This window comes from Gymnoscopelus microlampas (genome assembly GCF_963454915.1).
Source record: "Gymnoscopelus microlampas genome assembly, chromosome: 14".
Classification (NCBI taxonomy): Eukaryota; Metazoa; Chordata; class Actinopteri; order Myctophiformes; family Myctophidae; genus Gymnoscopelus; species Gymnoscopelus microlampas.
The window spans coordinates 8,233,857-8,305,945 of record NC_139951.1 but is presented as its reverse complement, the minus strand read 5'-3'; the positions used below and the strand labels follow the sequence as shown (position 1 = coordinate 8,305,945).

Below are 72,089 nucleotides of genomic sequence, written 5' to 3'. Positions count from 1 at the left end.
CACTGGTCATACGCACGTCTCTGTCATATACGACACCCCTTTTGAATCGCACGTCCGTTAGTGAGTACCAGAAATACGACCTCCTTTACGAACTTCATTTACACCATATTTACGACCCTCGTTATGAATCGGGGCCTTGAAACGTGCATCACAGGTAAACACATTACTCACATTGCTCCTCCCACTCGTTGTCTTCTGTCTCATGTTGCATATATATATATATATATATATATATATATATATATATATATATATATATATATATATATATATATATATATATATATATATACACACACACACACACACATACTAAAGTAGAATGGGCTTAAGTGGTTACGACTGACATGTTACATGCATAATAGTAGCCTACAGCTATCAGTGCAAATGAACGCTTACATTACTTATGTGTGATGTCTCTTTCTAAACATGTCTGTCTCATCGGGACTGTCCTGTGTCTAATTCTAAACGTGTTTGTCTCACACAGTTGTGTCCAGCAGGAGGAGATCGAGAAGAGGTTTTCGGGGACACCCTGGCCGTTGAAACATGTTGGCCAAGCAGAAGGCCTGTCTCCTGGCAGGGAAATGGAGGAGTGAGGTGGTCAACAAGGAGATGAAAAAGCAGGCGGGCGAAAAGAGAAGCAGGTTTTGGCGGCCCAGGGGGTACCATGTGTTTACTCAATAACCACCACTCTCCTTCTGCACCAAACAAGCCTTTTTCTCTCCTCCCCATCACTTACTATTTTGAGATTTTTTTTTGAAATATAGCATGCTCTGCTCTGCTCTGAGGGGTGTCATTCGGGGTCCCAGGGCAATTGCCACCCCTTAGCTACCTCTGAACTTTAGATCTGCACTGAGTGCATCTCAATCCACACCCATCACCCGTCTATCTACATGGGACATGTGACAAACATGTTATAGACACATGTTTTCGTGTCGGCAACCATACATTCTTCAGCCACTTCAACCTGGAATCCCTATTTTGGGCATGTAGGTGAACATTCTCAAATTCTTTCTCCATATTGGTCTATGGTATTTGTTTATGTTCAAGTAGCTCTGATGTATTATATATGGAAGTACAATATTATGATGTGTTTGATGGGTATGTAAACATTTTCTATGTACGACATAGCCTTTCTCTTTATAGATGCTGCTTGAACTGTTGGATATTTTCTTATGCTATATAATTCAATAAAGATTTTGACCAAAATGTATTTATTTTTAAATAAAAATAATAGTGAGTATAGCCAATCTACAAGTTCACAGCGCGTCATATGACATGTTGTGAGCTTGTAAATTGGCTATTTTAGCTATTTTAAAAAATTGGGCGTTTTCTGAAATGGATCTCTGTCTGCTCTCTCTCCCTCCAGGCATCATCTCCCGTCAGGAGGCTGAGTCTTTGCTTGCAGAGCAGCCAGAGGGCAGCTTTCTGCTGAGGGTCAGTGAGTGTATCTGGGGCTTCACTCTCTCCTATCGCACAGCCGACGCCTTCAAACACTTCCTGGTGGACGCCTCCGCTGATTATTACAGCTTCATCGGCCTCGACCAGATCCAACACGTCACTCTGGCCGATCTGGTCAGCTTTCGCAGGGTAGGCCTTTCTGTCACTATGACACACTGCAAAATGATGCCTGTTAAGCCTGTTATATAATAACCAAAATATCAGCTGTTATTTTACTTTTTTGAGGACATTGGTAGAGGCAGTTTTTGCAGCCGTTGTGTCCTGATTTGTAACCACCATCGCTATCATTATTTAAAAAAATAGTGAATGTGAAAATATCAATCACTAAGCTCATAACTTCTTACGATGCAACGCGGTGTGAGCTTGTATATTGTCTATTTTCGCTATCACAATTTTTTATCTTTCTTGAAAATGTTTAAGATTCTTGTTCCATTTGTATTTCACCTTCTAGTCTACCTTTTAAATAATCCCATTCCAGGAAGAGGTCATTACCACATCAGGAAGGGAGCTCTTGCAACACCCCTGTCCACCGAGAAGCACTTCCACACACTATGGGGGTCTGTTTGAGTGACTCATTCAACGTTCACTCCAAACACATGTCCAGGACTGGAGCTCACATCTATTTGAACACCTGGTGGTCCCCAAACCCGATGTCGAGAAACAGTGATTAGAATCATTTGAATGGGTGCTGGAATATCCTCCTGTGTGTTATAAAGAACGAGTGTCCAATAGTATGGTTTAAATCCTATCTGTTCAAAAATGTACATCAATTATTTTTTCTACCTCCAAAAAATGCACTAAAGGAGCAACAATACCCTTTTCTTTGCTCTAGGTTTGTCCTCATTTAGTATTGCATATCCCATGAATTATCCATGTGTTTAATCCTCCAGAATTTGGGTAATTCAAGAGACAAAACACAAAACACACCGCAACGAAAACAACAAGCCAGTGACTTCCTCATTGAAGGAACGCAGTGTTGTCAGGTTGCGGGAGAGCAATTGTTTTGTTTCACTCAACATCTCTGCATACAGTAGGCTACTTTCTCATTCATTTAGTGAGACTCTGATTTGCGTTTGGTGTGTGGCGTTTCACCTCTTCTGAGTTGTGTGCCCTGCGTCAAACCTGTTTTCAGTTGATGCTAGTCTGACTCGTCTCTGCAGACCCGATTTTAGTCGTAAAACTCTATATTAATGCTTTGGGGAGATCCAGAGCACAACAAACTACCTGGATGTTCACAGGTAAGCTTCGAAATGAAGATTAACCAAACTAAAAACATGACTTCTATGAGAGTGTTTTTTTTTTTTTTACCAGAATTCACGATTGATTCAGATGTGAGGTCTTGCGCTCGTCGATGTTTGTGGCCACCGGCTGCTCTGCAATGAGGCAAATGTAAATGGCAATATGTATATATTATACATTCAAAGTATCTTCTGTATTATAAGACATTTAATGTAAATAAACTGCAGGTGGTCAGATTAAAGACCTTTGCTGCTGTCATTTGTTCATGGAGACAAGGCAACACACACACACACACACACACACACACACACACACACAGTCCCCTTCCCACCAGCCAGCTGCAGGCACACTTGAATTTTCGTAGGAAATGTGTTTCTAGTGAATAGGTTACAATGTACATGTTTGAACTGTAGACCAAATCATTTCATTACAAAAATAAGTCACATCTTATCCAAGGGTTAGTTTAATTTATTACAAAATATTTTCCCATATAAACCTACAGCCTGATAAATAATGAAACACAGCAGATATTGGTTAACATTTTAAATGTTCTGTACATGAAAAATATAAACAAATGTCAGGAAGGCTCAGCGTCACCCTGTCTGTGTTTATGTTCCAACAACAATGTACATTGTCCCATTATGCATGCTTCAGTTCATTTGATTGACATTAGGACAAATATGTAACTCTGGGTAGGCCCATTCAGAGTCAATCTGGGTGGGCCTGTGCCTCTCCATGCAGGTCCACCTACCGTAGATCCACCCCTGGTATTATCCCAGACCCAGTATCTCCTCCATGACCAACTTCTCATTTATGACAAGAGCTTCGTACAAGGTCTCTGCTGCTTCAGCGGTGGTCACACTGTCAAGGATCCTCCTCATGCTTTGTTGAGGTGTGGTCTCAGCTTGGACGTTGGCGGCCATTTCAGGAGGGAAGCCCTTACTTTGCAGATAATCAAGGATGGGACCCACGTTCTTCACTTTACTGACTAAAGCGTCGCGATTTTCCATCAATAAACCCTGTTTGACTTTATGCAAATCAAAGGATAACATACTGTAAATCTTAAGATTGTTAAGTTGAAAGAAAGGGAAAACGTATATATGAAGATAATGGGTGTGTACCTGAAACAGAATGGCTGATGGGCTTCATTATCGTTGGTTTGATTTGTCCTGTGGATGACATGAAGTGAAAGCCTTTACTGCAGTGTTTACACACATGATTAATATTATACTTAAATATTAATCTTAACTCTTTGACTGCCGTCGACGCGTTATCGAGTCAATTGCTAGTTTGTCCACTTGGCCGTCGACGCGTTAGACGCGCTGATAGCTTTTTCATTGTTTAATCTGTGATCGCGCTGTTCTGTATATTTTTCAGCATCAGTTTCGCTTTCTGTTTACTTCACACTCACCGGGTTCCGGATTCATGACGCAGATTCCGTTTCCGGTTCTCGGAAGGACTTTTTTAGCCATTTTAGGCCAGAATAGGGAAAAACACGTTTTTTCACACGGTATAAGAAACGAACAGAGAGCTCCACTTCTATTTTATTTAGTCTGGATGACGAACAGTTATCGTCGTTGTGTATTCCAAGCAATCTGAAGCCCGATCGGCGAGCGGCGAATACGTCATATCCGGATATGACGTATGGACTGTTTGAGCCTGTTTGGGGGGGGGGGTCGAGCGAGTGAACGAGTGATCGAGGTGTCGATCTGCTGCTCTCTGCTGGCCGATCTGTCGTGTGTGTTTAAGCCAGACAAACTTAAATTAATTTAAATAACAAAAAAACACGAAAATCGCTGGCACTGGGGGAGTACTATGAAAATACTCTGACAGTCAAAGAGCTAATAAAATCCTCTAATTATACAACATTATTTTAGTCCTCAAAGTAGTAGCTGAATGCACAATTATGGATAAATTGATAATACTGAATACTTAACTCAGATGTACAACTGTTGACTGAAACATGCAGGAGTCAACGGCACTCATGTTTGCGTTCATTAGTTGCAAACAGATGTGTACAGCTCACCGTTCACCAAAAAACATTCAATGAAAGCTTTTTTAATGCGTTCATGAGCATGGGTATGGGAGGGGCTGAGCACATGTTAAAGACTGAAGGATATTTCACTGTAGGGTTAAGAGTTTACTTTTACCCATCAGTCACACATAATCAAATATGCTTGAAAATACAAAAATAAACCATAAATATAAAATCTATCATAAAATAACTTTTTATGTAATTTATAAATGTAAATAAATTAACCATTAAATCAAGTTAAAGTCAGTTGGGTCTAAAGTCAATTGTGTTTTTATCGATGTCTAAAAGTTGAGTTGTTTGAGGAGATTTGAGATGGAGTGCATTCCGGTATCACACATGAAAATGCAATGCGTGACACCGGCATGCAACTTTTCATTAGCTTTGTTGCTGCCTTATCTCATGCTGCTGCTGCCCTTCTAGAAACTGCTGCTCACCCACCATACACATTATCATAATAGTGAGACAGTTCTGGAGTTTTGCAGTGGAAACACTCACAGACAGAGATTTAGTGCATTTAAAGGTAAAGATGGGGGGATTCAGAAGGCCACGATTGGTAGGGGAAAAGCAACTTGCTCCCCCAGAGTATCTAAAAGAGGATTCATTCATCGCCAAACCAAATGTGTGTATTTCACATTTCATATTGTTTAAATTATCGTTATACACTTCTCTGACTTGTATAGGTAGATGTTTAAATGTTGCAGCATCAATGTTTTCATCCTCTTACTCAAAGGACTAAGCTGTCTCCTGCACATAAAGATGCAAATGTACTTAATGTAGCTTAAGAAACATAATTGTACCTTTAACTCTGAGCTTGTGTCCATTCCACACCGGCTCACCCTCACCCTCAGGTCCTCGTAGCTCCAATGAGAAGTATTCTGTCTTCAAATCCATGAACACCTCAAATGTTGGCTGGTAATTACTCCCAAAGTCCAGATAATAAAGCCCAGCCTGAAGACACACATACATGTATTACTATTGCATTGGATTACTGTAGTAGTGGCAGTCATTTTACTGTAGTATTAGTAATAGTAGCAGTAGTAGTTGCAGAAGTAGTAGGACTAGACCAACAAGTGTGTGATACCTTTGGTTGTGCTTCATGTGGAAGACAGTGCAGACTGTACGATGTGTCTGCGGTGAGTGAACATGTAGGTGTATTCATGATCCGTACATCCTGTTGATATTGTTTTTCCACCTACAATGACACACACTTTACCACATGGTTCCATCATAATGCCTGGTATAGACTAGCTAGTCCAGACCATGCAGACCATTATTTGTCACTGTTGATGGACAGTCTATTTTGACATGGCTCTTTAGTACAAGTTATGGACTTTGGCCTGATATTGGCTGTCAATGTGCCCAAACCTACAGACTAGCATCTCTTCAGAATCACAATCCATTTTATGTTGAAGTACAATACGTATGAAGATAATCAAACTTTAAGGGATGAGGCTACTTAGCATTAGATAACACATTTTACTTCTTCGGGATGCACATTTCTCGGCAGCAGGAATACATTCATCTCATATCTTTCGCTTGGCGGTCGCAGGAACAGCAGAACTTGACCAACAATGTGTTTAGGTTTAGGGTTAAAGAGGTCGAGAATCCAGGTCAGCCCAAAGAGAGACAGGTGGGTCACATTTACAATCACGTGAGTCTGGGTCACTTTCAGAGGTTTTAAGAAGTGTATCCCCTCATCTGTGATGTTGGCCACACAAAGGTCATCACCTGTGAAAAGTTTTGCACATTTTACAGATATTTTACATAAAACATTTTGTTGTGAGGAGGATGTGAAAAGCAGACACAACACTTCCCAATGTGTTCTGTGTGCTGAGAGCTCGCCCACAGTACATAGTTTTACATTAGCTGGCTGTGTGTTACGACTCTCTACATCTACATAGTTTTACATTACGACTCAACTCTAAACCTACATAGTTTTACATTACGACTCACCTCTACATCTACATAGTTTTACATTACGACTCACCTCTACATCTATATAGTTTACATTACGACCCACCTCTACATCTACATAGTTTTACATTAGCTGGCTGTGTGTTACGACTCGGCCATCCTCACCTCTTCATCTACATTTGGCGCTCACTCCGCGCTCATCAGCCGGTGTTGACAGCTCCACCTGCCTCTCATCTACGATCATCATCACACCTGCCCCTCGTCTCTAATCACCTCCACAACAACCTGGTCTGCACACCAATCAGGTCTTATCCAATCTTTACGTATGGTAAAGTTCAGCTACTCTACACTTAGCTTTCTAGTGTTGTAGCGCTTCCAGCCTGCTTAACCCTTATGCAGTTGCAGTGCGCTTGCTTCATTTGTTTATCATCGTGATAATTATGGCTGACTCAGCTTCTCCTCTCCACTACAGTACACTGGATCAGAGCTGAGCCGTGGCAGCCAGCGGAGCCACGCCCCTCATCTATCCTTTGTTTTTCACCATTTGGTCAACAGACTCACCATTGTGACCTTTAACCTTCGATCCGCCTCTTCCTTGCTGTGTGTCAGACACACTAAGTTTCATTCTCAGTACACAGAAGGCAGAAGGTGTTGTATTTCAACAGATTTGTTATACAGAGTGACTTTGAACAAGAAACTTGAAAGTGATTGGATGCCTCACCAGGTGTGACGTCACAGTGTGGCAAGTGTAGTTGGTAGACAGACTGGTGAGGACACTGAATGTCAAACAGAGGACCTGCAGGAGTCCCTCTTGTTGACTGGAGCTGGTCCTCATCCCACTGAACAGTCCTGTAGAGGACTTCTCCTTCCCCTGTCGTTCCAAACGCCAACCCCGTCTTTTTACACTGGAACAGCCCCGCCTCTGGGAACGTGAACCTGTGACACAAAACAAGCATTTATTTGTATTAAGATATGTTTGGGGTCTTTCTGCCTTTATGTAGTTAGTACAGTGGAAAAAAACAGGGAGAGAGTCATGGAATTAATAACATGCAGCAAATCCGCCGCCTGGCTCGGGAATTGAACCCGGGACACGATGTCAGGCACCAAAGTCTGTGTGGTACGCGCCTTAACCACTTGAAAACCGGCACCCCCAAAACCAACATTGATATAATCTATTGACTTCATGAGGTGTCATGTTGCCACATGTTGTATCCAGTTCATGTACCATCACAGTGGTTGGTTGAATAGAAACAACATGTTAGTGGAAACCGGAAGACTCAGCTGTGGTGAATGATCAGCTGATGTTCTCAAAGACACAACTTCTACATATGTGGAGGAAGCTGTTGAGGATGACCTACCTGTATTCATTGGTTGTGTGTTCTGTGTGCACGATGGGGGAAAAACTGGTCTGAAAGATAAAAAGCAGGAAACAAACAATCAGTAACTTTCCTGATGTTCAGTCAGTGTGATTATTCTGTATGGAGCTGGTTTTACTCACTATGTCCATGGAATGATCAACCTCTTTCAAAAGGTTAGGATTAGTTAAGTGTGCCTTCCATGTAATGGCAAAACAATTATAGTATTCCGCCATACTTATTAAGTGTGCCTGCCATGTAATGGCAAAACACTTATTGTAATCCACCATACTTAATCATAATATTTATTTCATGCCACAAAACCTTGTCCGTCCGTAACTGACGCACGGTTTACGGTTTACCGGCAATATATACATCAAAACGATAGATAGATACTTCCTGGTCTACTGTACATACAACTGTAATAATAGCATTTTATATAGTTGAGATTGTTGTTAAAATAGCTGACTTATGAAGATATGTAGCTTTTTTGAATGGTCAGAATTAATGTGACATTAATGCGTTGTTATGAGACGTGGGTTGGGATAGATTTTTATAACTAAGAATTAATTTGGAGGTGCTAATGTTTCTCTTAATTAAATAAATAAGAATTAAAATGTGTGAGACTGATGTCAAACTGAAGTTTAATCTATGAAACATCTTCATCTCTCACACTCATCACATCAGTGTCTGCCTGGCTGGGAGCTATACTCATGGTGTCATATCCTGAAGAGGGCGCTGTTGGTCCAGGATGTGTTGTCAGCCAATCAGAGACCTTGGCAGGTGACCAGCAGTATAAACTTCCTGTTTCAGACGGTGTTCCACCACTCACTGGAACAGAAGACAACAGACAGCAAGACATTTACAATGATAATAAAAACACACCTGGATGTGAAAACCCTGCAGCCCAGCACAACATCTCTACATGTCTCTGTTCCTCACATAGAACCATGATGTCATTTTGACCTTTGACACCTAAAAGTTAATAATCTCTTCAAGACAGCCTACTGATCATTCCCTCCCAGTTTCATGAAAATCCACTCGTCCATTCTTGTTATGTTATGCAAGGACACATGCATGCACGCACATACCCACACACACATTTTAATACTTTATTAATGTCCACATAAGAGGATAAAAGTAGACTCACTGCTTGGTTCTTGTGGTTCCATCATCACAAACTTCAACATCCTCTCTATCACCTCCTCCTCTCTCTTCTTCCATTCTTTTTGTGTTAAAGTTTTCTTTCCTGTGAGTCTTTCAAACAGTGTCTTCTGTCGTGTCTCATGCGATGAAGACGAATGTCCAAAGTGTCCTCTGTAAGAAGACTGAAACACAACAGTGTACATTAATACAGGATCCATCAAACTGCATAAAACAATAAACTTGAGCTTATACAAATATTGTAATAACGCTGAAATACTGTATGTTCGCTTCAATGAAAGCTGATCTGGTTGTAAATGTATAAAATGTAACATGTTTAGACCAGAGCCTGACTGAAAGATATGGAATATTCACTGACATGTCAATTATTGAAAAAATATCATCCTGATAGATCGGCCGGATGGTATATCAATTGTCTGTACTTAAATCTGATTTATCTTACAATCAACAATGGAAAAATATTTTAATTTGTATCCAAGATTTGGAAAAGATTTGGAAGCCTTTAGTCTCCTTTCTTAAAGGTTGAAAGGCTAATCCTTGTGGATGACCTGTGTCACACGTAATTTGGGGCAGCACTTCTGGGGAGGGGGAAGGGAGGCGGGAGGGTCCTTTTGTTTTTTGCTTTAAGTTTGAGTGTATTCTTTTCATTTTACCTGTCTATTAAATGTCTGTTTGTTTTTTGGGGAAAAAGGAAGCAATCCATGTATATGAACAGAAATGTATACTCCTATCCTGTGCTTCACAATAAAAAATATTTGAAACACCAAAGCTCTTGGTTATCAACAGATTATTGCTGTATCATTAATAAACTACATGTTTAATCACACACATGTTTAACTAAATGTAATGAAATGTTAATAAAGATGTAAGAGCCAGGAGGAAAAAGGAACACATATTATTGTTCTTACAAATGCCATGAATAAAGATATAAAATACATCAGTGTTCTTATAATGATCAGGTATGATGGAGACATAACATCAATAATGATACACAATACATCTGTTACAAGGATCATGTATGATATAGTATATAAGGTAAAGAAATAAGGATAAACATGAGTGGGATTGATGTCCAATTAAGTTTCATCTATGAAACATCTTCCTCTCTCACACTTACATCAGAGTCTGCCAGGCTGGAAACTTCACTCATGGTGTCAAATCCTGAAGAGCGTGTTCCACCACTCACTGGAACAGAAGACAACAGACAGCAAGACATTTACAATGATAATATGAACCACGATGTCATTTTGACCTTGACCTCTTCTACAAAGAAGTTCATCTTTTCAGGTCAACCTGCTGGTCATTCCCTACAAGTTTAATGAAAATACACCCATCCATTCTTATGTCATTTGTGTATATGCTACAGTATGATTGGAAAACCAGTCAGATTGAAAAAGGTGCACTCGTTTTCACCGAACGGAGACGTGCCGTCTGAAAGGACTTGAGCCACGAGAGAAACCGCCGAGCGAGCTTAGGCGAGCGAGTCTCCGTGCCGAGCGTTGTGAAGTCACCTTCAGTCGACTCAGCGCCGTCCGAGTTATGTCCCGATAGGGACAGAATCGTAAATCATCGTCTCCCCCTAGTCTCTGTACCTCCAAGACGTCATTTCTTTTTTTTGGTGCGCTCCCCCGCCTTGCCACGGGGGAGCGCGGGAGGAGAAAACAAGCACTCCTTTTTCAATCTGACTGGTTTTCCAATCATACTGTAACATATATATATACACGCACACACGCACGTGCGCAAACATGTACTGTATGCCCACACACCCACACACACACACGTGCGCAAACACACACACACACACACACACACACACACACACACACACACACACACACACACACACACACACACACACACACACACACACACACACACACACACACACACACACTAATACACATTAATACACACATTAATACTCACTGCTTGGAGTAAACCATTGCTTGCTGTTCCTTCTCCTGACAGCTGGTAGGGTTGATTCTACTGGCTCCTTCACCACTGACTTAGAATAAAATAAAACATCAAATAAAGAATTATAATGTGTTTTAATGAAACATCTATGAAAATGCAATGAAACATGTTCCTCTCTCACACTTACATCAGTGTCTGCCAGGCTGGAAACCTCACTCATGGTTCCAACTCCTGAAGAGTGTGTTCCACCACTCACTGGAACAGAAGACAACAGACAGCAAGACATTTACAATGATAATATGAAACATGATGTCATTTTGACCTTGACCTCTTCTACACAAAAGTTTGTCATTCCTTACAAGTTTCATGAAAATAAACCCATCCATTCTTATGTAAATTGCACGCACGCACGCACGCACGCACGCACGCACGCACGCACGCACGCACACACACACACACACACACACACACACACACACACACACACACACACACACACACACACACACACACACACACACACACACACACACACACTCACTATCGGGAGGAAAGTCCTTGCTCTGTGCATCCTCTTGGTCCATCTTGTTCATTCCCCTGACAGCTGGCAGGGTTGGTTCTTCTGGCTCCGTCACCACAGACTTCAACATCCTCTCTATCATCTCCTGCTCTCTCTTCTTCCATTGTTCTTCTGTTATTCCTTTTAATCTTTCAAACAGTGCCATCTGTCCAAAGTGTCCTCTGTTCCTCATCACCATGTCTTCTATTTTCTCCATCAGCTTTTCTACTTCTGAAATGTCAAACTTGTAGGTGTTTAGAACATGGTATCTGTATCCACATTTCTCCAGGATCCACCTCAGAGGTTCTCCTTCAGACTCTATGTACTCCTCAACACGTCTCTCTCCCAGCCACCATCCATGTGTGAACAGAACCAGAGTGTGTCTCCAGACTCTGTCCCCCAGCAGCTCCATGTGTTCCTCCACTGATCTCCTGTCAGATTCAGAGAAACTGGACCTGACATCAACAGTCAACAGGACAGCATGGGGTTCAGTAGAGCACAGAGTCACACCGTGTAGAAGGATGTCTTTGGTCTTCTGTGATGGAGGTGTAGTCCAGTCTGGACAGTTCACCACACTCACTTTTCTTCCAGCAACTCGTCTCTGTTCTCTGACACATTCTGTCAGTTTAGTCTGGGTTTTAAACTCCTGGAATATGAAGTTTACTGTATGTTAGTCATAATAATCAAAACATTCACTCTATTCTGTCCTCACTGAAGTTTCTATTTAATCTTACCAGAAATTAACTCAGTGAATTCTTCATCACTCTGTCTATCAGTGCCACAGTAATATGGAATTCATATTGTGCCATAATCTGAATTGTGAAACTGAAAGAGTTCTAAAAGTTGAAACTCTGTGTTTGAAAGCTAGACGTACAGGTGTGCATAAGTCAATGTAAATTGTCAATTTGACATTCTATCTTCTCCACAGAATATGTTCAGAGCACTTTATTAAACAGAGAGCATCATGATTCAACTTTCATTTGTAGTTGAGTAAATATTTGACCAGGAGTATCTATACTTTGACTCAAATACTGGGGTTGAGTATTTTGTCCACACAGGTTAATAATCAGTACCAGCATAGAGCTACTGTATGAAAGTAAACAGAATCATTAAAAGTGACAGTTAACTAGGGCTGCAAAAAGTATGAATTCTTTCTGTAGCATTTATTACGGGGCCAGAGCTCAGCTCTGGACCTGTTTTGTTATTGGCAGTATTCTGTCACTTCTTCTTTTTCTTCTGCCACTTTTCGCAGTTCTGGCTGAACCGTGCTGTCGCTTTTTACGAAACTCGGCCATATGGTAGATGGTCATGAAAAACGATCAAAAAATAATTCTCACAATCTTTCGTCAAAAGGTGGCGCTATAGCACTCAATTGAAAATGCCAACTTTGAACAGGTACAACTCATGCCCTGTTTGACCTACAGCCATGAAACTTCGATACACACATGCGTCTCTTCATGCCCGACAACTTTCGTGGTTTGACTTTTGACCTCTGACCTTTAGATCTCCCACCATTTTGAATTATATGAAAAACAGTCATTGGCTCCTAACTTCTGCATTTTTTCACTTATGGAAAATCCGCTCCCTATTTTATGTCGGCATAGGTCCAAAGTTCATGAGTAAAAGGTTTCGTGCAAATTGCTCAAAAATCCCAGGATTCCATAGATTTTTACTATTGCAGTTTTATGAAAATTATTCATCTGCGCTTAAAACATACATGCAGACTCACATTTCTTTGAAACTTTGCAGAAAGGTTGAGGGTCATTCCAAATATCACTGAAACCAATCTTACTCCAATTGGCCAAAGGGGGGCGCTATAGCAATTTTTTGAAAATGCAAACTTTAAACAGGCAAGTCATGCCTCGTTTGGCCGAAAGTCGTGAAACTTGCTTAGACTTGTGCCTTGACTCATGAGGAACACATGTATCGCTTTGACCAGTAAGCTCCGCCCTCAGATTGTCCGCAATTTTGAGCAGTTTGAAAAATACTTGTTTTTGGCAGTTCTGGCTTAACCGTGCATACGCTTTTTACGAAACTCGGCCATATGGTAGATGCTCATGAAAAACTATCAAGAAATAATTCTCACACTCATTCGTCAAAGGGTGGCGCTATAGCACTCACTTGAAAGTGCCAACTTTGAACAGGTACAACTCATGCCCTGTTTGACCTACAACCATGAAACTTCGATACACACATGCGTCTCTTCATGCCCGACAACTTTCGTGGTCTGACTTTTGACCTCTGACCTTTAGATCGCCCACCATTTTGAATTATATGAAAAACAGCCATTGGCTCATAACTTCTGCATTTTTTCACTTATGGAAAATCCGCCGCTTTTGTTTTGTCGGCAAAGGTCCTAAGTTCATGTGTAAAATGTTTCGTGCAGATTACTCAAAAATCCCAGGAGGAAATAGATTTTAACTATTGCAGTTTTATGAAAATTATTCATCTGCCCCTAACACATACATGCAAGACTCACATTTCTTTGAAACGTTGCAGTAATGTAGAGAGTCATTCCAAATATCACTGAAACCAATCTCACTCCAATTGGCCAAAGGGGGGCACTATAGCAATTTTTTGAAAATGCAAACTTTAAACAGGCAAAAGTCATGCCTCGTTTGGGCGAAAGTCGTGAAACTTGCTTACACTTGTGCCTTGACTCATGAGGAACACATATATCGCTTTGACCAGTAAGCTCCGCCCTTAGATTGTCCGCAATTTTGAGCAGTTTGAAAAACACTTAAACCCAGGATTTTTCAGCTATTTGCGTGAAACTGTATCATCTGTGTCATCTCCTTTTTCACAGTTCCTTGTCTGTTGGTCCAATGGCGTCTCCCTTAAATGAGTGCCTCACAATCTCAAGGTCGCCAGTTCAAGCCTCACTTGATGCAGACTTCATTTAAGTTGAATTGCAAACAACATGACTGTATCAATGAATACATGTGCAAATGGTAAAGATAACCTGAAATGCTTATTTGAGAGTACGTTTTTTCAATGTATGACATACTTCATTCTGAAAATAGACGATCTACAATCTCAAAACTTTTCAGATAGCAACGTGTTTCTGAGCTTGTAGATCGGCTGCTTTCACTGTTTTCGGTTGCGAGGAGACATACAATTTCTCTATTGGTAAATGGTTTGTGAACGAGTGATCTTAGTGTTGGATTGGTTCATGACAGAAGACAAGAGTTTATGATCTTCAACAGACAACATCAGCCTGGACAAAGCTATAGCACTATAGGTAGTGTTGCAGCCTATTAGTCCGAAGGTTGAGAGTTCGATTCCTGTTAATGGCAATAGGTTGAGATGTCCAATCAATCCATTATGTTTCCATCTCTCTCTCTCATCAATCTATTCCGTTTCCATGTCTCTCTTCAATCTATTCCGTTTCCATGTCCCTCTCTCTCTCCAATCTATTCCGTTTCCATGTCTCTCTCTCTCTCCAATCTATTCCGTCTCTCTCTCTCTCTCTCTCTCTCTCTCTCTCTCTCTCTCTCTCTCTCTCTCTCTCTCTCTCTCTCTCTCTCGGCCCCGTATCATCGCTGCTTGCAGCTATATTTATTGATAACTTTTTAAATAAATCAAATAATTGAGTTTTGCAGATTTTTTTATATAATTAATGTAATACTTTGATTAACAATTTAAGGGTTATTTTATTCGTCGTCACACAACAATATTGTGCAAAGATAGTGAAAATAGCAAATCTACAAGCTCACAACGTGTCGTGATGCGATGCGTTTTGACGCTATTTTCAAACTTTTAATAGTTTTTAAAAATCTTTTGAGACTTTAAACCATGACATGCTCAAAATAGGTCATTATTATTATTATTATTCTTGTTTTAAATAATCTAATATTGACTATTTTTTATAAATGTATGGACTAGTTTGCTGTTGTTACTGTGTTCACATACAGTTAGCTAACACAGTGGTTCTCAAAGTGGGGTCCGGGGACCAATGGATCCGCTGGACCAATGGATCCAATGGATCCGTTATAACAGGGGTCTTCAACGTTTTTCAGGCCAAGGACCCCTTAGCTGATAGTGAAATGAAGCAGGGACCCCCAATACATGATACAATTATGCTGCAGATTAAACTTTTTCATAGATTTCATAGATAGCTTCATAGATTAGTTTGACAGCACTATCATCAATGTTGTGTAAATGAATGTTTGTTTATGCATTATCTTATCTATTAATATGTTGGATTCATGTTAATTGAGACCTGTTGACCAAGAGGATGCACAGAGCAAGGACTTTATATAGCTATAATAATCTTCCCTTCTGGGGGTCCCTGCCATATCTTTTCAAATGGGGGTCTGCAGACTAATACAGTATGTATCATTTTGGGGGTCCTTGACATGAAAAAGTTTTAGAACCACGAGCTAACACACAGTCATGATTTACATTAAAGATTACAGACATGATGAGAATCTACATGTGTTGGACTCCATGTTCATTTGAAAATGAATCTGTGTGTATTGATCACTGACAGTTCATTGATCACATGATCAATGAACATTCATGACAGCAGATACTTTTACATTATCTTCAGAAAACATATTTGATCACTTTACTGTTTACTTACTTTGAGTGAAGTCATTCATTATAACATCACATTCATATAATATTACTCACCTTGAGTGGAGTTTGTTTAAACACATTATCCTGCAGTATGAGATCTCCAGCTCTGCTCCTCTGATCCTGTTCTCCACCAACCAACATCACCTCCACATTTGGTAGACTCTGATGTTCTCCTGACACACACACACACACACACACACACACACACACACACACACACACACACACACACACACACACACACACACACACACACACACACACACACACACACACACACACACACACCTTTAGTTCACATTACACTGATTTAGGATTGGATTCAGATATTCAGTTAAATGATTTATTAAATACATGTTTAACACATTGACTGCCAAGCCCGTAGTCCTACGGGCCGTTAAATCCAACCGTTAAGTGCCAAGCCCGTAGTCCTACGGGCCAAGGTCTTTTTAATGGTTTACATTAGATTAACCCCTCAGGCACTTTGTTGGTTAATCTCTTACATGAAAATGACGTAGAAGTAAAAAAAAAAAAAAATCTGAACATGTGATCACACAAAACATCATCTAAAGCAGTGATCAGGGGTCCCAAATCTAAAGTTTAATCCCAGTGATCACTCTCTCTCTGCCTCAGCTGCGCTGCAGTAATCAACAAAGCCGCATGGCAGGTTCGTTGTGGAAGCGTGTGCACATCACATTCCACGCTGGTAATGTGCACGCGCATCAATGCACTCTGACTGCCTGTAATCACTGAATAGCAGCAGCTGGCTCTATGGGGGAAGGGAGGGTGTGCACGTCAATGCTCGCACTCGTAACGTGCACCCGCAGCAGCAACCTTTCCCACAGATCATAACACAAACACACAGCATGTTACCCCTTTGATAAACTGACTGATCGCGCCGCCAATATTGTTGTTTTGTAAATAAAATAAAAAAATCTGAACATGTGATCACACAAAACATCATCTAAAGCAGTGATCAGGCAAACCTAAAGTTGAATCCGAGCGATCGCTCTCGCTCTCTCTCTCTCTCTCTCTGCCTCAGCTGCGCTGCAGTCAACAAAAGGAAGCGTGTGCACATCACATTCCACGCTGGTAATGTGCACGCGCATCCATGCACTCTGACTGCCTGTAATCACTGAATAGCAGCAGCCGCTCTATGGGGGAAGGGAGGGTGTGCACGTCAATGCTCGCACTCGGATCTGGATCCAGGTTATTGTGACCTCAGATCAAAGCCACGGTGGAAAAATAACAGGTGTCCTGAGATCGGAAACCTACAAAAGGGGCATGCGCGAAGCCCTCTTTCTGTGCATTTTCAAAAAGTTTATCCAAGAGCCGAGGGCTCGGCTTGGGAACCGGCCGGCGGCGGCTCTCAGTCGGGGCAACAGTCTTTTTTCCAGTGGTAAGCATACTTTTCTTTATCGTTTTATGTGTTACAAGTTGATTTGATCGAGTTGTATTCGTTACTACTTCATCTGACCGTGCGTTTAGTTGATTCAATGCAGAAAAGTAAACTATCGTCGTTGCCCGCGTTGCCAGTTTGCTAAGCCATGGTTCACATGACGCTTGTATCTGTTTCAGGGCTAGGTCTGCTAAGCCACACTGGACTTGTTTTTCTGTAAATCTGCTTGGAAATTATGGTAATTGTGGTTGTGATCTTGTAGATGGATTATTTTCACCTTTTTTTTTTATATGTTTGAAGTGCCCATGTGGCCTAATACTCGGCTATTCGCTTCTTGTGGGCTCGTTTTCATAGACCTGGTTGCGTATTACTTTCCCACGATCTGGCAACATAGACGACAGGCTGTGGCCCGTTTTGAGTGACTGTATGTGGCTGCGGTTCTCAACCTGTGGTTCGTTGCTCACATACAGCCACATACAGTCACTCAAGACGGGCCACAGCCTGATCGTGCCAGATCGTGGGAAAGTAATATGCGACCAGGGAAAGTAATACGCGACCAGGTGTGTGTGTGTGTGTGTGTGTGTGTGTGTGTGTGTGTGTGTGTGTGTGTGTGTGTGTGTGTGTGTGTGTGTGTGTGTATATGCATGCATCTATCTTATGAGATGATTATGTTTAGGCTCTATTGATTTTTTTTTATTGTGTAAAAATAGCAGATCTACAAGCTCAAAGAGCTGTGTGTGTGTGGTATTAGGGGTGAGTGAATTGTCAATTATAGCACAGGAATGAAAAAATGCTAAAACCAGGGTAATGGTAAATGTATTCTCTCATATTTATTTATTCAGTGTATATATGCATGTGGTCTGTGGATGATAAATGCTTTGCTAAAGATGGACATAATATCTAAAAAAAAGTATATGTTATGTTACACAGGGTCGCATGCTAGTGGTGAGGAGGAGGTGGAGGAGGGAGCAGTTGGTGGAGCGGTTGGTGGAGCTGGTCGTGCAGGTAAGAATTATTATCGTGTGTGTGTGTGTGTGTGTGTCAAAGAAAAAAGTATTTTATGGTAATGATCTATTTCTATAATTCACAGGACATCCCCTTCACAGCTGGGACTCCGGGTCCTCAGAACGCCGCTGCTGCTCTGCAGTCTGATGAGCCCGTGGACTTCTTTCAGCTGCTACTCATCAGTGGACCAGGACATTTCGAGCTCAGTCTTCCTGTGATGTTTCTCCTTCCTGGACACGGGCAGCATGCCATCAGGGTGCAAGGTGGAGATCATCGTGACGATTTTTGTTTTCTTGGCTCGCCATGCCAGTACCATCACGTCCCTGGAGTGGCGAGAGATGGTGGACCCCAGTGGCAGCTTTGCAGGGGTAACATCTGCGATGGCTGGTGGCTGTCCTCGCTTCTTACGAAGGGTCCCGCAGACGTATGTATTTTTCTTGTCCAGGAGCATAATGGCCGTCCCCACCGAGTTGTACAGGTTGTCCATATAGAGCCTATATCCACATCCGGCTAAACTGCCTAAGAGTTGTGTTATGATGGCAGGTAGTGTCTGCTTCCGCTTACAGTATGGCAGCATGTTGTGGAGGTAGCCTGTTGCTGAATCACACAAAATGTACGACCTGATGCCGTACTTGACCGGCTTCTGTGGGGCATAGACCTTGAACTGTGGCGTCCCCGCCACAACAGCATTCCCTCATCAAGACTGATGTCCACGCTCGGCAGGTACATCTCCTGGAAATTGGCCAGCAAGGACTGCAGCACTGGGCGGACTCTCCAGAGTTTGTCTGCGTCTTCGGGCTTTTTTGGTACAGGGCGGGGGATGGTGTTGTCCACGAAGTGGAGGTTGCTCAAAATGGCCTGGAACCTGTTCCTTGGCATGACTTTCCGGAAGACAGCGGCCTCGATGTACTCATCAGTGGACCAGTACATTTCGAGCTCAGGCTTTTGGTTGATTCCTGTCAGAAGAAAGAGCCCCAGGAAGCGCTTGAGCTCGTTTAGATCCACCGCTTTCCACTTCTTTGATCTGCCATACTTCTTGTCACTGCGCGGCTGCTGTGAGGCATAGAGGTTGGTTTGAGTGCAGATTTCCTCCAACAACTCATCCTAAAATAAACACTTATTTTTGTTTATGTATTTATTTGCACTGATTGCACTCAATTTATTGATTTGAATGATTAGTATTTATTATTTGATGTAGTTACGTTTAGTTTGAAATGACTTTGAAAGCACTTTGTGAAGCAGCTGCTACTATGTTGTTCAACCTATCAACCTCAACCTGCCTATTCATACTGCTTCATGCCAGGCAGATGTTTTACTTTTATTTATTTATTTTGCTCTAATAGCACCAATTTGTTGTTGTACTCCCTAGAGATTCATGTCATAAATGGCATAAGAGAAAAAAAGGCAAGCTTGTAGATCTGCTATGAATGTAGTATTGAGATTTTGAATTGTGTGGGCAAAAAGTTTGGAAATGACGCTCTCGATGAATATATTGATGTTGCACATCAACTTTGAATTATTATTATTTATTATTATTTGAAAAAAAAAATATATAGTGAAAAATGTTGTTTGAATTGAGCACTTTGGAGCGAAACAGAGCAATAAATGTACAATCAAAAGCAATTTTTTTTTTTTTTTTATATAAACAAGTATTGTTTACATGACTGATGTCAATGAAGGCGCGAAATAAATTTGAAACACTTTTGAAATCAAGTTATGCCTCTAAATGTGTGTCATTTACTAAAACGCTCATATCTCAGCTTCTGAAGAAAAAGGCCTCTTTTTGGTGCATACCAAGCTGTATTCAAACTCCTCTAGCTAAAGAACGGAGCATGGTATCAACTCACTTTTTCTTTCAGATGAAAGAAGAGATTCTAAGCTTTTTTTTTAGATATTCTATGTTTTCATAGTCCTAGTACAAAATGTTCTGTGGGCCCTCAAAAATGAGTCAGAATGGTCAAAAACCTTGGCAGTGGGAAGCCATTTCTAGAAAACCCCTTGGCAGTCAATGTGTTAACAGTTCTGACTAAACTGACCACAGAACAGTAGAAATAATGTATCAATACTTTGAAGTTATACTGAATGTTATGTGAACAATTATGCAAATGAGTTAAAATACATGAATTAAATCACCAATGCAATGTGTCAATCTGTTGGTCATTAGATCAGTACTCATACATTTTACTTGAGTAAAAGTAGAAATACCACAGTGTAAAAATACTGCTAAAAGTAAAAGTCCTGCATAGAAAATTTGACTTAAGTAAAGCTACAAAAGTATTAGGATCAAAACACTAAAAGTAAATTGACTCATTATGCAAAATGGCCCATATCAGAATAACAAATATCAGTTTGTGTTATAATTATTGATGCTTTAATGTGTGTCTGGTAAAGGAGGAGATTATTTTAACTACTTTAATACTGCTACCCCTCATCATTATACTGTAATCCTATCTTATCTTAATCTAATAATGCTCCTAATGTATGTATTGCTCATCATTTATTAATTATCTCAATTTGCAGTACGTGAGTAAATCTACTTGGTTAGTTTCGACCAATGGATCCGCTATAACAGGGGTCTTCAATGTTTTTCAGGCCAAGGACCCCCTAGACCCCCAATACATGATACATTTATGATGCAGATTAAACTTTTTCATAGATTTCATAGATAGCTTCATAGATTAGTTTGACAGCACTATCATCAATGTTGTGTAAATGAATGTTTGTTTATACATTATCTTATCTATTAATATGTTGGATTCATGTTAATGTGTATTTTCAGACATTTAACCACTTAAACCCTCAATACTGAGTAAACTTGACCTGTGACTCTGTACTTGGTCTTCTCTTTTTCCCCCCTCTGTCTACACCAAACCTCTTTGCTGAAAATAGCAGATCTAGAAGCTTGCAGATCTGCTGTTTTTGGTTAATGTTCCCCTGAGAATAGGGACGCTAGGGCTCAAGTGGTTAATGTAAAAAGAAAGACTTGGCGGCCCCCCTGTAGTAAATCTGAGGACCCCCTAGGGCTCCTGGACCCCCTGTTGAAGACCCATGCGTTATAACATTAAGCTTTATATGAATGTGGTGCAATGTTGAGAATATGCATTATTAATCAATATAAAAATGGTCAAGGACACACACACACACACACACACACACACACACACACACACACACACACACACACACACACACACACACACACACACACACACACACACACACACACACACACACACACACACCTTCAAACACACACCTTCAAACACAGCTTTCAGAGCAGTTCTTTGTCTCTGTGTCTTGGTCAGGAATGTCTGGACATGTTCCTCTGTGATCTTCTTCCTCTCTGACAACGTCTCTGAAACATCTCCATCATCTTCATAGTGTCCACCTCTGTTTCCTGTCACCATCTCCTCTATCTTCCCCAGCAACTCTGTGACCTGAGTGTCATCTGTCTTCTGATTGTTGAAGACATGATACCTGTTCCCACATTTGTCAACAAGCCAGCGGAGGTCTTCTCCTTCAGCCTCAATGTGCTGCTCAATGCTTCTGTCTCCCAGACGGTCTCCATGGTTGAACAGTACTATAGCATGACTCCACACGCTCTGTGACAGAAGTGTCATGTGTTCCTCTAATGCTACTCTCTGTGTTTTGGTGAATGCTAAATTAAGAGAAACCATCACAAGAACAGCATGTGGTCCAGGAGGACAGAGAGACACACTGTTCTGGATCTCCAGTTTGTCCATCTCTGAGGTGTCCTGTAGTGGACTGTTGTAGTACCAACCTGGTGAGTCCACCACTGTCACATGTCTCCCTGCTACTTCACCATGTCTCACCTCACACTGCACTGACCTCTGATTTAACTGTCTAACTTTAAAACCACTTCCTCCCAGAATGGTGTTTCCTGCTGAACTTTTCCCAGACCGCTGCCTTCCCAACAACACAATCTTGAGGTCAGTCAGTCCTGTCAGAGAAAAAGATTGTTTACTTTCACTTTGACAGCTTCTTATTTTACCACTTAAGACATTTAATTACTTAATAATTCATCACACAACAAATAGTGAAAATAGCAGATCTACAAGCTCACAACACAATGTGTTGTGAGCTTATAGATTTGTATGGAAATGATCACCTACAGCATAACAACATGCGCAAATTAGGCATGCCAGGATTGATATGATTAAGAAACAAGAATAAAATGTCCAGGTCTATGTTGTTCTTAATATCTAAATTAAATTACTGAACATATTAACAGCAGAAAGGTGTGTTCAGTGTACAGTTTAGAACAAATATCCACCAGGAGACATCATAGAATAATAATAATGTACATTACTACCTAGACTAGACTCATGTAACAATGTGTGCGTGTGTGTGCGTGTGCGTGTGCGTGTGCGTGTGCGTGTGTGTGTGTGTGCAGGACTGATCAGCTTCATCTATCTAGTACACACTGCCAGTAGAACCAGGAAGTACCTCCATTTATTTTCACATATCCTCATTGTCGGGTGGAAACCTTGTATGTCCAAAACCATTACTTGTCATCAGTTTTAGTTTGTAGTTTTAGTCATAGTCTTTGGAATAAAATTCCATTTAGTTTTAGTCATGTTTAAGTCATTTGAAATGTTTTAGTTTTTGTCTAGTTTTAGTTTTAGTAACATAGGATTTTAGTCAACTAGATCTACAGTTAATTTAGACGAAAAAAATATGTATTTTAGCGGGCTGTGATAGCGTTGTAATGCCTGATTTATACTTAGCTGTGTGCCGAAAATAGCCTGAGCTTGTAGAATGACATAATAAAATGACAAGAAAGAACACCAGTCCCTCTATCTAACATTGTAGTCTTTTTTTTTCTTTTTTTTTACGAAATTGTAAATATATTTGGTCCTAGTTTTAGTCATCATAGCTTAGTTTTTATTTCATGTTTTTTTTTTTTTTTCATCAGTGTAAAAAGGTAGTGGATGAACATTTTTCATATGAAATAGAAAAAACAGCCTGTGTTCCAATGTATTTACTGTAATGTAATTATTATTTAGTCACAAGCTCTTGTTAACCCATTAAGACCGGGAACGCATCTGTCATTTTACGATTTCTTTGGCTATTCAAAAATAGCAGATATACAAGCTCATAGCGCGGCACCGAGTGCCGCGCTATGAGCTTGTATATCTGCTATTTTGTTTTAATCGCGAACATTAAATTTGTGCAAATCTTTGAATATATATACATATTTTTAAAGCAAACATTTGTAACTCAAATCTTTGCTTCTGGGAATTCTACATGTGTCTTCTAAATTCTAGCAGTTTTTTTTTTCTCTTTTACTTATGTTGCTATATATCAGTGGTTCTCAAACTTTTATCATGTCAAGGACCACCCAAAATTATTTGTATTTGTCTGCGGACCCCCCCCCATCTCAAAATCCCCAGAAGCAAAGATTTGAGTAAAACATTTTCACTTAAAAATATATATTCAAAGATTTGCACACATTTTCATGATTTGTCAAAAAAAGTGCAGATCTAAAAGCTCATAGCGCGGCACCGAGTGCCGCGCTATGAGCTTAACCAAAGTATAAAATAATGGTTAAAGTGTTTACACAGATGCGTTCCCGGTCTTAATGGGTTAAAACTTTCCACTGGTTAAATATTTATAAAACCCTCAGACAGAATTAACACTTTCCTCTCGTCACGATGCAACGTGTTGTGAGCTTGTAGATCTGATATTTTTGCTACTTTTGTGTGAAACTGTAGTGTGACAAAGTAAGGCATTCATTTAAGGAATAAGATAGAAAGTTGAAATATGGAGATATATTCTGCCCAACAGTAACGATATGTTGCACACGCACACGCACACACACACACACACACACACACACACACACACACACACACACACACACACACACACACACACACACACACAAACCTCCTGGCAGATATTAACAAAATATTATCATTATTAAAGTAAAACAAAACATACCAGTATCTTTTGGAAGTCCAGTTGTTTGTTTCTGAGCGTCTGCCCTCCTTTGTTCTGCTCTTCTGCTGATAGTTCTCTCCATCTCCTTCAGTTCCTCTGAGACGTGTTTTTCTGTCTCATAGTGACAACCATTACTAGTCACCATCTGATCTATCTTCTCTATCAGCTCTGTGACCTGACTTCTATCTCCTCTGTCACTAATGTTAAGAACATGGAAGCGGCTTTCACATTTCTCTGTAAGATATCTTAAGTCGGGGTCAGATGTAATGAGATCAGGTCTCATTTTGTTTTTATCAGCTACAGTGAACACTACAATAGTGTGTTTCCACACTCGGTCACTGAGGAGAAGACTCAAATGCTCCTCTACTGACATCCCTGTTCCTATATATGGGTCGTCCAATGGCATCACTAGGACAAAGGCATGGGGTCCTCCTGGAGGACACAGATACACACTCTGTTGGATTTCTAACTGAGTCAGTTTTGGGGTCAGATCTAGGGGAGAAGAAGACCACCATCCTGGAGTGTCAACCACAGTGACCTGTCTACCAGACACTACCTCTTGTCTCATGACACTCTTGACTGTTCTACTGTTTGTTTCAAAAACATCTCTGCCCAGGAGGATGTTTCCTACTGAACTCTTTCCACACATCTCATCATCTCTTCCCCCGATCAGAACAATTCTCAGTTCTGTAAAAAAAAAATATATATATAATATTAATAAAGATCACAGATGTAACTAAACCAGTGTCATTTTGCTGGTTTCATGTGTTTTAACCCATTAAGACCTGAGGCCGCGTCTAAAAAAAATCTAAATCCTAACAATTTTTCGGAAAAACATATACAAAAAATGTTCACGATTTTTCAAAAATAGCAGATCTACACTCGCGCTATGAGCTTGTAGATCTGCTATTTTTGAATAGCCAAAGACATCTAAAGTGACACAGATGCGTTCCAGGTATCAATGGGTTAATAGAACTCACCTCTGATGGAAGCTGAGGTTCCACTGGCCATCCTGTCTACAGCTGTTGTTTGAACTGTAAAACAGTAACATACAGTAAGTCACAATAATCTGCTGTTATTAGAGTTTTGTTGTCATTACTGTTATATCACGTTTTTCAGAGGGTGCACAGCACACCAGTCCTCATGAGGTGCCAGCTCACGGCAAAAACACTGAATGAAGAAAAAGAAGTAGAGCCGCACACTCGTAGCTGCCGATGCCAACTTTTTAAATAATAATCACAGGGAAACCAACGTTTCGGACCGACAAGCGGCCTTCTTCAGGGTATCTGATAAGAGCCATGGTCAGGGTGACAATAAATACCCAAAAGGCACCTTGTGCCAATTTGGGGGAGTGACACTCAATCAGGCATGTACTAGTGGAAAAGTACTGGGTAGACAAGGAGTGCACCCACAGGTCAAGACTCAGAAATACATATTAATATGCTCATCAAATTCGAATGGCCCATTGTCAAGTGAGTACATGTAAATGGCCTAAACGAAATAACTGCCAAAAGCATACAGAATAAAGAGAACCACAAAAAGACAAGAAAATACTGTATATACAGTGCAAACTTTACCAAATATAGTGCATAAACATATTTATACACAGTCATGGGCTATAGGGTATTTACATGAGAGCCCAGATAAATCACATCATGTGACACAGAGTGCATAGCCCGTTAGAAGTGGATTTGTTGTTGGTGGGCCGCCTCTAGAACAAAAAAGAACAAAAACACAATTATATACAATTCAATGAGGGTCTATAAACTATAGATGTGGTGCCTGCACCCAATGCAATTTTACCCACAGGTGTCAGTCTTTCAAACATCCCCATTCTGGCAAAAAGATTCCCATAAAAGGTATAATCACTTGTTCCACTACTGGGGTTATATACCTGTTAACCTGCCCTTGTGGCAAGGCTTATGTTGGCATGACCAAACGTGAACTTAAAGTCCGCATTGCTGAACACCGCAGCACCATACGGTGCAAAAATATGAATTACCCTGTTGCAGCACATTTTGCAGAGGCCAATCATCCAGTATCCTCGTTGCGCTATATTGGCATTGAAAAAGTGAATTAATGTACCCAGAAGAGGGGGGGACATTGAACAATTGCTCCTAAAACGAGAGGCTTCATGGATTCATCAGCTAAAAACTCTATCACCTATGGGTCTTAACATTGACTTTGATCTCAGACCGTTTTTATAGACCCTCATTGAATTGTATATAATTGTGTTTTTGTTCTTTTTTGTTCTAGAGGCGGCCCACCAACAACAAATCCACTTCTAACGGGCTATGCACTCTGTGTCACATGATGTGATTTATCTGGGCTCTCATGTAAATACCCTATAGCCCATGACTGTGTATAAATATGTTTATGCACTATATTTGGTAAAGTTTGCACTGTATATACAGTATTTTCTTGTCTTTTTGTGGTTCTCTTTATTCTGTATGCTTTTGGCAGTTATTTCGTTTAGGCCATTTACATGTACTCACTTGACAATGGGCCATTCGAATTTGATGAGCATATTAATATGTATTTCTGAGTCTTGACCTGTGGGTGCACTCCTTGTCTACCCAGTACTTTTCCACTAGTACATGCCTGATTGAGTGTCACTCCCCCAAATTGGCACAAGGTGCCTTTTGGGTATTTATTGTCACCCTGACCATGGCTCTTATCAGATACCCTGAAGAAGGCCGCTTGTCGGTCCGAAACGTTGGTTTCCCTGTGATTATTATTTAAAAAGTTGGCATCGGCAGCTACGAGTGTGCGGCTCTACTTCTTTTTCTTCATTACTGTTATATCACACATTTGACAATATAATGAATACTATTTGACCAGTGGTTCTCAAAGTGGGGTCCAGGGACCTTCTGGGTTCCTTGAGAGAGTTCTAAATGGACCCTTACAGGTCTGTAACTCTGAGAGTGTACAAATGGAACCAAACGAACCCTTGTGGGTCCGTTTGGTTCCATTTGTACACTCTCAGGGTTATAGGGGTCCTTAAAATTAAAACGTTTGATAACACATTGGTTCTCAAACTTGTTTTGTCTCAGGACACCCCTGTAAATAACTTTTTCATCCACGGCACCCCTGAATTACATTGTTACTTTAGAGCACCTTACTGTACATTTATGTGATATTACAGTATGTAAATAAAGTATGCAAATATGTAAATCTTTCCCCCTAAGATACAGTATGTCACAAGGTGAACTTGAGAGATTAGGACAGATTGCAAATAACTTTATTTAACTTTGTTTAACCACTTGAACCCCAGCATCCCTATTCTGGATGGAACATTCACCAAAAATAGCTGATCTACAAGCTCACAACGCGTCCCACTCCCAACGGGATGCGTTGTGAGCTTGTAGATCGGCTATTTTTGGCGAAGACATTTGATGTAGATCAAAAAAGAATGCACAAAGTACAGTGAAACTCAAGTTCGTTTTAGAGCAGTGTTAGGGAACAGGCCTAAATTTGCACCAAACTGTAGATCCTTTTAATTAAAACGTTTGAGAAGCACTCTACTATCATGTCAAAATAGAGAATCTACACCCACCGTAAGAATGTTTTTATCAATGTTAGGAGTGCTTCACAGGCATGTGTTTCATAAAGTCTCTCTCCATATCTAAATAGAGACCTTAGAGCTCCTATTCAATGAAAGAGCTTGTTTATCTCTGTTCAAAAGGGAGTCTGTCTGTCTGTCTCCCCAGGTGTTCTTTTTTTGTACTTAATCCCTATTAAGACTGGGAACGCATCTGTGTCATTTTAAGATTTCTTTGGCTATTCAAAAATAGCAGATCTACGAGCTCATAGTGTGGCACTCGGTGCCGCGCTATGAGCTTGTAGATCTGCTATCTTTTTAAAAAATCATTGGATTTTTTTTGCAAATCTTTGATATTTGTTTTTAAAGCGAACATTTTTAACTCCGATCTGTGCTTCTGGGGGTCCCTGGAATAACATATTTTGAAATGGGGGTCCACGGCCAAGTACATATCATTTTGGGGGTCCTTGACGTGGAAAGGTTGGAGCAACACTGCATATAGCAACATACTGTTAAGATTTAGAAAACATTTTTAGATATGTATTTGGCCGCGGACCCCCATCTCAAAATGTTTTGTTCCAGGGACCCCCAGAAACAAAGATTTGAGTTACAAATGTTTGCTTTAAAAAATATATATTCAAAGATTTGCACACATTTTTAAAAAATGTAATAAAATAAATAGCAGATCTACCAGCTCATACATAGTGCTGCACTCTGTGCACTCTGCACTATGAGCTTGTAGATCTGCTATTTTTGAATATAAATGTAAAATGACACAGATGTGCTCCCAGATTGAATGGGTTAATTAGCTAAACATCCTCATTCAAGGATGTGTCCTTCACTAAATGATTACCACAAGTATTTCTATCTGTACCTGTGACATCTGATTACACACACAGTTCTATCAGTCAGTATGCAGTTAAAACACAAACATCTTTCTTTACTAACTTTTATAACAATATTAAATAACAATTCACACATTGATTATTGTATAAGACATTCTGTCAAAGTGTCAGATCTTAAATTAGCCTTTGATTGTGTTCTGGTCCGTCATCTAATGACTTAGAAAGAAATTGGCCCGAGGCCAAACTTACTTGCTGACCCCTGACCTAGTCGTTCTCTCCCTCTAACAACTCTACTCTATTGAATGGCTAATGTCTGCTGACTGTGTTGTTTCTGTGCTGTCTTATATTTTAAGAGAGAGAAAAGAATGATACAGCTCAACAATACAAACGTCTCTCTCTCTCTCTCTCTCTCTCTCTCTCTCTCTCTCTCTCTCTCTCTCTCTCTCTCTCTCTCTCTCTCTCTCTCTCTCTCTCTCTCTCTCTCTCTCTCGTCAGGATACGTCATCAAACTAGTTACACTGCATTCCCATGGCCTTCATTATCTAATGACTCATCATGTACGTGTCTGTTTGGACTCAACTTTTATTTGTTGTATTGTTCCAGAGGCATTCTGTACAATCCTGCTGTACACAACTATGCATTAAATCACAGTAATGTTCCACGACTTTCATAGAATACATGTTCACCTTAGTGGAAAACTAAACTTTTGAAGCTAGCTTGCTACAAAAGTTTAACTACCTACACACACACACACACACACACACACACACACACACACACACACACACACATACATATATACGTACATCATTTTTAGTTGCTAGGTTTAGATATAACTTCAGTTAAGACACATGCAGGTCTTACCAGTTCCTCCTAACACTATATCCTGCTTTATTAACATGGGCTTTTACAAACCTTTACTCTCAAGAGCGGATCAACAATGCGCACGCGTGCGCACACGCACGCACGCACGCACGCACGCACGCACACGCACACACACACACACACACACACACACACACACACACACACACACACACACACACACACACACACACACACACACACACACACACACACACACACACACACACACACACACACACACACACACACACCACCCATCAGTATGTAACTCAGACAGCATCTCACTGGGTTGTGCCTCACAGGCCTCAAGGCCTCGATGTTTGCCTTGTTGTTCTAACCTCATGTCACCAGGCTTTCTGCAGTGTTGTGGAAAGACTAGTTAGTGTGGTTGCCCGAATGGGCAACCAGACTATTGTTCTCCACCGACTTTATTATTCTTTCTAGATAAACTTTTTTCTTGCGCGCTATTTCTCCCACAGTTTATTTTTCCCAATTTTGTGCCAAATGTCAAATTGACCGGCTTCACCGGGACCAGAATGCTTTTACGAGATTAAGAGATTGGTTGCATAGTTTAATTGATATTGATTTATTAGTGCATTAAATGTCCCCATCCACTTTAATGGGAAAATGAAAAAAGTCAAATTCAAGTACCGTAAGGGCTAGAGTTACAAGACGTGGAGGGGAGGTTCATAATTTAGTGGGAAATTATTTAAAAAAATAATGATATCATTCGGCCACATGGTGGCGCTATAAAAGCCCACTTTACGTTTTGGCCTATAACTCTTGAACCGTAGGTCGTAAAATGAAAAAATCTTTACCCCTGGATTTCTTGGGTCATGACGCAACTCCCCATATAGGCCACGCCCATTTGCGTCTGGATAGATTTTTTGATATTGATTTATTGTGCATTAAATTTCCCCATCCACTTTAATGGGAATTGCAAAAACTACCATTCAAGTATTTTTTTTCTCCGAAACTGTAAGGGCTACAGTTACAAGACTTGAAGGGGAAGTTTATGATTTAGTGCGAAATTATTTAAAAAAATATTACACCAATCGGCATCATGGTGGCGCTATACCAACAAACTTTACGTTTTGGCTTATATCTCTTGAACCGTAGGTCGTAAAATAAAAATCTTTTTTTCCCTAGATTCCTTGGGTCATGACGCAGCTCCCCATATAGGTCACGCCCATTTGCGTCAGGATAGATTTTCCGCCATTTTGAATTTTCTTCAAAACACACTTTTAGCTCCTCCTCCCACATATTTTGTCCAAATTTCACAAAAATGGGTACACATGATCTCTGGACCCATGAAATAAACATCTCCAAGCAGAATTTTGATAGTCCTTACGCTTCGTCCTTAAATGGCTTCCAAAGTTAGAGGGAGGGCCCGTTTTACAAAAAAGGCCAAAAATCACAAACAAAACCTCCAGTCCCAATCCCTAATTTGAATCACATGTCAAGGGTGGTTTACTCAACGGATCCCCAAAAGCATTTCCACTTTGATCCAAAGGGGGCGCCACAAATGCGCAAAATGTAACCGTTTGATGCAAAAACATTATTTCGGGGTGGATCGATCCTCTCAAAATGAAACACAAGTGATCTCATGAGAGACGTGACAATGTAATTGGCACAGCCTCCAACGGCATTCCTCCCAGCAGATTCCTCGAGTCCCGGCGGCCGCAGCCCACGACCAGTGTCAGCGCAACCACACTTTGCAATTGCCCTGAATTGCGACGCGTCTAGTTTCTATTTACTGTTCAGAGCTCTGATCCGGTCTAGAGCCCGCCTACTGTATCCTGTAATTTGCGCACACACACACAAATACAGTACATGCATCACTGTTTCCCTATCCGTTCTACAGACCCAGAGTGGATCAGCTCCTGCAAAGCAAACTGATCCCAGTCTATATTGTTCAGTATCACACACACCCATCCCAGTGAAACACCTGATATATATTATTTGTCTTCACAAACTGCTTCCAATAGACTACATTTGTATCTAATGAAGACATTTTAAAAGATTTCATCAGTATCATTTACTAGTATACTAGTATAATGTACAGTCATACAGAGAGAGAGAGAGAGAGAGAGAGAGAGAGAGAGAGAGAGAGAGAGAGAGAGAGAGAGAGAGAGAGAGAGAGAGAGAGAGAGAGAGAGAGAGTGCAAGCAGGCAGCTGAGTGTGTCTGTGTGTGGCTGTATGTGTGCATGTATTCACATACAGTAGATAGTCGATACTTGATAAAAGGTTTCCTGGTTATATAAAGTGGTGAGCTAGACAGGGAGACATAGAGGTTGCCCACATAAACAAACATTGCATGACACAACAGCATTAGAAAATAATGGCCAAATGAGAACCCTTGTGCGTGCGTGCGCGGGTGCGTGCGCGTGTGTGCGTGTGTGCGCGTGTGTGTGTGTGTGTGTTTCCCTCTTTTACAACACGGTTTGACCTGCAGTCTTACTAAAAAACTGTCATTTCCCTCTATGCAAGCAGAACATCAGCCACTGTAGTAGTGTGGTGGTGTTTACCTGTAGAAATATGTTGCCCTCTCGCTGTGATGGTTTCACTGTTTGTTTTGGTAAACAGGGACGTTTTTGAGCTACCAAAACAAACAGTGAAAACACCAAAATACAGCGAGAGGACAGTGTGTGTCTCCAGGTAAACACCACCACACTACTCTAGTGACTGATGACTGCTGGTATAGAGGGACATGATGGTTAAAATGTATTGTTTTGTTTTGTAAACACAGGGTCAATTTGCGTACTATCCCTTTAACATTCCAATATATATCCCAAATTACATTAAGTAAAGTACAGATAGGCCACCAGAAAAGCCTTCCATCATGTGTCCCTGTCTCTCTGTGTTGTCTGCATTGTGACCATGTTGTTTTCATCATGTGTGTCTCTGTGCATGTGGCTGCCTTTAACCCACTGAGACAAATCAGTAGTTCTCAAACCTTTTCGCTACGGACCCCCAAAAATGATAATATGTATTTGGCTGCGGACCCCCATTTGAAAAGGTGTTGTGCCAGGGACCCCCAGAGGAGAAGATTAATGTTCTTATGTTTCTTGTGCTATTTTTAGAATCTATAATCTGTTGTTCTGTCACTTAGTGTTAGTCTATATATTTTGCCATTTTGTGGTAAGAACCATCGCATCCCCTTTGTGAGACTACATACCTGTGTCTGTTTATTAGGTACTGTACCTGGTTGTGTGATGTGAACCATCACCAACCAATGTCAACTGTCCCCTTGTGGGGTAGCATATTAATACGCAAAAATATAAACAAAAAGAAACAAAAAAAGGACCTTGTTGGCTCCAACACAGAGGTTTCTTAATAGTCATAAACGATTAGAAAGAAAAACAACAACCAACCAACAAACCAACCAACCAAACAAACATAATCCAAGGAGCCAATACCACCAAACCGCTTCAATACGTCTTCAATAGACATCATCGTAATAATAGAGCTAAATGATAACTGAACACATGTGGAGAGACCATTGTTGTCCTGGACCTTCATCTCTTCCAACAGGAACCTTATGGTGAGAGCAGCGTTCTCCTAAACCTATGTTTCCCACCCCTCCTTTATATACTGTAGTTGTATATTTAAGCAATAACTCACTCCAGGCCATGATATATTGTGAAATGTACTGGAGTGAGTGGTTGCTTTCATAAAACAGATACAAAAGGCAACATTACAATGATTCACCCAATTAAAATAGTTTTTAATGACAATTTTATTATAAGAATACTTTCTAAAAAAACAAAAAAGCCTACTTTTGGTGCCGACTGCATGCATAAACTAAGTGGTTACAACCAGTGTTGCCAGGCTACATATTATAAGACTTATAATAAGCAGACCTGGCAACACGGGTTGCACTGGTCGCTAATACTATTACCCATAGTATTAGCGACCAATATGGCTTTTTATGGCATTTTTTTCTTTAAAGTCGCTTGTAAAAAAAATGATTTTTTTAGCTTGTTCCCAAAGTGCAGTTGCTTATTTGGGATTGCTTCCTATTTTTTTTTTATCATTATTTAAACCAGTGGTTCTCAAATATGTTTATGTCACGGACCATTTGTCCATATAACCCCCATCTGAAAACCTTTTGTTCCAGGGAGCCCCCGTACCAGATTTTATTTCAAGATAATAAAAAAAGAACACCCTGTGTGAAGGAAGCGGTGCCTTTGGGGCGGGCCGTAACTCATTTCAGTTTGTCCCTATTGGTGGTCTGAGTCCACTTACCAAATTTGTACTTGGTAGCATGCTGCAAACTGGAATAATGGCTGTTTAAAGCCCAGCCAATGGGCAGACAGAGAGGGCGGGGCTTAAGTAATTACAGTTCGTCCCTATTGGTGGTTTTAGTCCATGTACAAAATGTGTACTCCGTAGCATGCTGCGAACTTGAGTTATGGCTGTTTAAAGGCTAGCCAATGGGAAGACAGAGGGGGCGGGGCTTCAGCAATTCATGCTCATGCCTATTGGTGGTCTAAGTCCACATACCAAATTTGGACTTGGTGGCATGCTGCAAACTGGAGTTATAGCTGTTTAAAATCCCGTGCTCATCCCGTGCTCAAACGGGCGGACAGACATAACATACACTGGGGGTCCCTGGACCCCGCTTTGATAACTTCAGCAATTCATGCGCGTCCCTATTGGTGGTCTAAGTCCACATACCAAAGTTGGACTTGGTGGCATGCTGCAAACTGGAGTTATAGCTGTTTAAAATCCCGTGCTCATCCCGTGCTCAAACGGGCGGACGGACATAACATACGCTGGGGGTCCCTGGACCCCTCTTTGATAACCAGTGGCACGTGTGGCCAATGAGAGGAGAGATGGCATAGGCAATCTCCAAGTCCGTCTGTGTGTGTGTGTGTGTGTGTGTGTGTGCGTGTGTTTGTATGTGTTGCTTGTGTGCCATGCTCATCCCGTGCTTAAACGGGCGGACGGACATAACATACGCTGGGGGTCCCTGGACCCCTCTTTGATAACCAGTGGCACGTATGGCCAATGAGAGGAGAGATGGCATAGGCAATCTCCAAGTCTGTGTGTGTGTGTGTGTGCGCGTGTGTTTGTATGTGTTGCTTGTGTGCCCATCCCGTGCTTAAATGGGCGGACGGACATAACATACGCTGGGGGTCCCTGGACCCCTCTTTGATAACCAGTGGCACGTGTGGCCAATGAGAGGAGAGATGGCATAGGCAATCTCCAAGTCCGTGTGTGTGTGTGTGTGTGTGTGTGTGTGCGTGTGTTTGTATGTGTTGCTTGTGTGCCGTGCTGATATGGACATACGGACAAAGTCAATTATAGAGCGGTTGGCACCGCTAAAAAGAATTAGACTCTGCATAGAGTCTATTGACCCACACCTTTGATGCTGTTTGAAGATGTAACCACATGAACCTTAGTGTCCCTTTTGTGGGGCAAACATTCAGCAAAAATAGCAGATGTATCATGTACAATCTTAGCTTACAATGCATCACGTTGTGAGCTTGGCTTTTTTGGGCGAAAATATTTGGTGTAGAAGGAAAAAGGAGAGAATCATAGTGGATTCGGGTCAACGATAATATAAAGGTTTTAAGTGGTTAAAACTACCTTCTTCCTGTCATCATCAGTCATCAAATCATTCGACGGCCATGTTGTATACTTGACAGTGTTCACTTCAGTTTGTTTTCAAGCTCATCAGTCAAATGTGTTGTTTTGAGGTGGATTCTTCTGAGAGACAAACATTGTTCTATCCATTGCTCCATAGCTAAACCTTTAAATGATGTTCATTTCACCATGTTCACCTACACTACACTTTATAGACCAATATGGAAGAACATTTTCACCAATGTGAAAAAAATATCCTCTAAGTCATTATGAAAAACCTTCTCAAAATAATGATTTTTACCCCAAAAAATAATGACTTAGTAATGTTAGTATTTACCTTGGTTCTGTGACAGAAGGTGCTGACTGGACCTGATTACAGCTGCATGAGGCGGTACTTCTGGAATGTCTTGTATTCTAAGAGCGAGAAAATAATAATATATAGTAGTTCAACAATGGAAATATATATAAATATAAAAACATAATCTACTATGACACATAATATGTTATTACCTAGTCGTTCTCTCCCTCTACTCCCTCCTCTCTTGAATGGCTATTGTCTGCTGACTGTGGTGTTGCTGTGCTGTCTTACATTTCAAAATGGAGAAAAGAATGATACAGCTCAACAATAAACGTCACAAACTCTCTCTCTCTCTCTGCTGCCTGTCATACATCATCAAACTAGTTACACTGCATTCCCATGCCCTTCATTATCTAATGACTCATCATGTACGTGTCTGTTTAGACTCTAAACGTTTATTTATTGTATTATTCCAGAGGCATACTGTACAACCCTGCTGTACACAACTATGCATTGAATCACAGAAACGTTTTCATATACTTTCATAGAATACATGTTCACCTTAGTGGAAAACTAAACTATTGAAGCTATCTTGCTTCAAAAACGCACGCAGACGCACGCGCACACACACACACACACACACACACACACACACACACACACACACACACCATGATCATCATCAGTACTAGCAGCAGGTCTACAGTACAGGCATCATCACCTAGTTGTCTGCCATGCTAGTTGTTGGTTAATATTACTATCAACTTACAGTTGTGTAGCGGCATACAAAACAGAGCACTGTAGTCTGGACTGGTGGGGGTGTTCTGTGGACATTTTCACAATGATGTTTGCACGTAAATGGGAATAAAACTGTTTAAATACAGTTTATTGTCGCTATCGGGCAGAAATCTTGTGAGTCCAAAATGGTTACTTAAAGGAAACCTGGCAGAAAAAAGACATGCACTGACGAAGGTCCCAGGAAAACAAATGAAATTGCACCATTAAATAATTCATAGTTTTGTCATTTTTGGGGTGAGGGGGGGTCCGATGCTGTGTGTAACGTGTCAATGTCTGTGAGGACAGCGGTCACAGAGAATATTCCATGATTTTTAAAGGTACAGTAAAATCGCCGTTTCGCTGGCAAGGGGACGGTAGACGGATGAATTAATTAATTAATTCCGGACCCTTCACGTATTAGAAGGACAATATCAGTCATCAGAACCAAGGACGGGTGTTTCTGATGAATCTAACATGGTTAAAATGGAGTTTGAAGTTACAATGGGTTTGTATAGGAAGGGGGCGTGTCTGATAAAATTAATATCAAATATCTAAATACTGAATCAAGGATCTTAAAAATGGTCCGGGGTGCTCCCTAAAGCCTGAGTAGATGATAAAATGACCCAAACATTTTTTGAAAGTGAAACATCCCTTTAAGTTAGGGGTGCTGTAGTAGGAAACATTTTTGCTTCTTGTTTTCTATGGGGGGGGTGGGGGAGTCACTGCACGCAGGCACCGCGGACAGCAACACTGTTCTTAAATCATCCATGCCGTGATTAGACAAATCTATCAAAAGCAGCCGAGACCACTGCTGCTATCTGCTATCTGGCATGAAGCCAAGAGTGCTATGATAATAAAACACCACAGCAAAGCCATCTGACTAACGTGTCACGTTCGTCACGTTTACTCAAGGAGCATTACCTCTAATGCAAAGTCAGGCTGCATAAACACATATTCACCCCACAGGTACCATAACTGATCCACAAAACAAAACACTGCAATTAGTTTCACAAGCATCAAACCACGCTATTGCGCAATGCGCACAATGCAAAAAAATGCCATGACATGGCAACAAGGTTGTCATAAAATGACACGAACCTATATAGCAAGCAACTGCACCATATAACCGCACACATCACATTTGAATTGTAACAAACAGCTCCATTGTGCACAATGATCCAAACAGACATGACAAGTCACAGTTCAAAAATCAATCTGATTAAGACAAGTTGGGGGAAGAAATGTGAAACTTTTGGTATCAAGAAGACTCACCCCAAAACCAACTCACCCCAGAGGTAGGAAAACTCACCCCGGAAGACTCACCCCAGAGGTAGGAAAACTCACCCCCAAGATTTTCGGGGGTAGGAACACTCACCCCAGGACCTGAGAAAACTCACCCCGGAAGACTCACCCCAACTTTGTGGAAAACTCACCCCAATGGTTTTTAACTTTGAAAAATGGTTTAAAAAAAGGTATATCTACCGGCTTGTGAGCTTTCCATTTTCACAGAATGCTTTCATAATGTGAGCTTTCCATTTTCACAGAATGCTTTCATAATGATGTTTAATCCATATCTGGATTAAATTCTTTCTTTGAAGGTATAGAATTACCAAATTATGTTGTTCAATTACATTTAGCTAATTAAAGTGCTTTAAATACAAGGTAGATTTCATCAGAAAAGTGAACAAGGACGACATAATTTGGTAATTCTATACCTTCAAAGACAGAATTTAATCCAGTATGGATTAAACGTGTCTCATTATGAAAGCATTCTGTGAAAAAGGAAAGCTCACAAGCCGGTAGATGTGCCTTTTTTAAACATACAGACTTGGTGTAGAGGGGAAAAGTTAAACCCACCCACAAAACAAAAACTCACTGTACTTTACACCATTGAGTTTTTCTGAGGTGAGTTTTCCTACCCCCGGGGTGAGTGTTCCGGGGTGAGTTTTCTCAGGTCCTGGGGTGAGTTTACCCACCCCCCGGGGTGAGTGTTCCTACCCCCGGGGTGAGTTTTCCTTTTTCAGTTGGGGTGAGTTCGTCTTGGGGTGAGTCTTCTTGTATTCAAACTTTTTACCTAATGACATGGCCAAAATATGGACGCCAGGTTGAGAAGTAATGGGCTATGTGCGTAAAGCTGCAATCCATAACTTGTGTGAATGGAACATTTTAACCAATCTATCATAATACAATAGAATTAGTACATCTGCAGTGGTTGGAGGTGAACTCCCTGCTCTGACATTTAGATCCTGTGGTCAGGAAAAAATATATAATGTAGGCCTACTTACTTTTAAAGTACAAGTATTTTTTTTGCCAATTATTTGTATGGGCAAAGTACACTTCCAGCAGTTTGACTGGCTCCCCCTGGAGGCTAGGATTGTTCACCAACTCAACTTGGTCCACAACATTTACAACCACCAGTAACTCACATCTCTTTCAGAGAGTCACAACACCAGAGCCAGTGCTGCCCACCTGTTTATATACGATTCAAAACGCAGTGTTTTTAAATGTTTTCATGTCAAGGACCCTCAAATTAATATTTGGCTGCGGACCCCCATTTGAAAAGATTGTGCCAGAGACACCCAGAAGATTTGTGTGGTTCTCAAATTTATGTTCCCAAAAATATATCTACAAGCTTTACAAATAAATCTACAAGCTCACAACGCATGCGACACATTGTGAGCTTGTGGATCTGCAATCTTTCAATTAAATAGTTAAAATTTTGGTGTTATATTATGTACTGTTGGTGGGGACCCAAGTTCATTGGAGCCTCAAACTGGAATATTCCCCCTCCAGATACCTTTTTACACCTTTTTTAAGAAAAAATCTAATGTCTTGCATTTTCCCCATAATTTCTGGTTTTGTTTGTTTTGCCTGTTTGAAACCAAACGACCACAATGGAAAGTTGTCTTGATGTTGTATTCATCCTTGTTTAACACATGCATTTATGTTAAATCAAAATCAGTCATATTTAACAAGCCATACATGGCATATGTATAAACAAAAAAAAAACTAATACAATATAAAAAAAGTAGTTGTGACACAGCCATCAACACATCGTCTTCAGGAGGCCGGACACTGACGGTGTCTGTGTTTGTTAGAGAGGGTCAGAGTAACATCCAGCAGAGACTCCAAGAGGAGGAGGAATACCTGAATACACTTCACCAGTCAGTGGGGTCCATCAGCCGCTTTGCTGATAGAGCAGTTGAGGAGACTGACGCTGCCTTTGAGGAGAAGATGGCTGCTCTTTAGAGAAGAGGATCTGGGGCCAGGGAGCTGATCAGAGGCTGACGGGGACGAGAAGAGAGTCACACTGAAGACCGGAGGAAGTGTGTGGCAGTTCACCCTGCCACTAACACCACATCATAACCACATCAACACTACACAATACACCATACACACAATAGCCAGGTAGCATGCTAGGATAGTTTGGTGGGTGCACACACTAAACTCCATTTAACAGCTTTTAGTATGTTTCCTGTATTATCGTTCTTTTCACTTATGACTTATGAATGATTTCACACAACACAGGGTTAAATTGTAAAATTGTTCTTTATTTTTAAGTTGCAGGGAATGTTCTTTTGGCAAATGTTTGACTGTTTTTTCTTTCTCTTACCACAGTGCTTCCTGGTTCTGGGCAGTGATGAAGCACCCGAGTGTAGCCGCAGGCAGCCTTTTATAGTGCCTGTCTTTTTGTAGTGAGCATGCTCAGTCCATACCTGCTGTACCATACCAACTGTGGGTTTGAGTAAAAGGGGGTATTCTAATTGTTATTGTGAATTATTATTATTATTGTGGGAAATGTGGTAATGTGAGGACACTTTAAATGTGTTAAACGTGAAGTATAATGTCTTTGGACATAGATGAAATAACTGGTTTATGTGTAAATTGATTGAGTCAATTGAGATTGGTATGGTCTAGTGGGAGGGGCTTAGCCTTTAAAAGAAAGGTGCCTCTCACTGTGAAGGGCTGCCGTAGAAAGCAGACCTACAGCCAATCGGGCCAGTATTGTTTTTTTTTTGTTATGTATTTTGTTTCCCTGGGACTTTCTAAAAAGGGCAAATAAAACACTTGTTTTGCACCGACGGACTGTGTTCGATTCCATTAATTGTGCCATATCCTACCCACACTGGGACAAAGTGTGTGGAGCAGGAGGTCTCTGAGCTGAGGAGGAGACTGGTGACAAGCTCCCTCTGTCTCTCGGTCTGTTCTGCGGCGGCCGAGATGGTCTGGTGGCCCTGGTGTTGTTCCACGGCGCACAGACAGCAGACACACTGCTGGTCGGTGCTGCAGAACACTTTCCTGATGTGGTGGTGACGTGGGCAGATGTGCTCCTGAGACGCGGAGGCTTGGACCAGCTGGTGTGTGTTGAAGGCAGGCAGCTGATGGTGAGACTGGAGATGGCCGTCACAATATGACAGCAGACACTGGAGACAGGTTTTCACAGCCTTCAGTTTCATACTGGTGCATATAGGTCACAGGTCACGTCTGCAGCTCCAACAAGGCATTCAGGAGGATCAGCCTGGGCTTCTGTCTGCTTCAGTCTGTGCACAACCTGTGGAGTAAAAAAAAGTACAAGAATTCTTCATTCACACTGGGAGGCAAAAACGGCAATATAAAAATACTGTAATTAAAAAAATATGAAAGAAAAAGAGGCCGGTATTCAAAATGTTGATTAAAGTATTGGCATCAAAATATACTTGAGTACGGATATCTGAAGTAAAATAAGGGGTCGTAAAAGGACATTACACTGTGAAATAACTGTTTAAATTGAGTTTTTTGACAGCCTGTACCAAATTTCGCACAGAAGCATGACATACACAAACGTATAGTCACATTTTTGTTTTATTATGAACGTTTCTTGTACGTTTAAGAGCCTTTTTTTTTGTCTTGAATTAAGCAGAGAATTTATATTTTAGGAACATACCTATCCCACTTTTCGCCACAAGGTGGCAAATGCATACAAATCAGGCCTATAGACGGATTTCCGCGCGACGTCATCACAGAGCAGAATGCGCAATCTGCGCATGCTCGGGGGAAACGAATTGTTGCGCCGTTCACTCTGTTGTTATGTTCGGGAGTTAGATAGCCATAATTCTGCTATCATAGGCATAATAGGCATAATGCTGCTATTATATACAAACAGATCCAACTTCCGACAAATCATTTTTATTGAGTAAACAAGGTATAACTGCATAATTTAATCTACTTTCATTAAACCCGGTGAAGATCATTTCTTTTTTGAATGGACATTTGACCAGAGCTGCTGCGGGTAATGGCGCCCTCTATAGGCTTCCCCCTCCTCTGCGCGGTCATGTCCTCTCATGTTTACTAACAGGAAACCTGTCTATACAGTCAGATTCATGGCAGCCATTACTGCTGCTCACAAATGTGTCCTGTAGTGCATTGGTCCTCAAAGTGGGGTCAGGGACCCCTTGGAGGGGTACGAGGGGGTCCCCAGCAAAAGTAGTTAACATAGCATCACAATCATCTTAACCACTTTATCCATCATTTGTTGGCTATCCAAAAATAGCAGATCTACAAGCTCAGAGCGGGCTGCAAGCTTGTACATCTGCTATTTAAAAAAATATTTGGACATTTTTGGATAATTTTGAATTTTTTAACACAAATCTTCTCTTCAGGGGGTCCCTGACACGAAACATTTTCAGATGGGGGTCCGCGGCCAATATATCAATTTGGGGGTCCTTGGCACGAAAAAGTTTGAGAGCCACTGCTGATGTCCATTGTGGTATAACAATGCAGTATGAACCTTTTGGGTCAATGTTTAGGAAGTGACTTCTGATTGATTTCATGATAATGCAAATAATTCATGTTTATTTTTCATAAATCATATATATTTTTTATAATCAAGACATTTGCTTGTAACATACAGTAGGGCCTACACTTCAAAGGTCAGATGTAAATGACTGATAGTTAAGAACCAAATGGACCCTTACAGGCCTGTAAAGGGTGTTTTTTAAACTCATGAGGAGCCAGGGGGAGCATCTGTGGCCTAATGCATAACAAACAGGTGGGTCCTTGAAATAAAAATAGAAAGATTTAGAATGAGTAAGAAGTACCTTCGGCAGTAGCTGTGTCCACAGGGAATAGTCACAGACATTCAGCAAACCCAGGAAGCTAGCAGAGCAAAACTGGTGCTTGTCCAGTTCAACTCACTGTGTAATTTGTTTCTGTTTTGTCTTGATAAATGCTGTGTAATAATGCTTTGAACCCTCAACTCATATATAAAGGGCCTGAACACTCATACAGGTGTTTTCATTTACTCTGATGGGTGATTACACCTCTTCTCAGGGCTGTTTGTGTGGGTGTGCATACTATAGCTTTGATTGAGTTACACACCCATAAAGGGCCATTTGGAACCCTCAGTGACCATGAGGGTGTCTGTGTCTGGACCACACTTTGAGACCCACTGGTGTAACAGAGTGTTTCCAGTGAGCCAACATGCACAATATCAGCACCCTGACAAAGTTTGGAACAGTGCCTTGTACGACCTGTGAGTATTACATGACATGTCTCTGTCGTTTGTCTGCTCCCACTCTGCTGTAAAACTAAAGGCAGCACTGCTCTAAATCACATTCTACAACCACCACAGCTATATCAGCCCACAATGTTTAAAAACACTTAAGGCCTGTTTTATAATTTGTGTGAGTGTCATGGGAAAATAGCCGATCTACAAGATCATTGCGACCTGTACTGCTATGTGTTTTGAGCCTGTAGATCGGCTATTTTCTAAATGTTTTAACATGTTTAAAGAAATGTGAAACATTTTGAAGTTTTTCGCCTATAATGACATGGCCAAAATATGAACACCAGGTTGAAAGTGTTCTTAAGTTATGGGCTAAGCACATAAACCTGCAATCCATGTGTGTGAATAACTTGCTATTTTAACCAATCTGTATATAATACAATATAACTAGCACATCTGCAGTGGTTGGAGGTGGACTCCCTGCCCTGACATTTAGATCCTGTGGTCAGGTAGGACACCTACTGGTTGACAAGAGGTACTGCATACAACTCAAAGTAAAACTATCATTCCCAGACATGCTCTCCATTATAGTTCAACAGTCAAAATGTCAGCTCTCTCATGGGGGACCCAGGTTCCAATCCCAGGTAGGATATGTAACCTAGTCACCAGGCTAAAAGAGTGAGGTGTGAGCCTGCTGGCTTGACGGGCAGCGCTGGAACAGATGTCCTGACTCCTGGCCCTCCCAGCTGTGCACACATCTGTATCTGAAGTGTTAGCAAACACATGCCATGCTTGAAAACAGTGCTATCAAAGCTACTCATCTAGCAAATACACTATTCACAACTGTAAACACAACAACAAACATAGCAGCAGTCCCTTAAAGTAATTTACAGTAATAGTTAATAATACTATAGTGTTAATGTAGCAGTAAAACATTTTTAAAGGTGGATGGGGTTGAATCTTGTGCGTCTGAAGCATGAATAATGTTATAATGTTGAACAATCAATACGTTCAACTATTGACTTGTTTCAAACTACAACTGTTTGTGTCCTTTATAGCAGAAGGGGTAATGCAGGCTACTTTACTTCATTAATTGACCAAATATGTATTTTAGTAAATATTGTTTAGTACAAATATTAATAATTACCAATAATTAGCATTTAAGAAAAATAATTTCCAGCATTGTACTTTTACATGAACCAGTGATGTATTTAGATGAAACAGAACAGTGTACGTTAATATACAGGATGCAAAAAACAACATGAACCATAAAATGATAAACTTGAGCTTGAGCAAATATTGTAATAATGCTGAAATACATGTTCTCTTCAATGAAAGCTGATATCGCTGTAAATGTAGCCTATAAATGATAATGATAATATGTTTAGAGCCTGACCGATGTGTGATTTCTGAGACAAATAGAGATTTAAGAAAGGGAAAATTCACCAGCATTCCAGCAACATACCAAATATCAGCTGGATGATATACTGTATCGGTCAAGCTCTAGTTTAGATACATTTTCTTCTGTTCTTAAATCTGACTCATTTACTATATACAAAATATAGAAATATATATATGATAAAATAAAGGTTTCACCTGTACAACAACTCAAAGTTTTAACTGATTCGAAAGATTCAATATACACTGCAAAGAACCAACAATACACATGACTAGTTGTGAGCTTGTAGATCTGCTGACACCGGTGTGCAACAAAGTATAAATCAATCTTAAAGTTTCATCTATGAAACATCTTCATCTCTCACACTCATCACATCAGTGTCTGCCTGGCTGGGAGCTATACTCATGGTGTCATATCCTGAAGAGGGCGCTATGGGTCCAAAATGTGTAGTCAGCCAATCAGAGACCTTGGCAGGTGACCAGCAGTATGTTCCACTCACTGGAACAGAAGACAACAGACAGCAAGACATTTACAATGATAATAAAAATACACCTGGATGTGAAAACCCTGCAGCCCAGCACAACATCTCTACATGTCTCTGTTCCTCACATATGAACCATGATGTCACTTTGACCTTTGACCTCTTCCATCCAAAAGTTCATCATCTCTTCAGAGCACACTACTGATCGTTCTCTACCAGTTTCATGAAAATGCACACATCTATTCTTGTTATTTTACGCACACATGCACATTGTAATAAATTATTTATGTCCACATAAGAGGATAAAAGTAAGACTCACTACTTGGTTCTTGTGGCTCCATCATCACAAACTTCAACATCCTCTCTATCACCTCCTCCTCTCTCTTCTTCCATTCTTCTGGTGATAAAGTTCTCCTTCCTGTCAGTCTTTCAAACAGGGTCATCGGTCGTGTCTCCTTGTCACAATATCAACAGGTAAGAGAGGGACAATTCACTGACAACAACAAAATAGTGTTTGTATGCATTTGTTATGCTATGTTGATGAATTGAATACATAGGCCCAAAATGGAAACAATTCCCCAGGACCTTTTTGTGTTATCCTTTTAGCCTAAATGTCTTACTGTACCTCTGTGCTGTTTGTGTTTACATTTCTGACTAATAAAGTATTCAATTAGCCAAGAAATAATGATAGTTACATAAAAAGAAACATCACACACATGTTTAACTAAATGTAATGTCATATTAATAAAGACATAGCAACACTATTCACTAATACTGTTCTTATAATGATCATGTATGATGAAGAAATAACGATACAAAATAAATCCGTTACAATGATCATACACTGTATGAAAGAAATATAAGGTAAATAAATAAGAATTCAAATGTGTGTGATTGAAGTCAAAAGTTTAATCTATGAAACATCTTCATCTCTCTCACTTACATCAGTGTCTGCCAGGCTGGGAACTACACTCATGGTGTCAAATCCTGAAGAGCGTGTTCCACCACTCACTGGAACAGAAGACAACAGACAGCAAGACATTTACAATGATAAGAATCATGATGTCATTTTGACCTTGACCTCTTCCACACAAAAGTGTATCTTTTCATGGCAACCTGCTGATCATTACCTACAAGTTAAATGAAAATACACCCATCCATTCTTATGTAATTTGCACACACACACACACACACACACACACACACACACACACACACACACACACACACACACACACACACACACACACCCAATAACAAATATTAATGATCCTGTGAGTAAATAATAATAGTAACTGCCTATTTAAACGGTTATATTTTTTTCCATTACCTGAAAAGTAACAGTATTGAACATAGGATTGAACAGGATATTGATACTCACTGCTGGGAGGAAACCACTGCTTGCTGTTCCTTCTCCTGACAGCTGGTAGGGATGATTCTACTGGCTCCTTCACCACAGACTGAAAAAAACAAACATATAGTAAATAATTAAAATGTTGTTTTATTATTGTTTATCTATGAGATGCTATGAAACTTCATCTCTCACTCTTACATCAGCATCAGTCTGGGTAGGAGCTTCACTCATGGTGTCATATCCTGAAGAGCGTGTTCCACCACTCACTGGAACAGAAGACAACAGACAGCAAGACATTTACAATGATAACAAGAAAAAGTGCTCCTCGGAGCACAGGTCTCCGCCAGGTCAGGTACGTTATTGTGGCCTCCTGGTGGCGCTATAATAGGCCATTGTGAAAAGGGTGGCATTTCTTCTTAGGCCTTTCACGGCAATCGGACACTGCATTGATGATTTGATGCATTTTGTTCCAAAAATGTGTTTTGCTAAATTAGACCTGCTGGTGGCGCTATAACAGGCCAATGTGAAATGGGTGCCATTTCTTCCTCGGCCTAGTGGGAATGTGCGTGTGAAATTTCACGGAAATTGCAAGCTGCGATGATTTGAGGCATCTTGTTCAAAACGGACCAATCCTGCAAACTTTCGAAGCCAACCTTAGCCAATCAGGATGGAATATGGGACAGATCCGGGTTAATCACATGACTATATAGATACTGTGTACCAATTTGCATGACGTTTGGATAAAATCTGTAGGAGTAATGTTGAAAAATGGGTTTTGCACAAATCGGCCTCCTGGTGGTGCTATAACAGGCCCATGTGAAACATTTGGGGCAGAGGTTCTGAATTGGCATCGAGGGAGTGTGTGTGCACAGTTTCGCAGCGAGCGTCCCAACGGTGCCGGAGATTAGCTGGTAACACACGGACAGGGCACACACACGGACAGACGGACGGACGGACAGGGGGTAAAACATACTCTCTCGCCATGCCTTTCGGCCTGGCGGTGGCGGGGACAATAAAAACACACCTGGATGTGAAAACCCTGCAGCCCAGCACAACATCTCTACATGTCTCTGTTCCTCACATATATGAACCATGATGTCATTTTGACCTTTGACCTCTTAAACACAAAAGTTCATCATCTCGCACACACACACACACACACACACACACAATCATCGCTGTAGAGCAGAAGCCGTATCTCTGTATTCTGACTTTATCTCTGTATTCTGACTTTTTATGCTATTAGTGAAAATAGCCTGTCTGAGAGTTTTATAAATATTGATCCAATGAAAGTATTAACGAGAGCTCTTTGTGACTCCATAACTACTTAGAGCAGTGGTTCTCAACCTTTTCAGGCTGTGACCCCCCAAAATAATCATAATTTAACTGGGGACCCCCCACCCTGACAAGCACTTAAATGGAGGAGTTGAGGCATTACATTTAGTTTTGCATGTTTTTTGTATTGGAAATCCCATAGAGAAATCTTAGATCACATCATATAAGAACTGTGTTCCATAAATAAATATCATCTTAGCCATTTTGTCAGGAATGTGACTTTGTGTCGTTTATGACGTCTGTGTTTGGAGAAAACATAATAATAATCTTACTTTTTCACCATCAGTTGATGCTTCATATTCATATGAGTGAAGTCACAGAGGGAAGTTGTTTATTTTTGGAACACAGTTCTTATATGACACAATGTAAGATTTATAGGATTCCTAATACAACAAATGACTCTGTGACCCAGGAAGATAGTGACCTCTAGTGGCAGTAATGTCACACTTCGGTGCTCTATTGAATAGAGCACCAAAGTGTGACATTACTGCCGCTAGAGGAAATGAGAAAAAATAACCTGTATTTCAATGGATCCAATAGACTCTATTGGATCCATTGAAATACAGGTTGTTTTATTCCATTTCCTGAAAAGTAACAGTATTGAACATACAAGGTTTCCACCTGACATGATGATATGCTGTACTTGATATTGATACTCACTGCTTGGAGGATTCCACTGCATGCTGTTCCTTCTCCTGACAGCTGGTAGGGTTGATTCTACTGGCTCCTTCACCACAGACTTGAAATAAAATAAAATATAAAGTGCAGAAATAATAATTAAAATGTGTGATTAATGTCAGACTAAAGTTTCATCTATGAAACATCTTCATCTCTCACTCTTACATCAGCATCAGTCTGGGTAGGAGCTTCACTCATGGTGTCATATCCTGAAGAGCGTGTTCCACCACTCACTGGAACAGAAGACAACAGACAGCAAGACATTTACAATGATAATAAAAACACACCTGGATGTGAAAACCCTGCAGCCCAGCACAACACCTCCTCAAGACAGCCTAAAGATCATTCCCCAAGTTGTGCACATACACACACACACACACACACTCTCACACACACACACACACACACACACACACACACACACACACACACACACACACACACACACACACACACACACACACACACACACACACACACACACACACACACACACACACACACACACACACACACACACACACACTCACTATGGGGAGGAAAGTCCATGCTTTGTGCATCCTCTAGGACTAGGTCCATGTTGTTGACAGCTGGCAGTGTTGGTTCTTCTGGCTCCGTCACCACACACCTCAACATCCTCTCTATCATCTCCTGCTCTCTCTTCTTCCATTGTTCTTCTGTTATTCCTTTTAATCTTTCAAACAGTGGCATCTGTCCAAAGTGTCCTCTGTTCCTCATCACCATGTCTTCTATTTTCACCATCAGCTCTTTGACTTCTGAAATGTCAAACTTGATGGAGTTTAGAACATAGTATCTGTATCCACATTTCTCCAGGATCCACCTCAGAGGTTCTCCTTCAGACTCTATGTACTCCTCAACACGTCTCTCTCCCAGCCACCATCCCCGTGTGAACAGAACCAGAGTGTCTCTCCAGACTCTGTCCCCCAGCAGCTCCATGTGTTCCTCCACTGACCTCCTGTCAGCTTCAGAGAAACTGGACCTGACATCAACAGTCAACAGGACAGCATGGGGTTCAGGAGAACACAGAGTCACACCGTGTAGAAGGACGTCTTTGATCTTCTGTGATGGAGGTGTAGTCGACCAGTCTGGACAGTTCACCACACTCACTTTTCTTCCAGCAACTCGTCTCTGTTGTCTGACACATTCTGTCAGTTTAGTCTGGGTTTTAAACTCCTGGAATATGAAGTTTACTGTATGTTAGTCATAATAATAACAACATTCACTCTATTCTGTCTTCACTGGAGTTGACGTACAGGTGTGCATAAGTCAATTTGACATTCTATCTTCTCCACAGAATATGTTCTGAGCACTTTATTAAACAGATTAGTGGTGGAAGAAGTACTCAGATATATTACTTAAGTAAAAGTAGCAATATCACAATATAAAAATACTCTGCTAAGTTAAATACCTGTTTTCTAAATGTTACTTGAGTAAAAGTACAAAAGTATTGGCATCAAAATATACTTAAAGTACCTACATTAAAAGTACTCAAATGTTTGAAAAGAGCAGATAAAAAAAATAAAAGAGCAGATCTACAAGCTCACAACGTGTTGCAACACAACGCGTTGTGAGCTTGTACATCGGCTATTTTTAAATAGCCTATGTATAAAATAGGGCAAGAGTGGTTAATGTTTCATAATATCATAATTTATATCTGAAAAGTAACTATTGTAACATTTTCAAATAATTGTAGTGGAGTAAAAGTACAATATTTGCCTCTGAGATGTAGTGGAGTAGAAGTAAAAGTACTGAAAATGGGAAATACTCTAGTAAGCTACTACTAACTACTACTGTAAGTAAAAATTCCTAAAAACTATACTTTGAGTACTTGAGTAAATGTACTTAGTTACTTTAAACCACTGAAACAGAGAGCATCATTATTCAACTTTCATTTGTAGTCGAGTAAATATTTGACCAGGAGTATTTCGACTCAAATATTGAGGTTGGGTAGCCTACTTTGTCCACACAGGTTATTGATCAGTACCAGCAAAGAGCTACTGTATGGAAGTAAACAGAATAACTAACAGTGACAGATTTACTTTATCGATTACTTTTTCAATTAATCAAATAATCGAGTTGTGCGGGTATTTTTCTTATAAGAAAATGTTATTTATTACCACATTGATTAACCATTTAAGGGTTATTTCATACTTCGTCAGACAACAATATCATGCAAAGACAGTGAAAATATCAATTCTACAAGCTCACAACGCGTCGTGATGCGACGCGTTGTGACCTTGAAGATCGGCTATTTTCAAACTTTTAAGTTTTTTAAAACGTTTTTGAGACTTTAACCCAATAAGACCTGAAGCAGATTCTACAAATGTTTTCTAAATCCCAACAGTTCTCTGAAAAACGTATGTTGCTATATGTGGTGCTCAAACTTTTTCATCTCAAGGACCCCCAAAATTATATGTATTCGGCCGCCGACCCCCATCTCAAAATATTTTGTTCCAGGGACCCCCAGAAGCAAAGATTTTAGTTAAAAATGTTTGCTTTAAAACAATATATATTAAAAGATTTGCACACATTTTCACGATTTTTCAAAAATAGCAGATCTACAAGCTCGTAGCGCGGCACTCGGTGCCGCGCTATGAGCTTGTATATCTGCTATTTTAGATTAGCCAAAGTGTAAAATGATGCTTTTAGCTCAAATCAAATAGTGACACAGTGACAAATAAAAAGTGACAACCTGCGTTCGAGGTCTTAATGGGTTAAACCATGATATGCTCAAAATAGGTCATGATTATTAATGTATTATTTTATTTAATAATCGATTATCGATTTTTCCTTTTTTAAATAAATTGATTAGTGTGTTGTTGTTACTGTGTACTCCTATAAAGTTAGCCAACACAGTGGTTCTCAAAGTGGGGTCCGGGGACCCCCAGGGGTCCTTGAGGGGGTTTTAGAGGGTCCCCAGCCAAATGATTGATAGTTAGGAACCGAATGGGACCTTATGGGTCTTTAACTCAGAGAGTGTACAAATGCAACCAAATGAACCCTCACGGGTCCATTTAGTTCCATTTGTACACTCTCAGAGTTAAATGAACACTGATGATTTTACTGTGTAGATGGGGTTCCAGAGATAAACAGGGGACAGTGGTTTAATGCATATCAGATTGTGGCTCCTTGAAGTTAAAATGGTTGAGAATCACTGCTATAGCTATAATAATCTTCCCTTCTGGGGGTCCCTGCCATATCTTTTCAAAGGGGGTCCACGGACTAATATGTATTGTTTTGGGGGTCCTTGACATGAAAAAGTTTGAGAACCACCGAGCTAACACACAGTCATGGTTTGCATTAAAGATTACAGACATGATGAGAATCTACAGTACATGTGTTGGACTCCATGTTCATTTGAAAATGAACATCTGTGTGTATTGATCACTGACAGTTCATTGATCACATGATCAATGAACATTCATGACAGCAGATACTTTTACATTATCTTCAGAAAACATATTTGATCACTTTACTGTTTACTTACTTTGAGTGAAGTCATTCATTATAACATCACATTCATATAATATTACTCACCTTGTGTGGAGTTTGTTTAAACACAGTCTTCTGCAGTATGTGATTTCCAGCTCTGCTCCTCTGATCCTGTTCTCCACCAACCAACATCACCTTCACATCTGGTAGACTCTGATGTTCTCCTGACACACACACACACACACACACACACACACACACACACACACACACACACACACACACACACACACACACACACACACACACACACACACACACACACACACACACACACACACACACACACACACACACAGCATTAGTTCACTTTACACTGATTTAGGATTGGATTCAGAGATTCAGCTAAATGAGTTATTACATACATGTTTAACAATTCTGACTAAACTGACCACAGAACAGTACAAATTATACATAAATAATTTGAAGTTATACTGAATATTATTATAATAATAATATGATCAATTATGCGAATGAGTTAAAAATACATGAATTAAATTAAGTCCTTAGATCAGTTCACTGATGGAGGAAATACTCAGATCTTTTACTTGAGTAAAAGTAGAAAAGTAGAATACCACAGTGTACAAACATTGTTAAAAGTAAAAGTCATGCATAGAAAATTTGACTTAAGTAATACTTCAAAAGGATTTGGATCAAAACACTAAAAGTAAAATGACTCATTATGCAATCTGTGCCTTTTTTAGGTTTCTTTGGGCTATTCAAAAATAGCAGATCTATAAGCTCATAGCGCGGCACCGAGTGCCACGCTACAAGCTTGTAGATCTGCTATTTTTTTTAAATCGTGAAGATATGAGTAAATCTTTGAATATGTATATTCTTCAAAGTAAACATTTGTGACTCAAATCTTTGCTTCTGGGGGGATTCTACAAATGTCTTCTAAATCCTAACAGTTTTTTTTATTTTTTTAATCATGTTGCTATGATCAGTGGTTTTCAAACTTTTTCATGTCAAGGACCCCCAAAATTATATGTATTTGGCCGCGAACCCCCAACTGAAAATATTTGAGTTAAAAATGTTCGCTTTAAAATAATATATATTCAAAGATTTGCACACATTTTCACGATTTAAAAAAAAATAGCAGATCTACAAGCTTGTAGTGCGGCACTCGGTGCCGCGCTACAAGCTACATCTCATTATGCAAAATTGCCCATATCAGAATAATAAATATTAGTTTATTGCATTATAATTATTGATGCATTAATGTGTGTCTGGTAAAGGAGGAGATTATTTGAACTACTTTAATACTGCTACCCCTCATCATTATACTGTAGTTCTATCTTATCTTAATCTAATAATGCTCCTAATGTATGTATTGCTTATCATTTATTATTTATCTAAATTTGCATACAGTACTTGAGTAAATGTACTTAGTTACTTTCGACCAATGGGTCCATTATAACAGGGGTCTTCAACGTTTTTCAGGCCAAGGACCCCTTAGCTGATAGAGAAATGAAGCAGGGACCCCCAATACATGGATACAATTATGCTGCAGATTAAACTTTTTCATAGATTTCATAGATAGCTTCATAGATTAGTTTGACAGCACTATCATCAATGTTGTGTAAATGAATGTTTGTTTATACATGATCTTATCTATTAATATGTTGGATTCATGTTAATGTGTATTTTCAGACATTTAACCATTTAAACCCTCAATACAGAGTAAACTTGACCTGAGACTCTGTACTTGGTCTTCTCTTTTTTTCCCCTCTGTCTACACCAAACCTCTTTGCCGAAAATAGCAGATCTACAAGCTTGTAGATCTGCTGTTTTTGGCTAATGTTCCCCTCAGAATAGGGATGCTAGGGTTCATGTGGTTAATGTAAAAAAGAAACTGTTCCAATCACAGAAAGATTTGGCGGCCCCCGTGTAGTAACTCTGAGGACCCACTAGGGGTCCCAGACGCCCTGTTGAAGACCCATGCTTTATAATATTAAGCTTTACATTTTTAGAGCATCTTTCTATATAGAATGTGGCACAATATTGAGAAGATACATTATTAATCAATATAAAAATCAAGGTCAAGGAGAGAGACACACTGACACACACGCATGGTCTTACGCGCACGCACACACACACACACACACACACACACACACACACACACACACACACACACACACACACACACACACACACACACACACACACACACACACACACACACACACACACACACACACACACACACACTTGATAAACATCACCTTCAAACAGAGCTTTCAGAGCAGTCCTTTGTCTCTGTGTCTTGGTCAGGAATGTCTGGACATGTTCCTCTGTGATCTTCTTCCTCTCTGACAACGTCTCTGAAACATCTCCATCATCTTCATAGTGTCCACCTCTGTTTCCTGTCACCATCTCCTCTATCTTCCCCAGCAACTCTGTGACCTGAGTGTCATCTGTCTTCTGATTGTTGAAGATATGATACCTGTTCCCACATTTGTCAACAAGCCAGCGGAGGTCTTCTCCTTCAGCCTCAATGTGCTGCTCAATGCTTCTGTCTCCCAGACAGTCTCCATAGTTGAACAGTACTATAGCATGACTCCACACGCTCTGTGACAGAAGTGTCATGTGTTCCTCTAATGCTACTCTCTGTGTTTTGGTGAATGCTCTATTAAGATGAACCATCACAAGAACAGCATGTGGTCCAGGAGGACAGAGAAACACACTGTTCTGGATCTCCAGTTTGTCCATCTCTGAGGTGTCCTGTAGTGGACTGTTGTAGAGCCAGCCTGGTGAGTCCACCACTGTCACATGTCTCCCTGCTACTTCACCATGTCTCACCTCACACTGCACTGACCTCTGACCAGCTTTAAAACCACTTCCTCCCAGAATGGTGTTTCCTGCTGAACTTTTCCCAGAATACTGCCTTCCCAACAACACAATCCTGAGGTCAGTCAGTCCTGTCAGAGAAAAATATTGTTTACTTTCACTTTGACAGCTTCTTATTTAACCACTTAAGACATTTAATTATTTCACAATTCATCACACAACAAATAGTGAAAATAGCAGTTCTATAAGCTCACAACACAATGTGTTGTGAGCTTATAGATTTGTATGGAAATGATCAACTACAGCATAACAACATGCGCAAATTAGGCATGCCAGGATTGATATGATTAAGAAACAAGAATAAAATGTCCAGGTCTATATGTTGTTCTTAATATCTAAATTAAATTGCTGAACATATTAACAGCAGAAAGGTGTGTTCAGTGTACAGTTTAGAACAAATATCCACCAGGAGACATCATAGAATAATAATAATGTACATTACTACCTAGACTAGACTCATGTAACAATGTGTGTGTGTGTGTGTGTGTGTGTGTGTGTGTGTGTGTGTGTGTGTGTGTGTGTGTGTGTGTGTGTGTGTGTGTGTGTGTGTGTGTGTGTGTGTGTGTGTAGGACTGATCAGTTTCATCTATCTAGTACACACTGCCAGTAGAACCAGGAAGTACCTCCATTTATTTTCACATATCCTCATTGTCGGGTGGAAACCTTGTATGTCCAAAACCATTACTTGTCATCAGTTTTAGTTTGTAGTTTTAGTCATAGTCTTTGGAATAAAATTCCATTTAGTTTTAGTCATATTTAAGTCATTTGAAATGTTTTAGTTTTAGTCTAGTTTTAGTTTTAGTATCATAGGATTTTAGTCAACTAGATCTACAGTTAATTTAGACGAGAAAAATATGTATTTTAGCGGGCTGTGATAGCGTTGTAATGCCTGATTTATACTTAGCTGTGTGTCGAAAATAGACGATTTACAAGCTCACAACAAGTCTGTGACGTGTTGTGAGCTTGTAGAATGACATAATAAAATGACATGAAAGAACACCAGTCCCTCCATCTAACATTGTAGTCATTTTTTTATTTTTTTTATTAAATTGTAAATATATTTGGTCCTAGTTTTGTCACCATAGCTTAGTTTTTATTTCATGTTTTTTTTTTCTTTTTTCGTCAGTATAAAAAGGTAGTGGATGAACATTTTTCGTCCTAGTTTTAGTCGACAAAATGAACACTGCTTGATATGAAACAGAAAAAAACAGCCTGTGTTCCAATGTATTTACTGTAATGTAATTATTATTTAGTCACAAGCTCTTGTTAACCCATTAAGACCGGGAACGCATCTGTCATTTTAAGAATTCTTTGGCTATTCAAAAATAGCAGATATACAAGCTCATAGCGCGGCACCGAGAGCCGCACTATGAGCTTGTATATCTGCTATTTTATTTTAATCATTAAACATTAAATTTGTGCAAATCTTTGAATATATATACATATTTCTAAAGTAAACATTTGTAACTCAAATCCTAGCTTCTGGGAATTCTACACGTGTCTTCTAAATCCTAACCGTTTTTTTATCTTTTACTTATCTTGCTATATATCAGTGGTTCTCAAACTTTTTTCATGTCAAGGACCACCCAAAATAATATGTATTTGTCTGCAGACCCCCCCCCCCCCCCCCCCCCCCCCATCTCAAAATATTTTGTTCCAGGGACCCCCAGAAGCAAAGATTTGAGTTAAAAATGTTCGCTTATAAATATATATTCAAAGATTTGCACAAATTTTCATGATTTAAAAAAAAAATGCAGATCTAAAAGCTCATAGCGCGGCACCGAGTGCCGCGCTATGAGCTTAACCAAAGTATAAAATAATGGTTAAAGTGTTTACACAGATGTGTTCCCGGTCTTAATGGGTTAAAGCTTTCCACTGGTTAAATATTTATAAAACCCTCAGACAGAATTAACCACTTTCCTCTCGTCATGATGCAACGTGTTGTGAGCTTGTAGATCTGATATGTTTGTTGCTTTTGTATGAAACTGTAGTGTGACAAAGTAAGGCATTAATTTAAGGAATAAGATAAAAAGTTGAAATATGGAGATATGAGGTTTCTGCCCAACAGTAGCAACAGACAGACAGACAGACAAACAGACAGACAGACATGAACCTCCTGGCAGAGATGAATGAAATATTATCATTATTAAAGTAAAACAAAACATACCAGTATCTTTTGGAAGTCCAGTTGTTTGTTTCTGAGCGTCTGCCCTCCTTCGTTCTGCTCTTTTGCTAATAGTTCTCTCCATCTCCTTCAGTTCCTCTGAGACGTGTTTTTCTGTCTCATAGCGACAACCATTACTAGTCACCATCTGATCTATCTTCTCCATCAGCTCTGTGACCTGACTTCTATCTCCTCTGTCAGTAATGTTAAGAACATGGAAGCGGCCTTCACATTTCTCAGAAAGAAGGGTCAGCAGGTCAGATTGGTTAGGTCTAATAAGATCTCTCATAGGTCTCATTTTGTTTTTATCAGCTACAGTGAACACTACAATAGTGTGTTTCCACACTCGGTCACTGAGGAGAAGACTCAAATGCTCCTCTACTGACATATCTGTTCCTACATATGTGTCGTCCAATGGTATCACTAGGACAAAGGCATGGGGTCCTCCTGGAGGACACAGATTCACACTCTGTTGGATTTCTAACTGAGTCAGTTTTGGGGTCAGATCTAGGGGTAAAGCAGACTCCCATCCTGGAGTGTCAACCACAGTGACCTGTCTACCAGACACTACCTCTTGTCTCATGACACTCTTGACTGTTCTTCTGTTTGTTTCAAAAACATCTTTGCCGAGGATGATGTTTCCTACTGAACTCTTTCCACTGGGTTTATCATCATGTCTTCCCCCGATCAGAACAATTCTCAGTTCAGTTGGTTCACTGTTCTTCCCTGGTTGGAAAAAATAAATATAATATTCATAAAGATCACAGATGTAACTAAACCAGTGTCATTTTGCTGGTTTCATGTGTTTTAATAGAACTCACCTGTGATGGAAGCTGAGGTTCCACTGGCCATCCTGTCTACAGCTGTTGTTTGAACTGTAAAACAGTAACATACAGTAAGTCACAATAATCTGCTGTTATTATAGTTTTGTTGTCATTACTGTTATATCACACATTCGACAATATAATGAATACTCTCTGAGAGTGTACAAATGGAACCAAATGGACCCTTGTGGGTCCTTGTGGTTCCCCAGCTAAGTTGTATTTTGTAACTAAATGGACCCTTAAAAGGTCTGTACCTCCGTCTCAGAGAGAGACACTCTCAGAGTTATGGGGGTCCGTGCCTAAACTTGCACCAAACTGTAGATCCTTTTAATTAAAATATTTGAGAAGCATTCTACTATCATGTCAAAATAGAGAATCTACACCCACCGTAAGAATGTTTTTATCAATGTTAGGAGTGCTTCACAGGCATGTTTCATAAAGTCTCTCTCCATATCTAAATAGAGACCTTAGAGCTCCTATTCAATGAAAGAGCTTGTTTATCTCTGTTCAAAAGGGAGTCTGTCTGTCTGTCTCCCCAGGTGTTCTTTTTTTGTACTTAATCCATTAAGACTGGGAACACATCTGTGTCATTATAAGATTTATTTGGTTATTCAAAAGTAGCAGATATACAAGCTCATAGCGCGGCACTGAGTGCCGCACTATGAGCTTAGATCTTCAATACCGGTATATTGAAAAATCGCTGAAGATTCGTAAAAAACGTTCAATATATACCGGTATATGTTTTAAAGCAAACATTTTTAACTCCGATCTGTGCTTCTGGGGGTCCCTGGAACAACATATTTTAAGATGGGGGTCCGTGGCCAAGAACATATCTATTTGGGGGTCCTTGACATGGAAAAGTTGGAGCAACACTGCATATAGCAACATACTGTTAGGATTTAGAAAACATTTTTAGATATGTATTTGGCCGCGGACCCCCATCTCAAAATGTTTTGTTCCAGGGACCCCCCAGAAACAAAGATTTGAGTTAAAAATGTCCACTTTAAATATATATTCAAATATTTGCACACATTTTCAAGATCTTTCAAAAAAATAGCAGATCTACAAGCTCATAGCGCTGCACTCTGCACTATGAGCTTGTAGATCTGCTATTTTTGAATAGCCAAATATATCTACAATGACACAGATGTGTTCCTGAATGGGTTAATTAGCTAAACATCCACATTCATTGGTGTGTCCTTCACTAAATGATTACCGCAAGTATTTCTATCTGTACCTTTGATTAGAAATACTCTGTTACAAGTAAGAGTCCGGTAATCAAAATTTACTTGAGTAAAAGTACAAAAGTATTTGCATCAAAATATAAGTAATAAATAAGTTCAAAATGTATAAAACGATTATAACAAATATTTTGAAAATATCACAAGCTCACAATGTGTCGCGATGCAACGCATTGTGAGCTTGTAGATCGGATATTTTTAAACGGCCGAAATGCATATATGTAGGGCTGAAGTGGTTAATGTATGTTTTGTGATAATAATCTAAATCAGCAAAGTAACTAGTAACTAAAGTTGTCAAATAATTGTAGTGGAGTAAAAGTACAATATTTGCCTCTGAGATGTAGCCTGGCTCCAGCCCGTGAATCGCTAGCCACGGCCATTAAAAAAATATGTTCAGGCGATTCTGGTCTGGTGACGCTCTCATAGGAGGTCTCAGCCTCGGTTGAAAATCTGATCGACGAATCGGGATCGGGATAATCCAGTATGAACCAATCGCCAAAGAGTCTTTGAAAAAAAAAACTTTGGCCACGCCCCCATCTCAGCAACCGGCTGCATTGAGAGGGCTTTCAGACTGAATAATGGAGTGAAACTAAATGAAAATTCAGGCTGAGTGTCAGGCTATCTGAGATGTAGTGGAGTAGAAGTAAAAGTATTGGAAATGGGAAATACTCCAGGAAAGTAAAAAATCCTCAAAAGTGTAAATAAGTAATAGCTACTTGCGTAAATGTACTTAGTTACTTTACACCACTGCCAAGCTGGCCCGTTTGGCTTCAGCTGCCGCGCTTGTCGTGTGCGTTTCATCACTGAGCGTGTAACTTCCTCAAACAAAGCTGGCCTGTTGGGCTGCAGTTTAGTTTGTTGTCACTATGTATCAGTGCTGGTATGTCTTCTATCTTGTTGTTTAGTGAGCAGCCTGCAGTGCATATAGTATGTTCTGGTCATGAACTTGACCGTTTGTTTTATGTAGTTTTAGTCCCTGTGTCCCTCTCCCTCAGGTTGTCTGTCTACCCCTGGCTGTGTGTGTGTGACTGGACCACGCAGAGAAGTGTGTCCGTGGGCATTAACTATGTGTTTGCCGTTCAATGTCGCGGTAGGTTTAAATGTGTCTGTCTCTGTTTTGTCTCATTGATCTTAAGCATTATTGAATTGTAGGCTGATACTGACGCTTGTGTTTCCAGGGCTTGGTGAAGAGGAACACAACGCTGCTGCTTTGCCTGGGTGTAGTTTCACCTCCTGACCGTCAGCCCTCGTTTTGGGTTTAATTTTGGTTCTTTTATTATGTTGTGTGAAACCCCCGGTCGCCTACTGTATATCACGGTCTATTACCTGTGATAATAAGAAAGGTATTTTAATCCAATATATTAGACTGTGCACTAATGTATTGTTTCCCACTCTGCAGTGGTGGAAAAAGTACTCAAATATGTTTTAATTAAGTAAAAGTATCAATACTGCAATGTAGAAGTACTCTGTGACAAGTACAAGTCCGGAAAATAAATTCAGTTGAGTAAAAGTACAAAAGTATTGGTATCAAAATGTACTTAAAGTACCAAAAGTAAAAGTACGAAAATGTTTGAAAATAGCAGATCTACAAGCTCACAACACATGCGTTGGGAGCACACACACACACACACACACACACACACACACACACACACACACACACACACACACACACACACACACACACACACACACACACACACACACACACACACACACACACACACACACAGAGTTTTGGAAGGAAGTTTTTTCATTCTTTTTTCAGTTTCAGAATTTATATAGCAAGGATGAAAACATTATTTGCCGCCCTGTTAAATATTTTATTTCCCCTATATTTTGAAAGAGACAAATTATAGATGTGAACACATCTGTGCACTTACAATTCATAATTAAAAACCTCTATTCTCACAAGTCTTTCTAACTTTCTCACAGTACCAGAAGTCCCTTTGCGTGCCACATTTAAACATATCAGAGGACGTAGAATCAAATGTATTAACAGTGTAATACATTCTTGTCATTAATTTGTCTTGAAATAGTCTTACATTTTCATTAGTGGATTTTCATTAGTGGTATTTGGCATACCACTAATGGAGTTGGGACAAGAATGGGACAATAAGTTGGATATTAATAAGACTTTAAGATGGAGAGGCCTTTTATATTAGCAGCAGAAGGCATAAACACAATTATGAGAGCAGTTCATGAAGCTTCATTCCATAAGCGTTAAACCAGCTGGAATGTATCACTATCACTGAACACAGATCACACTGAAAGGTTGACACAGATCTGATCAACCACCATGGTGTGACTTGCCTTTAGATACATTTTAGGCAAGTCACAAAACCAGGGTATTCACACATGGACTGCCCAGGGAACCACCCCTCACACACATGTGCATTCCCATTGACTCTCCTTGATCCTTCTCGTCAAGCTAAGAAGCTAAGTTAGCTCCATTGAATCATGTTGATGTTTTTGAATCAAAAATACATTCATCAATATTCAAGTATTTAGTATGATAACATTTAAAAGTTATATTATAAGTGATTCTGCCACCCATCAGTATGTAACTATGTAAGACAGCAGCTCACTGGGTTGTGCCTCACAGGCCTCAAGGCCTCGATGTCTGCCTTGTTGTTCTAACCTCATGTCACCAGGCTTTCTGCAGTGTTGTGGAAAGACTAGTTTCTATTTACTGTTCAGAGCTCTGATCCGGTCTAGAGCCCGCCTACTGTATCCTGTAATTTGCGCACACACATACAGTACATGCATCACTGTTTCCCTATCCGTTCTACAGACCCAGAGAGGATCAGCTCCCTGCAGAGCAAACTGATCCCAGTCTATATTATTCAGTATCACACACTGCCACACCCATCCCAGTGAAACACCTGATATATATTATTTGTCTTCACAAACTGCTTTCAATAGACTTTTGTTCTTATGAAAACATTTTAAAATATTTCACCAGCATCATCTTAAACTATAAAGTCATATACAGTTCTATTGTACAATGTAATTGTGTTTAATTTTCTGGTTCAGTCCTTACCTTTTAATGAGTTCTGTCTGTCAACGGTCCTTGTCTGTAGATTGAGATTTAGTCTAGTTGTTTTGTAGATGAACTGTAGTCACACAGCATCAGATACACGTTTCATTTCCTGTTCAGAAAAAGTGGCAGAGAGAGAGAGAGAGAGAGAGAGAGAGAGAGAGAGAGAGAGAGAGAGAGAGAGAGAGAGAGAGAGAGAGAGAGAGAGATGGTTAACCACACATGCTTAACTGATGTTGCAAAGACTCTACAGAACAGGGGAGTTGTCATTGAAAGAGGAAATGTCACATAGAAGGTGATACAGAGACATTAAGTTGGATATTATGAAGACATTAAGATGGAGAGGCCTTTTATGCTAGCAGCAGAAAGCATAAACACAATTATGAGAACAGTTCATGAAGCTACATTCCATAAGGGTGTGTGTGTGTGTGTGTGTGTGTGTGTGTGTGTGTGTGTGTGTGTGTGTGTGTGTGTGTGTGTGTGTGTGTGTGTGTGTGTGTGTGTGTGTGTGTGTGTGTGTGTGTGTGTGTGTGTGTGTGTGTGTGTGAGTGAGTGAGTGAGTGAGTGAGTGAGTGAGTGAGTGAGTGAGTGTGTGTGTGTGTGTGTGCAACATTAAAAAAGCGCTATCCCTGTAAAAAAAAATCCACACTACACCACTGGTTATGATATAGAACTGTACAGGGATAGATGTGATTATTCTTAGAACTTAACCCTTCCATGATATCTAAACAGATATTATTTAATACTTTCATTCTCATCTCCTTCCATGTTGCTCAAGAAGCTCAAGAAGTTTAAGAATACCAACATGAAAGTCAGCTGATTATAATAAACCTACAGCCTTATGTAGATGATAAAATATGTTTACCCTAGGCCTGAGGTGGAGAAACTAAACTACTTAAAAATTACAGATATAGATTCAAAATACAATGTATATCATATTTATAAACTACACATTTGCTTGTAACATACAGTAGGGCCTAGCCTGGGAAGCAAAGCTTTTCGAGTCTATGATCCGGTCGGGAGCGGAAGTAGCCCTACTGTACATCACCAGGCGTGTCATCCGCGTCATCAGGCGATCGCGACAATCCGGAAAGACGTCGCCCCAAAATAGGTCGGTCCTAATAAAATCCTTGATGCGGCGTAGTTTAGCTTATTTTTTAAATATAAATGTGAGTGTACTTTCCGGAGACTATTTAGCGTCTGTATTATCCATATTATCCCACGGGGAAATTCTATTCCATTTAAATAGGGATTGGTGAACCAAAACAAAGCGGCACCGCAAAACCAGATCGCGACAATCCGGAAAGAGGATTCTTTTTTTTTTCATTATTTTTTTCAGTAGGCGTGGCCTAGACCGGATCACACGGGTCTTTAGTAACGCATACCAGGCTTTCCTCCGAGGTGGAAAGACTGGTGACGCGAGGTTAAGTAGGGCCTATGCCCCAAAGCTCAGATGTACAAGTAAAGTGTCCGTGTGTCCGTGTGTCCGTGTGTGTGTCCGTGTGTCCGTGTGTGTGTGTGTGTGTGTGTGTGTGTGTGTGTGTGTGTGTGTGTGTGTGCGTGCGTGCGTGCGCTTGTGCGTGCGCAGTGATGAGCTGTGGATTTTAGAGCTAGCGGGGCTCTTTTAATGACGTCACGTGCATGCGCACGCTCACGCATGTGCACATAGCCGATCAGCTCAGTGCTAGCTGAAATACTGTATTCAACATGTGATTTTGTATGCAATTATATTTCTTATTATTTAGTTGCATTGTTAATATGTTGTTTTTTTATTTTGTTTCAATATATATATTATTATTACTCTCCGCAGGAGAGTTTTGTTTTCACTTTCTAAATATGACACACCGATTGGTCAAGCCTCACGTGACACGTGACAATACGGTGAAATACTGTATAAATACATGGCATCACTTTGACAGTGTCTTTGCCACTGTCAAAGTGAGGTAAGACAGGAACCATCACGAAATGGCTGCATGGCTGATACATAATTGGCAGATAGGACAGATAGGACACTTATATAGACAGGAGGGATATGACACTTACACAGATGGATAGGACACTTACAGTACACAGACAGGACGGATAGGACACTTATACAGACAGGACGGATAGGACACTTATACAGACAGGACGGATAGGACACTTATACAGACAGGACGGATAGAACACTTACACAGACAGGACGGATAGGACACTTACATAGACAGGAGGGATATGACACTTACACAGACAGGACGGATAGGACACTTACAGTATACAGACAGGACGGATAGGACACTGACAGTATACAGACAGGACGGATAGGACACTTACAGTATACAGACAGGACGGATAGGACACTTATACAGACAGGAGGGATAGGACACTTACACAGACAGGAGGGATAGGACACTTACATAGACAGGACGGATAGGACACTTATACAGACAAGACGGATAGGACACTTATACAGACAGGACGGATCGGACACTTATACAGACAGGATGGATAGGACAGTTAGAACATAAGAATTAGAACATTCCCAACATTCCCAACACAAGTCTGGTAAGAGTGAGGTAAGACAGGAACAATCACGAAATGGTTGAGAAATGGCGGATACTGTAACAATTGGATAGGACACTTACACAGACAGGACGGATAGGACACTTACACAGACAGGACGGATAGGACACTTACATAGACAGGACGGATAGGACACTTATACAGACAGGAGGGATAGGACACTTATACAGACAGGACGGATAGGACACTTATACAGATAGAACATTCCCAACATTCCCAACAGCGGAGAGTTGTGCTCCGAGGAGCACTTTTTCTAGTTATTTTTCCTTTTAGTTTTATATAAAAGCCCTTTACATAGACTCACCCACACATAAGTGCTTAAAATAATCAGACAACTTGTCTTTACTTGAATTACTTTTTTTTAATTTCAGACTTACATTGCTTTCAAAACAGAGGTTTTAAAACAATCATATGAACAGTCATAAGAACTTGCAACAACGGACAGGCATACGTTTGTGAGTGTCTGGTTGGCTACAGCTCTTGTTCTTGTGTCCTCTGCTAAGCGATTAACCCTTTCACACTCTGCAGTGCAGAGACTAGTGTCTCTCATTGTGAGAGGATACATTCCTCACACATTCAATTCAAGTCCATGGCTTTTCTCGATAGCCTAATGTTATGCAAAGCAGCCAGGTAGAGGCTATTGTTTTAGGTGTCGAGGACGGCGCGTGTCTGTGGAGCGCGCGTGCGTCATTTGGGGCGCACATGTGTGTGTGGTTCCTTCCTTTTCTTTATGTAAAGTCTATAAATAAGGCTATAAATCTGAGCTATTATTATTATTACTGTCATCTCCTTCCATGTTGCTCAAGAAGCTCAAGAAGAAGTTTGAAGCAATATGAATGGCAGCTTATTATTATTAACTTAATAGCATGTGTGTTTTATTTGTGTAGATAATAAAATACCCTAGGCCTGGGGTTTGGAAACTAAACTACTTAGCTCAACCCTCCGCAGGTCTCTTTATTTATTTATTATTATTAAAATTTTCATTTTGTACCCCTTTTTCTCCCCAATTTAGTCGTTATGCCAATTATTTCCTACCCACACACATTTGTGTGTAGTCACTGCTGATTTATCCTACTGGCTCACCTGCCAGTGAGGAGCCCCCACCAGGAGGACGTAGAACCTTCGTCCTTCTCCTCCCGCCCAACACTCCCCGCTGACAGGTGCCGCCCCCAGGCCGTAGGAGTACATGCAATGAACAGTATCACCCTCCCAGCCCGGCTTCCCCCGTACACGGGCCAATTGTGTTCGTGCAGACACTCGACAAAGCCGGATGCAACCTCCTTGGTGGTGGGCAGGGACTTTACCACTGCACCACCCAAGCACCATCACAGGTCTCTTTATAAGGAGAGGTGAGTCATGCTAGGGGGCGTGACAGACTGAGAAGCAAACAGTCTTTAGACTTTGCTTGCGAGTGGAAGATTTATTTTGTGATCTTTAATTTTATTCTATTAGCCTACAAGACAAGTTTAGTTCTTTTCATTTATCTATTTGTAAACAGAAGAAAAATAAACATCTTTAATTTGAAATCTAACCAAACCTGGAGTGGACATTCTATTCTTCAATCTGCAACAAGCGTCTATTATTTTAGTCTGCCCAAGAGTGGCTCACACAAATGGAAACATGTGTTTTTTTTTTAATGGATACCTCAAAGCTCAGATGTACAACTTCATCAACATGTTAAGTTCACTGTCCTGCAGATTGCACCAACCAACAATACTTAATAAAATAAGTACATAAACTATAAACATAACTAACAACAAAACTGTTACAGTGATAGTCAGTATACGTTCCTCACTGTCTGTCATTTACTCCACATACAAACATGAACCAACTGGAATGTAATCACTGTACACAGATCACACTGAAATGTTGTCACAGATCTGATCTACCAGCAGGTGATCAGATCTGCTACAAAATGATGTCATAGCTGATGCAACTCTGACTCTCACTCAGGTGAGCATCATCATCCTCAAAGCCTCACTGTGGGCCTCTGCCTGCCTTGTTGTTCTAACCTCGTGTCACCAGGGATGGCCTACTGGGCCTCAGCCCAGGATTTATAAGCTCACTGCCCAGGGGTCCATTGTCTCATCATCATGTCTATGGGTGACACCATGCTTTCCACAGTACCTGTTTCTATTAGAATATACTAGAAACTACAGTAGAGCCTGTCTACTGTATCTGGTAATTTGCACACACCCACCCCCCCCCCCCACACACACACACACACACACACACACACACACACACACACACACACACACACACACACACACACACACACACACACACACACACACACACACACACACACACACACACACACACACACACACACACACACACACACACACACACAGCTCTTTTTCTGTATGAACTCTAGACTCAGACCGGATCAGCAAACTGATCCCAGTCTATATTGTTCAGTAGGGAGCACTGCCATGCCCATCCCAGTGAAACAGCTGATATGACTTTAACGGCTTCAATAGACTTTACATTTTTGTATTTAATGAAGACATCTAAAAATATTTCATCAGTATCATCTACACTAATATAATGTACAGTCATATACATTCAATTTAGCATGTGTACCTGTCAAAGAGTTCTGTCTCTCAACGATTGCTGTCTATAGATTGAGATTTAATCTAGTTGTTTAGTAGATGAACTGTAGTCACACAGCATCAGCACGTTTCTATTTCCTGTTCATAAAAAGTGGCGGTTTGGGCGGAAGGAGAGAGAGAGAGAGAGAGAGAGAGAGAGAGAGAGAGTAACCACATGCTGCACTACTGATGTTCAAGTTGCAGAGACTGTGCATGCTACATAGCCTCGCATGCACGTGTCAGACAGTGAGTAAACAACAGGCTAACGCTTAGCACCAAAAGCTAACAACATACTCTGGGGAACCCGTGGTCGTGCATGCGCACGTACTGTACATGGCTGTGCATGCATGCGCAGTAACGGCTAAAACGCCGGCCGTAATTCTTTTACACAAAAACGCTAATAAACAGGTGACATTTGGGGAAAGAAAAAAAACAGGGCCATATAGCAGGGCTAAACACACACACACACACACACACACACACACACACACACACACACACACACACACACACACACACACACACACACACACACACACACACACACGCACACACACACGCACAGTGTTGTAGTGCTCATTTTGGAAGTGGGGGAGCGCACCTCTGAAGCCCCGTGATAGCAAAAAAGAAAGACAAAAAAAAAAAAAAAATTAAATATATACTTTTCAGCAGTTAGAGAAGTGAGGGAGCACCGCTCCCCCGTGCACCCCCCCCCTCCACTACACCCCTGCACACACAGTAGGCCTACATGCTGCACCGTTTCTGTATGAACTCCAGACCCAGACCGGCAAAGCAAACTGATCCCAGTCTATATGGTTCAGTAGCGTGCACTAGACCTAGAGATCTTCACGGATCAAAAAAAAAAAACGGACCCGAACCAAAACGGTCCCAGGAAATTTGGTCAGATTCCGAGCCGTTCCGAAATTATTTCCAAAAAACGGAATCGAACCCCAGTGGACCCATGACTCTTTTTTTTTTCTTCCAGAACCGGACCCTAATTGGCTCCGTGAAATTTGTGCCGAGATCCGATTATTTCCCAGATTCCGAGACAGACCCGACCCAGACACCCCTTCAAAAAAGCGCATATGAAACTACAAAAATAAATAAATACATATGCACAGAGGTATTAATTTAATATGCTTGACAAAAGGTTTTATTTGTAAATAAATGTGGACTTTATGAAATAATAGCAGACCTATTGACCAATGACCATATCATGATCAAAGCCTTGCTTTCACCTCGTCAGAGGAATCCATGATTTGCACACTTGTTTTTAAATCAGCCTGGCAGCTGGCTTGCCTTGCAGTATGGTGGTGTGCATGCATTGCGTAGCTCAACTTGATTTTTTGGCGCTGCAGTAATCTGATCTTAAACCAGCCTAAAACATCACACAAGATGCACAGCCATTCATGTCGCTGCTGCACTAACCTGATCCTAGGTCTGTCTAAAACATCACACACAAGTTAAACAGCACTTCATTGTGTTTCTCTCCTGAATATTGCAGCCGCACACACACACACACACACACACACACACACACACACACACACACACACACACACACACACACACGGAATACTATGGGTCTTGTCGGATCCACTCAGGCATTACACGTGATGGACAGACCCGAGTTCCGAGGTAACAGCGCGTACTTAAAGAAGACACTTTAAAATATTTCATCAGCATCATCTTATACTAGTATAATATACAGTCATATACAGTTCTATTGTACAATGTAACGCCAATAAACATGTTTGATTTTCTGGTTCAGTCCTTACCTGTCAATGAGTTCAGTCTGTCAACGGTCGTTGTCTGTAGGTTGTAGTCACACGGCAACATACAAGTTTCATTTCCCTGTTCAGAAAAATTGTCGGTTTGGGCGAGAGAGAGAGAGAGAGAGAGAGAGAGAGAGAGAGAGAGAGAGAGAGAGAGAGAGACAGAGAGAGAGAGAGAGAGAGAGAGAGAGAACACATGATGCACTACTGATGTTCACTATAACTGCTCCTAAACTGTCTTTTTCTGAGGCAGCCAAATACATTTTTTTAACCACAATGAATTATAAAAAGCCAGTGGAGCGTGGTTTACTCTGCCTCAGAAAAAGACAGTTTAGGAGCAGTTATATTCAAGTTGCAAAGACAGCTGAGTGCGCGCGCGCACACACACACACACACACACACACACACACACACACACACACACACACAGTGTTGTAGTGCTAATTTTGGAAGTGGGGGAGCACACCTCTGAAGCCCCGTGATAGCAAAAAAAGAAAGAAGAAAAAAATCATAAAAATTAAAATATATACTTTTCAGCAGTTAGAGAAGTGAGGGAGCACCGCTCCCCCGTGTCTCCCCTCCACTACACCCCTGCACACACAGTACATGCTGCACCGTTTCTGTATGAACTCCAGACCCAGACCAGCAAAGCAAACTGATCCCTTTCTACAGTATATGCATATGTATATGGTTCAGTAGCGTGCGCTAGAGATCTTCACGGATCAACAAAAAAAACGGACCGAACCAAAAAAGTCCAGGAAATTTGGTCAGATTCCGAGCTGTTCCGAAATGATTTCCAAATAACGGAATCGAACCCCATGGACCTGTGACTCTTTTTTTTTTCTTCCAGAACTGGACCCTAATTAGCTCCATGAAATTTGTTCCGAGATCCGATTATTTCCCAGATTCCGAGACAGACCCGACCCAGACGACCCTTCAAAAAAGCGCATTATGAAACTACAAAAATAAATAAATACATGCACAGAGGTATTAATTTAATATGCTTGACGAAAGGTTTTCTTTGTAAATAAATGTGGACTTTATGAAATAATAGCAGACCTATTGACCAATGACCATTTTATGATCAAAGCTTTGCTTTCACCTCGTCAGAGGAATCCATGATTTGCACACTTGTTTTTAAATCAGCCTGGCAGCTGGCTTGCCTTGCAGTATGGTGGTGTGCATGCATTGCGTAGCTCAACTTGTTTTTTTGGCGCTGCAGTAATCTGATCTTAAACCAGCCTAAAACATCACACAAGATGCACAGCCATTCATGTCGCTGCTGCACTAACCTGATCCTAGGTCTGTCTAAAACATCACACACAAGTTAAACAGCACTTCATTAATAATAGTAATAGCGCCGTTTCAGACCCGGTACCTAGCTCCAATCGGAACCTCACCCTCCGCTGTATAGCTCCGAGATGAGGTTCCATGTTTATCTCTGCCGTATGGTTGAAAAATGTCCGCACATTTTCCACTTTACATGTTTCTTACCTCTTTCTGCACATCGTATCCTAAAAGTAAAGGTTTTCTGAAATGCTCACAGATGTTTGAAATTTTAACTCACCATAAAATCTATCCAACGAGTTGAAAAAAGCACTTTATTCGCTTCTCTCCTCCGCCTGTTACATGTTTTTAAGACATTGCGCAAGAGTTGCGCCCATAGAGATAACATTACTGATTGCCCTACTGGTCAAATGTTGAATTGCATAATATTATTGAACCGGCTGAGGAGAAAAGCGATTTAAACACTTTTTTCAACTCGTTGGATGGATTTTATGGTGATTTAAAATTTCAAACATCTGTGATCATTTCAGAATACCTTTACTTTTTGGATACAATGTGCAGAAAGGGGTAAGAAACATGTAAAGTGGAAAATGTGCGGACATTTTTCAACCATACGGCACCGCTCCACTTAGGACCTCATCTAGGAGCTACATAGCGGAGGGAGAGGTACTAAATGGGGCTAACCCGGTACCGAGTGATTATGATAAAACACAGATCCGACCCGTGCGGGTCTCGGGTCCTGTCGGGTATTTTCGGAATCGGGGACCCGTGAAGAGCTCTAGCGTGCACTGCCATGAACCCCAGAGAAACACCCGATATATATTATTTGTCTTCTCTACACCAACTGCTTTCCAGAGGCTACATTTGTACTTAAATAAGACATTTTAAAAGATTTCATCAGCATCATCTTATACTAGTATAATATACAGTCATATACAGTTCTATTGTACAATGTAACACCAATAAACATGTTTGATTTTCTGGTTCAGTCCTTACCTCAATGAACTCAATGAGTTCAGTCTGCCAACGGTCGTTGTCTATAGATTGAGATGTAGTCTAGTTGTTATGTAGTTGAACTGTAGTCACACGGCATCATACAAGTTTCATTTCCCTGTTCAGAAAGTGTCAGTTTGGGGGGGGGGGGGGGAGAGAGAGAGAGAGAGAGAGAGAGAGAGAGAGAGAGAGAGAGAGAGAGAGAGAGAGAGAGAGAAATCACATGCTGCACTACTGATGTTCAAGTTGTAAAGACAGCACACACGCATGTGCGTGCGTATGTTACATACGTTGATTTTTTTTATCATAAATTGTTTTAAAGCTTGACTTCAATTCCAAGTATGATGAAAGAGGGTTTGGAATGATTAAGTTTGGATTAATGTATATGAATAATAATTATCAAATTAATTATTATTATTAATAATTAATTATTATTATTATTGAAGCCAAACCTTTTGCCAGTAAAGACAAAAGTCTGAGTCAACATTCTCAACAGTAAACAGAGATACATCCTTCCAAAACGTGTTAGTGTGGGTACAATTCCAAAATAAGTGCAGCATTGTTTGTCTCTGGGTACATTTCACACAATCAGTTCACATAGATGTCTTTCTTGAACTTAAGATAATTATTTGTAGCATAAAACCTATGCAGGATTTTAAACAAAACCTCCCTCACTTTATTGATAAGAAGATATTTATATGGAATATTCCAAATCAATTTCCAGTTCAAGCCATCATCCAAATCTGGACCAATAGGATACTACATAAGGTATACTAATAATATTTTTCTGGAATAAAGCCTGTATGTTACAGTTGGCATTTTTAAAAACAGGTAGGTATAAAGTTCCAAATCAAAGAAGGATTATTTAGGAACTGCTTAATCCCATTAACTTTGAAGGTATTATCAAGAGTAGTAAAATCAAGAAAATTAAGTGTGGTTAAAAATATTAATAATTGCGCTGCAGCCGAATACAAGACTATTTGACTCTGCGTGTGTGC

At 40.4% G+C, this 72,089-nt stretch overlaps 3 protein-coding genes across 3 annotated transcripts; all 3 read right to left on the bottom strand.

Annotated features, from left to right (window-relative positions):
- Nucleotides 1-3,266: 3,266 nt before the first annotated feature.
- LOC311059744 (uncharacterized protein) lies at nt 3,267-8,051 on the bottom strand. Its single transcript, XM_084077783.1, has 6 exons — nt 8,008-8,051; nt 7,371-7,585; nt 5,817-5,927; nt 5,533-5,683; nt 3,822-3,869; nt 3,267-3,727 (listed from the first exon to the last, which is right to left on the bottom strand). Exons 1-6 carry the CDS (start codon nt 8,015-8,017, stop codon nt 3,471-3,473), a joined length of 792 nt encoding a protein of 263 aa, XP_083933909.1. The 5' UTR covers nt 8,018-8,051; the 3' UTR covers nt 3,267-3,470.
- Nucleotides 8,052-44,201: 36,150 nt separating this feature from the next.
- Nucleotides 44,202-45,866, bottom strand: LOC311059746 (uncharacterized protein). The gene is made up of 3 exons (XM_084077785.1): nt 45,819-45,866; nt 45,195-45,330; nt 44,202-44,892 (listed from the first exon to the last, which is right to left on the bottom strand). Exons 1-3 carry the CDS (start codon nt 45,849-45,851, stop codon nt 44,735-44,737), a joined length of 327 nt encoding a protein of 108 aa, XP_083933911.1. The 5' UTR covers nt 45,852-45,866; the 3' UTR covers nt 44,202-44,734.
- A 2,511-nt stretch (nt 45,867-48,377) lies between these two features.
- LOC311060015 (GTPase IMAP family member 6-like) lies at nt 48,378-52,103 on the bottom strand (the record flags this gene model as incomplete). Its single annotated transcript, XM_084078140.1, has 3 exons — nt 51,801-52,103; nt 48,773-49,436; nt 48,378-48,475 (listed from the first exon to the last, which is right to left on the bottom strand). Exons 1-3 carry the CDS (start codon nt 51,885-51,887, stop codon nt 48,378-48,380), a joined length of 849 nt encoding a protein of 282 aa, XP_083934266.1. The 5' UTR covers nt 51,888-52,103.
- Nucleotides 52,104-72,089: the final 19,986 nt, after the last annotated feature.

Bases quoted from the DNA above. Each gene is read 5' to 3' on its own strand.
- LOC311059744 (XM_084077783.1), bottom strand. The intron at 5,928-7,370 runs GTGAGGCATCCA...GTGTCATTGTAG, and splicing joins ACACTGTGACGTCACACCTG to GTGGAAAAACAATATCAACA. The intron at 3,728-3,821 runs GTACACACCCAT...ATTTGCATAAAG, and splicing joins CATCAGCCATTCTGTTTCAG to TCAAACAGGGTTTATTGATG.
- LOC311059746 (XM_084077785.1), bottom strand. From the start codon at position 45,851: ATGAGTGTAGTTCCCAGCCTGGCAGACACTGAT. The intron at 45,331-45,818 runs GTAAGTGAGAGA...TATTGTGACAAG, and splicing joins CCAGCCTGGCAGACACTGAT to GAGACACGACCGATGACCCT. The intron at 44,893-45,194 runs GTGAGTCTTACT...CTTCTGTTCCAG, and splicing joins GGAGCCACAAGAACCAAGTA to TGAGTGGAACATACTGCTGG.